This window comes from Poecile atricapillus, chromosome Z, assembly GCF_030490865.1.
Source record: "Poecile atricapillus isolate bPoeAtr1 chromosome Z, bPoeAtr1.hap1, whole genome shotgun sequence".
Classification (NCBI taxonomy): Eukaryota; Metazoa; Chordata; class Aves; order Passeriformes; family Paridae; genus Poecile; species Poecile atricapillus.
The window spans coordinates 56,788,500-56,860,588 of NC_081289.1; positions in this window are offsets into that span (position 1 = coordinate 56,788,500).

Consider the following 72,089-nt stretch of genomic DNA (forward strand, 5'->3'; position numbering starts at 1 on the left):
CCACAGTCCCTGCTACTACCCTTAAATAAACTTCATTCTTCCCTGCACTCAATGCCAAATATTAACATAGAGAACTTTAAATGAATACACCCCCTTCTTCTATGGGTACTCTCAGCATGCTTACACAACTTATTTCAGGGCAGCCTAATCACATCAAAATTGGCCACCAACTTCACCCTTGCATGACCTTGCGATTCTCCACACCTTGGCAAGCACAGAATTCCAAAATAAGGTGGAACAGTATGTGGACACCCTGTCCTCTTTCTTACCTTCTGGGTGTAAAGCAAAACTGTAACTGCACTACCTGGGCATTTACATTTATGCACTGCTTTTGTTCTCTGCTTACTGTCTACAAAGTGGACAAGAAAGCAGTAAGTATGTCATTGACATTACCCGTCTTGTGTGCCTGGTTATGAAGTCTGATGGCTTAATTGACCTTGTGCTACAGCTGGAACAATGCAAGAGGAAGGGACCTAGGGTTTGATGCTCTTTGCAGGGTGAACTCTGAGTCTTTTCCAGAATTTGGAAATGGGAGTTACATCTCCAGAGAACAGGGCATGAAATTGAGGTGCCCTCAGCACTGAGGGCCAGGGCACAAAAGATGTCTTTGACTTCTGCAGCAGACTCTGAACCGCAATACTAAATGCAGAGCCCTATTTATGGAACTAGACCAGTGTGTGTATGCAAGTGTAAGGAGTAATGGCACACCTGTGGGAGCAAACTGTGCCTCATTGCACCCAGCACCCCTTCCCCTTCTGGCAGAACTGAGCCATTGGGTAAATTATTGTGGTTTAACCCCAGCTGGCAGCTAAGCCCCACACAGCTGCTTGCTCTATGTCCCCATTTGTCATCACTTGGTGGGATGGGGGAGAGAAGCAGAAAACAAAAAGTGAGAACACTTTTTGTTTTGTTAGGTTGAGCTGAAGATAGTTTAAAAGGTAAAGCAAAAACTGCACATACAAGCAAAGCAAAACAAGGAATTAATTCACCACTTCCAGGTATTCAACCTGTCAGGGAGGTATTCTACCGTTCCCAACCACTCCCAGGAAAGCAGCAATCCTGTGTGAAAATTACTTGGAAAGACAAAATGCCCAAAAATCTGTATGTCCTTCCTTCCTTCTTCTTTCCCTAGCTCTTTGTACTGAGCATGACACCATAGGGAAAGGAATATCCCTTGGGTCAGTTGGGGTCAGCTGTCCCAGCTGTGTCCCCTCCCTTGTGCATCACCCACGGCCTCCCTGCTGATGGGGTTGGGTGAGAAGGAGAAAAGACTTTCATGCTGGGTAAGCTCTGCTCAGCAGTAGCAAAAACTTCCCTGTGTTATCACCCTTGTTTTCAGCACAAATCCAGAACACAGCACCATGCTATTTCTATGAAGAAAAGTAAATCTATCCCAGTCAAAACCAACACATACAGTAAGTGATTTTTCTGACCTTTACATGTGTCTGAATTTAGAGACTGTAGCTGCAACAAGAAAGATATATACACATATAAATGTTTAAGATCCTATCTCATTTGTTGCTGCACAGTAATTTTAGAAAGAGACCTAGATGGATTGCAATGCAATCACGTGTGAAAATGGGACAGTGGACTGGATCAATGATTTAATCAAAATGTTTGAGGCTTTTATTGCATTCCAGTGGAGGAAAAATGCTTTTGAGTACCGTGTGTTCAACACTTGCAACCAAATAACAGATGAAATATTTGATTCATTTGCAGCAGACCTTTGGTTACTTTCCAGAAAATGCTCAACTGTTTTTTTGATGAGATCACTGCTAAAGTTGTTGTTGAGGACATATTGTGGTACAGGGTGAATGTTATTCCAACTGCAGTTTTCTACATTTTATCCTCTTAAGGAAGAGAAGACTACAAGTTTTATTATTTTCTAGTAAGTAGTTAATATTTGAATTATGTGGAATCTAATGTAGGGTATAAAACTTATAGGAGACTGGCACAAGCTGACAATTCATAGACCACTGGATAATCTGGGGAGTTTGTGTGTTTTCTAGAGAAAGGCAGGCTTCTGTGTCTTTTGGCCCTTGAATCCAGCTCTCCATGTTGTATTTTTCATTTTTTGTAGAAAAATACCTGACCCTGGCTCTGTACCTATTGCTGACATCAGCAAGAGTTAGGCATAGATGCTGCATGCCTCATCTAACTAGTGCAGGAAATATGCATCTTAGCTCCCTCTGTGAATCTTACTCTGGGCTGCATGATTCTCATAAAAAAAGTGGTATCTCTTTCCTTTATATGTATGAGGCAGTGCATGATTCACATGTGATTAATTTGGGGAAAGGAAATAGGATAAAGTAAAAGTAGTGCAGCAAAAAGTACACAGTACATGTAAACTCTAATGATTACACAGCAAATCCAGTTAAGAGGACATCATATGATATGACAAAATTAAACTAGGCTGAACTGTGAGTGTTTGAAAAGGCACCTCCTTCGTCTGCAAATTTAATACAGAAAGCTCTATGTGAGTAAAACATAATTCAGCTGTGGCCATATATGTCTTATTTCTCTGTGACATTTCTCAATGAAATGAAAGACTTGTTGTTTCTTTAGAATTTGTTCTGATGATGTTTACATCTGTCTTTACAAGTGATTTTGTAAAGGTGTTTCCTTCTACATTGTTCCTTAGGCAGAGCTCCAGAAAGGTAATGATTAAATCCCCCATTCCTGCCTGGCTTTGATTTTTATCCCAGAAGGGAAATCTGCAGCAAAAAGGGACAAAATTCAATTCTGCATAACTGTGGCTGAACATGCAAAATACCGCAGATCTATTCAGAGGTAAAATGGGCCATACTGGTAGCTAAAGAATTAGCTGTTCTCTTCCATGTCTCTATAACCCTTTATTCAAGGATTTGTATGTCTTACCCCACCTCTCCCCCATCTTCTTGGGCATGGTATTAGGTAGGATCAGATATTTGTTGCCATTTATTCTGTCTTGTAAAGTCAAGGAATGGGTAACATCTTGTCTGTCCTATCTGTGTATTTGCATATATTGAATATATTTACCTAAGATTGCAGAAAAATTCGTATTCATAGGAGAAAAGCCTCTTTATTAGAACCATACATGTACACATAGATTCAGTAATAAGTGGAAGAAATTGAAAAGAAGGATTCAGAACCATGATCTTTACCAAATAGCAGCAGATGCCAGGGACTAGCGAGTCAATTTAGTTTCCTGTTGGGGCAGAAAAAACCCCAATGATTCAGAATCTTCATAATTTCTATTTTCAGTTATGTTCTCTGGTTCCCAAAGAGAGTTGTTTACACTTTTTGGTTGTTCCTTCATGCAAGAATGAATCTCAGTAATCATGGTGAACAAGTCAGCTCCAAGAGTAAGACTGGAGAATCTATGTCTACCTGAACTGCCTAAGCCATTCTCAAACTGAACTCACCTTGCCACTACATATAAAGTTCTGTAAGTTGTCTTAGTAGCTGAGTTCTGTAGAAAAGCTTTGGCCTTTCTGAAATAGTGGGACCAGTTACAAGTCAGAGTGCTGCCAATCATCCTTCTCTTTCATGGATATAGTCATTAACTATGTACTCAGTATCCTAAACATGTGAAATTCAAAGACACAAAGAAAACCACCAGGAAAAAATATTTTCTCCCACTTTTTATATCCTTTCCTTCACATTTTTAAATGACAAAGTCACCACTTCCTATCCACAATTTTTCCAGAGTTGCACTATTTTTAATATTTTTTTCCTCTTTTCATGGAGTTGTGCAAATTTTTTCTCCCGCTTAGATTTTCAGAACTCTACCTCACAGTGGAGGCTAAAGAATGGGAGACATAATTACAGTTTCTCTCCACAGGCTATGTCCCTTCATGGCTGGAGGAGAGCTGCACAATGCTTCTGGTAGAAGGAACGTGCTGCAGAATGCACTGGGGGGGGGTCATGAATGATGGAATTGCTGAGTGGCTGGAAAGGAAAGGTATAAACTGAAGCAGCATCAGGAGAAGGCTAAGAAGGTGACCACAAGTTTAAGTGTCTGAATAGTAATTTGAAGTTCATAATAGTCTTGCAAACAAAGTGTGAAAAAGTGGAAAGCTTTCCTAGTAGAAAAAGAGAGTCACAAAAGTTGGATAGACTTTGCTCTGTAAAGGTGAAGAATGGCACTGAGCTTGCCCATTAAAGTATCTATGTTCTGATGTCTCCTTGAGGGTGAAATGTCAAAGCCTCCATTAGAGGTAATAGCAAGCCGTCAATACAATCCAGTGAAACTTGAGAGCAATTTGGATGACCAGCTGACCCATCAGTTCCTGTTTTAGACCAGGCTGAAAGTATAGACTAAATCTCAGTTGACTAGAATGGAAGTCATTCTGCTTGCAGTCTAAGCTTTCAGCCAAACTCTGCTGTCAACAAAGAACAATCAGTCTTGCAGAACTCTCTCATTATAATCAGTCTGTTATTCTCTATTTTGGGCTATCTGACTCACTCAAATTAAACCCTGTTGCTCATCCACTAGCATTCAGTGCCATTTGAGATATCTAAAGGTATCTTGTCTGGTTGCCAGCCACCCCACCAGAAAGAATGGATTTTCTATAGCTACTGTGTCATATCTGTCAGATCTAGGGCTTTCAAACGGGACTAAACTATGTGTAGATGGTGGTACTAAGCCTGAAGGTCAAATTTTAAGTTATTAATTGAAGTGACTTTCACCCTTAATCCTGTTTTATGACATGGGTGTTGGAATTATTCAGTCATGAAAACTACTTTTCATCTTACAGCTAAAATATAACGGATTGATTATTTTGTCTCTGGGTGCATCAACTGAGAAAACCCCAACACCTTGTCATAACTAGAGAGATCAACCCATCAGCTGATGGTTTATTACTGGTGGTGTGGTATAGACACCAGTTTAGCATAATAGAAAGCAGTTTTCGGTTTTGTTATAGGCTGATGGAAAAGCAGTCCCTTGAGTGAAAGCAAAATTACTATTTACAAAAGAGTCTCAAGAAAATACTGTATATTTCTTCAGCAGTCATAATATAAGCACCTAGAAAAAGGTCTTGTTTTTGTTCTTATATATTCTTTGATCTTATTATAAACCAAATACATGTAAGAGGTATTAAATGAAAATACTGTAGTGTGCTTTTATTAAGTTGTCTGTAGGTTAGATTCTGCATTCAGGTATATGCAGAAAAAAAAATGACCCCCTGAGAATTTGCGTGCATCACTGCTCTAGAATACCCCTTGATTTTCACTAGGATATAAATGAAAATGTTCAGTTTTAGTGTGTTAGAAAAAGATATTGCAAAACAATGAAAATAAAGGAAAATCAAGCATTATATGGTTTAAATAGAAAGTAATTGCATAGCAACTTTAAAATTACTTTCTCACTCATGAAATTGAAAACCTCAGTTCAGTATTGTTCACAGTATAAGGAATTGAATATAATTTTTCTTAATATGGGTTAACCGGGGAGAAAAAAGACCCAGTTTTAATGGGAAGGACTAATGCCACAACCTTAGTGATTTAGTTGTTGAAAGTGACACTGGCAATGGATCACATTCATAATGACATTCTTTAGACATGGTATTCAGACCAAAAATTCTCATTAAAGAAATGAAAAAACCCACACTTGCATCACACAGAAAATACAAATTTCCTTAATACATTAGTTCGCTCCAGGGCAAGCTAGGCCAAGGAAATCTTAAGCATATTATTCTTCCTGCTGTTCCATATTGTTATATTATTTTATATATATTATTTTATCATATTGTTTTGTCTGAAACATAACTAATTTGACAGAGATCTAACACATTGTTTGTCCATCAGACACCTGAAACAATAAAAACAAAGGTGTTTGGGGAGCTTCTCTGTGGCAGTTTCAAATAAAGCTACAGTGACAATAGGTCTGAGAAGGAAATACATTACAGAGATAAGCAAATTAAGTTCCACACTTAGCTACTCAGTGTATTACTAATTAGTGGATAAGAAGTGCAACTAGTAGAGAGCGTTAAGAGCACAAACACTACAGACTCGCTCAACTTTTGTTTTGTTCTATGAATAGTTCATCAGATATCAGAAAACACAATACAGTCTATTTTGATTTAGAAATGACTGTGCACTTTTGTATATTTCACAGTTGGTGACTTGTAATTAAAATCATTACTTCTGGTAATGACAACGAAAATAAGCTATATAACTGTTTACTATCAGCAGAATAATAAACACTTATTTCTTCAAAGTATGCAGAACAAGACCTGGTCAAAAGAGAAAAGACTAGTATTTTTAATTAAACCGTAACTTGGAAATCACCCAACGATGACACGTGATAATTGACAGGGGTTATGATACAAGCCAAGGAGTAATACAAAAGGTTGACACATCCGGCAGTGAATTGTATGGCGTGTTTTGTTTTCTGTGCTAAAAGAATATTACTCCAGAAAGTATTCAGAAAAAAGTATTTTAAAGGACCCTCATTAAGATAATGAAGGACATGCCTCATTATTATAGATTCTATCTTTCTGTCTCCTTGTCCCAGTCTCTTCAATCAGACGTCACAACATTTTCATAACTTTGTCATTATTATACACAAGTGGAATATCAAAGATGAAAGGAGGGATAGAAATTAGATGACTGCAGAGTATGCATGTCATTTGGTCATGTCAGTAGTTGCTAATTAACTTATCCCATGTCTAATCACTGTACAGTACAAGCCATACATACAGCCCAGTGACGAGCTGTTCATTGAGTATTCTGTTAAAATTAACTGTGGCATCTTAAACCACAAAAGTGACTAGTTTGAGAAGAGAACATTGCCAATAATTAGGTCCTTTCACCATTGTACTGGTAACCACCCAGATTACTATAAGCCACATCCTACATGACCTATTTTTTTGAGCACTTCTCTCAATTTGGTCCTGCATGACAACATATAAGTATATTGAATATGGATCTATTCTACTGACTAGGTTTTCTTTTATAATTTTGTTTAAAAAATGTGCATAATTTTTAGTAAGCTTTGAAGTGTTTGATCTCTGCTGTCTCCTGAAAAAGGAATATCTGAGATTGTATGGAGTTATTTTGTTTTATCAGAAGAGATCATGAAAATAGAGAGACTGAAAGTTTATTAAATTACAAAGTGGGAATTTATTGTGTCAATAGAATTAAATAATCTGGTCCATACTGCATAACTGAAACTGTGGAGAATAGAAATACTCAGGTAGATATACCTAATCATTCTTATGAAGACCCTACTGACAAAATAACCAAGCTTTTAAAATTACCTTGGATGGGGTAGTTGTCTTTATGTAATTTATAATGTCTTAGAATGTCTCTGTGTTTATACTCCACATGGTTGTGCTGAGGAAAGAGCAGGGAGTCATGTTCTGACCTCCTGCCTGCAAATGCTTCCAGAGTTCTGGCAAGCACTTTTTTTCTTTCCATTTAGCACCTCATCACGTGTGAGTAAAACTGAACAAAACATTTCTGATGATATTTCCTTTGGGCAACACTAGCTCTGTAGAGGGAAAATTTTTGATAAACTGTGCCAGTTGTGTCAGATCTCTGAGAGGGGTTAGTATCTGGAAACCAGGGCCTGGGAGTCCAAAAGTCTCCACCTCCTCAGCAGCTGCAGTGCCAAGGGAACACCCAGGCAGCCACAAGCATATTTTGGATTTTCCGAAACTCTAATTTTTAAAATTCCTATTATGTATCTAATTCCTATACATTTTGCTCTCTGAATGGATATTTTAAAAAATTTGTCTCAGGGTAAGCCTTCACTGGTTGAAGTTGAGGAGTTGCTGGGTTGAAGAGGAAAGCTCACACATAGCTGCCATTGAGTTGTGCATGTGCATCGTTGGGGACTCTGAAAGCCTGTCACATTAGGAAACTGCTGCTCTGCGGCAAGGTTTCAATATTGAAATCCAACTAAAGACAGTACAATACTTCTGCATCAAAAAATGTCTTACCTTTTCCACTGTATTACAAAAAAAAACCTCCAATCACAAAACCTCTCATTTCACATTTTTCATAATGATTCTCTCAGAAAAAATTATTATTATCAGAATCTTTCCAATAAAGTGGAGACTCTTTTTTCTTTCCCTGTTAACATGAAATGTTCCCCCTCCCCACCAGCCTACCCTGCTAAAATCCCATCTGGACAATTTTAGGGGGATGGGGATGAGTTTATAAGGGGAATGTGACTGGAAATGTGGAAAACTGACATGTGACAGTTGTGCACGTGCAGGCCGTCCGCTCTTGGGGTGCTCCTGTGCCAATAGGACAGTGATGAGTTCATTTGTTACCCTTAAAGAGCAGTTTTGCTGAGAACTGAGGACAGTTTCTGAGGCAAAAACAAATTCTGTAAAGGTCTGGAATAAATTACCTGCAGACAGAAAACCTTAACAAATGTGATGTCTGCTACCTTTCATGAGTGGGCTGTGAGGATGTGAGGTTAGAGCTTCCTGACTGATTTACATCTCATGGTTGACCAAGGGGAGTGTTGGGAGAACTAGAGGATTATCTGAGGTAAATGCTAATTACCTAATTACTAATTACTCAGATTACTCAGATTGTACCCTAATAATTGGGTTTTCATTTGATGCTGGGTGTCACTCAATTCCCACTGAAGTTGAGGAAAAGGTGCTCTTTGAATTCAGCTGCTGTTGGAATAAGACAAGTGCTGTGGGTGTAATGCACTATTTCAGCTGTCAAAAATTTCAGCCCCTGCCATAGAAGTGACAGGAGATAAAGCAGGATTTAAAAACTGAGAAGGAAATTTAAATATGTTTCAACATTTGCTGCATTTGGAAGCTGAAATGCTGCCAGCAATGTGATGTGTGTTTTCATATGCTGTACAAGCTTACATTTTTGTTTGTTTTTCACAATAGAACAATAATCAACAGACTGTGGCCTTAGACTGGGGCTCTGACAATTCTTTCTGCTTCCACTTTATGATCATATGGAGCTCTGGCTTTGCACATTTGGTATTTTATTCTTATTGCAGCATAATTATTCAGCTATTGGTCTGAGAACCACCAGTAATAATGCATCCTGCCATTTATGATCCTGTGGTTTTGCCTAATTCCTCCTCTATTCTACTTACTTTTCTACTTATTAAAATGGTGGCAGCCTGTGACCACTGACCCATTGTTCTAGGAACTATATACAAATACACATATGTATGGTTATAAAGAGTGCAGGCAGTCAAACATATGCACCTAAGGTTTAACAATGAAACTATGAGTTGAAAAAGCTGATGGTTGCAGTGAAGAGATGGATAAAGTTCAGTGTCATGCATTTATTACCTTCTTTTTCACTCCAGTGGAAGGAAAAAATGGTCTAGCTCTTTTGTGTATAGACAGCTGTGATGTATTTCAAAGAGGTACAACTATTGTCTGTTGATTTGAAGAAAAATTAGGAAGACAGTTTACTTACCATAAGCTTGTAAACCCTGAGTCCAGGGGCAGACATTATGATATTTCACGCAAAACTAGAGGCTTAGTTTAGGGTCAGGCAGAAAAATCAACATATTGATCACAATGTAAGCAATAACTTTAATAGAGTAGATAGTTAGATGAACTTAGAATCATAAAATAGAATAGTTTGGGCTGGAAAGGACTTTTTAGAGGTCACCTAGTCCAGCCTTCCAGCAGTGAGCAGGGACATCTTCAAGCAGACCTGTTGCTCAGAGCCCTGACCAACCTGAACTTGAATATTTCCAGGGCAAATCCACCACCTCTCTGGCAACCTCTCTTTCACTACCCTTGTAAAAGGTTACTTCCTTATATCCATTCTAAAACTCTGTTCTCTCTTTTAGTTTAAAACATTCCTGTCTGTGCTATCACTACTGGCCTTGCTAAAAAGTTTGACTCCATTCTGTCTTATAAACTCCCTTCAGTTACTGAAAATAGATAAAAAAAAGTCTTGCTAGAGCCTTCTTCTCCAGGCTGCTCTGTCAGTCTTCACAGCAGAGGTTCTCGTCCCCCTGATCATCTTCGTGGCCCTCCCCTGGACTCACTTAAACAGGTCAATCTCCTTCCTGTGCTGAGGACCCCATACACTGCAGGTGAGGTTTCACAAAAGCAGTGTCATGATCACCTCTCTTGCCCCTCTGGGCACGCTGCTTTTGATACAGCCCAAGATTTAAATGACTTTCTGTGCTGCAAGTGCACATGGCTGGCTCATGTCCAGCCTCTCATCCACCAGCACCTCCAAGTCCTTGGCAGGGGTGAGCTCAATCCCGGTTCTCCCCCAGTCTTTTTTGATACCAAGGGTTGTCCTGACCCAGGTGCAGGACCTTGCACTTGGCCTTGTTGAATCTCATGAGGTTCCTGTGACCCACTGCTGGAGCTTGTCCACGTCCCTCTGGATGGCATCCTGTCCCTCAGGCATATCAATCACACAACACAGATGTGAGCTGTCCTTTTCTGTGAAAGAAAGGGCGGGAAAAGGAGTAACTAAGATAATATTAGCTCCTAATTTTCCCCTGTAATAGAATTACATTGGTAAAGCTGTCCTAGTTTTGGAAATGTAGTTCCTGTATAATAAGGTTTCTCAATCTGCATGCAGAATAAATTGACCTGTTTTCCTCCCAGGAAGCTGAGTGTAATTGTGTGTACATAAAATTTGGCAATTCCTGCTCTATCAAATGTGAGGGAGGGACTGTTGCACACTGTGATACTGGCTCTTCAAAATGCTGTGTGTGTGCCTTGGAACTACTGCAGTCCGTTCACTGAATGATATGTAGATGCATGTTTCTAACCAAAACCTGTTTGTAAGGAAAGAAAGAAAGCAGGTAGGTAATCTGGTGATAAATGTATTACATACGTTCCTACATCAGCGTCTGCATCTGTGTGTAGTTCCAAAATAAATGAGCAGTGGCTAAAATTTTTGTGAAAAAGAGTAAAAAAAAGAAGTTTGTTTTTTTTTAGAAGAAAAAAAGTTTGCCTCAGAGCTATGAACACATTTGCTTTTATTTCCTTAATTACTCTAACTTACAACTGCCATTGCTTTATGGTTAAGTTTCTCACTCCCTCTTTAATACTTTGAATTTTTAACTACACAGAAATTGTATTTATTTTGGAGAAGAGGAATACTTTAGAGGGACTTAGAAATTAATTTTATGAAAAAAAGCCCCAAACAAACAAGCAGGCCCTCCTCCTCCCTCAACAACTACCACAAAAATTAAAGGTCTAAATATGGGGGTTAGCTGGAACTGGAATTTGTAACCTGAATATTATTTATGAAAATTCTATTGTGTTTTTATTTCTGTCAGGAGGAAACTTGGAAAGGATTAGAAATATCAAAGAAATGGGACCCCTGCCAACTGGGAATTTATAAAGAACAACATTTTATTGTACTCACACAGCTTTCCTTCAGCCTTCTAAATTATGTCTAGAGACAGACTGATTTAGAATACTTTGTTTAGAACCTGAGTGTAGGAAGCTTATTTCATTTTGCCAAAAAATGTTGTGTGTGGGAAGAAGAGGGGAATCTTGTAAAGTAGGGAGACCAGTGTATTGTACACAAGGACCACCCTTCAGTGAATGAAAAGGCAAAAGTTTAAAGCCTTTCAGGTCTTTCTTAGGTAGGGTATGGAGCTGTCAGCATTGTCAGTACAATTTATTCACACTGTTCCAGTGCCTATGAAAGCTACTGAGCAGCCTGATCTAAAAGTGATTGAACAGAACAATACTCTGGAGCTTTGAGTACAGAGAAAAAGCCACTATTTCTGGCTCCATGCATCACAACTAGTGCTTTCTAGGAACACTGCCAGTCTAAATAAAACACAATCTTGCTGTAATTTTATACAACACTTGAAAAGAAGACTAAGGCTGTGGCCTTCATGAATGCTGCTCTACCACATTTTTCCATAACCAAGTGATAATTTGACTTGATGATATGCATGCCAGATTTAATTGTGCTTTCATATTCTGCTTTCCAGCAGCTATTACCCTTGTCTTTGTTAGTTGATTATGATACAGAATTTCACTTTATTTTTCCAGGATTTCCTGATGCCTCATTTACTCAATTGAGTTGAAAAACTAACATCTAGATGAGATGTTTGATCCGTTATGCATGTGAGGAGTGTATGTGCTATACAATGCACATTTCATTCATCAAGTCTGGCCATTCTTCAAAGTATAAGCCTGAAAGTGCAGATGCTCTTCAAGGCTGAAACTAAGACATCAGTGGCAATCCTTTTATCTCTATTAAGTCCTTATAGCACTCTCACTTGAGGTGAGGCTGGGAGTAGCCATGGAAGGCAAATCTTTAGTCCTCATTCACCTGAGAACCACTCTCTGTAATGCACACAACTTACTCTTTGTGTGGCACCTTTCTGTTCAGGAGAGCTGTAGCAGAAAGGTTTTAGCAGACGGTTCAGAAGATAGGAACTTAGTTGATGACATGCAACAATTTGACAGTTAATGAATGTGATATATCTTGGAAGATGTACATTGGAATACAGCTGTGGAATTTATTATTTTTAATTCAGTTGGTAATACAAACACTTCTCTTGTATGCTTAGATACTTTTCTATTAAATTTAATGAAAGATTTCATGAGTAGAGGCCTTGTGAAATTCTCAAGATTTTGTTCACTTACATTTTATGGTCAAGACTTAAAATTTTGTGATTGTCATGTAAGCATGGTTTTCCACTGTTATAGAATAGTGTATCTGTGTAATACACTCTTTAGAAAAATATTTTAATTGCAGTTTTTTGGCAAGTCCAAATTGTTGGGGTCTAACCTGTCACATATATATATTCTTACCCAAAATATATTGGGGCAATTTATATTTTTGCCCCAGATACAGGTCTTCAAAATAAGTAGTTTTTTGTGAACTAATTTGTGATCATATATTGATAAATGAAACACATTTTTAAACTGTTCTTTCCAACTGCAATCTCTAGTATTAAAAATAATGGGACTGACTTAAAAAATATGAGCTGAAAACAAATTGCAGACCATTTTTTATTTAACTTGTATTTTGGTAATCTAATTTCATATTTTCAGGAGCTTTTTTTCTGAAACTGCAAATGTGGATGATTTTTTTTATTTTAACAGAACAAAGGTGACAAGAGGTAATTGTAATAACATGACTTCAGAAGGAGAAAACAATTCTCATGAGGCTAAGATATAATCATGAAAATTTGTACTGTTGGATTCTTCAAAAAAGCTGTTTTTTATTAAGATGCTGAAATAACTCTTTAATTGCATCAGGAATCTAGTTTTCTCTGTAAACCAGATTAAGCAGAAATTGGCTTCCATTAAATAGGCAATGAATATCAAGGCTTACTGACATGAGTGTTAATATTTTGCTGAGGTAAAGCCAAAGTCTACATTTAAATCATTAGTTTCTCACATTAAGTTAGTACATGTCATATATTAATTTCCTTAATTCATCTTCTTTCTACCAACACTAAATAAAAAGAAAATATACTGCATATTGAAATAAGGTATTAAAGTACTTCACAGACATTGGGCAACAGTGAAGTAAATAGATGATATTTGAAAAAACTAAGCACTGCTGCTTCCTGAGCTTGATAGCTGTTATCTGTTCCTGAAAATGCACCTCTTTATGTTGACTCTCCTGCAGTGCTGGTGACGCGGTATTTCTCAGGTCACCAGGAACGCAGCCCACACGCTGTGATGAATGGTAACACCTTGTGTATGCCAAGAGAAAGGCAATGGAACCTATGGCAGGGTCTCGTTTTGCTCATGGGGGAATCCAGACTGTGTATGTGTAGAATAAAGAGTTTATAAACTCTGTGTTTGTAAAGAGAGCCCAGAATAGCTGGATCATTTCAGAAGCCACTGTTTCTGTAACTAGATATACAAAGAAGATGAATCCCCCTCTAGGTGTTCCTGTTATCAATCTCTTTTGTTTTTTGTTTGATTCTGGAAATCTGAGAAGATGAACAAAGTTGCCCATTAGCTAGCTCAGCTAATATTGACCTGACATGGCTGGGCTAGGACACTAGACATTCCTCTGTATTGTTTAGTGTTCTACTGTTAAAATAAGGGTTCTCATGAATTTATATGGTGTTTGAAATTGACTGAAAAAGTAATTAGAAAAGAAAATTTATTGGACCCCTTCTGAATCTTATGTCCCAACCTAATAATGGGAAAATAAATGATTTCTGATTAAAAAAACCTGCAAGCATTGGGATGCTAATATAAACATTTCTCTCCTCCCTGTTCTTTAAAGAGAAAGTAATTAATTACACTTGACTTATAACTTTTTTTCCTACAGCATGAATATAGCAGAATAGAAGCTACTGTGATATAAAAATGTCTGGACTCCATTTTTGTGAAAATAAAACAGCTGTTTAGAATGTGGTAAAAAGGAAAATGGGAAGTATGATGTGACATAATCTTAGCTCTTGAAGTGGCATTGTGTTTTCATTGCAATGAAATTCTTAAAAATAAAAGGACCTTATGGTGATTTCACCTAGTTTATTTGCACACTATTATAATGTCTGTAGTTTCACTCACTTTCTTAGCTGTAATTTCCACTTTTTATATACTATCTCATTACTAGGACCAAAATTTGCTTCTTTGCTGTCTTTCCTTTCTCTATCTTCCCCAATGATGTTCAAAAAATATAGGGCATAAGTAATATAAATCAATTAGTTACAGAAGCAATGAAAAATATAGATTATTAATTTCATAGCAAGTCTTAGGCCTTGAAGACTGAAAACAACTGTGTAGCAACATGCAAAGGCATGAAAACAGGTCTGATTGATAGGCTTCATAGAAGGTGCCATCTTGAGGTGATGGAAATTTTACCAATGATTGTTGATAACAAGTCCATATTTTCTTTGGGAATGTGGAGGTTTATAGTAATGTTAGTGGAGGATTATCATTGTCTAAGTTTTAACACTGTTGCCAAAATTGTACATACTGCAAAGGGTTATACAATAAACTGAAGATGACCTGAGAGCACCTTCTGAAGAAGCACAGTTAATAGATAGGAGGGCTGCATTGCAGGCTTTACTCAAACTAGTGATGTTTGAGTAAGCTGACTCATTACATCCTTTTACTCTCTGAAGTTGGTTACAACTATTTGAACACCTGTCCAAAGCAGTTTTGAGGGGAACCCTTTCTATTCCTGGAAAAAGGGGTATGTTTTGCCCCACTAACCACATGCCTTGTGCTTTGTGGTTGATATAATCTTTCACATGTGTGTTTCCTTCTTTGTCATTTAAGATTCTCCTCTACAGTTGAAAATATTTTGAAACCTGTGGAAGTTTGTGAGAATACCGTGTATTTCCCATCTTGCAAAATTTGTTTTGGAAAAGTCTAGAAAAAGGAGAAAGTGGTTTGAAATGAGAGGCAACCTGAAGATAATAAAGAGTAATAAAAATTGCTGAGACGTGGTACTAAATGGAGGGAATTAAAAATTGAGGTGAAAGGAGACACGATGGCATGGGGTATTTCTTGGTGTGGGAAAAGAAAAATTATTTGAAAATATTTTCTTGCTGAGAATGCCAAAAATGGTTTTGAGAGAGAGAGATTTTTAAGTCCTCTCCGTCAAGAAGGACATTTAGATTTTGAAGAAGACACTATGACACTGTTTTAATTTGTTTGCTTGAATGTACGTAGACGGTTACAGTAAACCTGGTTGAGTAGACTATAAAGAAAGATCGTGAAAGTCAGGAAAGGGCTGAGGCATAAACATAGGAATATTTGTAATGACTGTTTCAGACATTACTCAGGGACTGGCTTAGGGTAAACTATACTACAGGCTGTACTCTACTACAGGAGGAGAGTTTATTGTTAAAATGTGATTGAAAGCTTTCCATGCTCTTAAAATTTGGAGGAGCTATCTAAGCAAAATGACTGAGAATATGGTTAGAGGTGACTGTTTCTCATCAAACACTCATTTTAGGCTATGGCTCTTAATGTCATCAGACTAGGACTCTGAATAATAAAATATTCCAAGAGAAGAGAGAAGAAGTGTGGCAGATGATCACAGAAACTAATATGGAATAAAAAGAAATGTACTGAGGCATGGTTTAATAGGACCAGTCTACTGACTGACATGAGAACTACAGAGGAGCAAAATAGTCTTTCTTATAAGTGTGTCTTATGATATAAAAAATATATGGACTATTCAATGCAATTATAAGCTGGCAAGCCTAAAATAAAGGAAAACAAGCATTTCCCTCAATAACGTAATTAAAAACACCCCAAAACTTGTCACCACAATGTGTTGTGGTAGTCTGAATACAAACTGATTGAAAAGGGCACTAGGCAAATTATGGAATAAATCTTGGTCGCAGAGGTCTAATTGGAACATTCAGCTCAGGAGCTCATAAACTTCTGATATCCAGAAACAGAGTTAAGTGAGTCAAAGGTGTATTCACTACCTGTATGGTTTCTGGTTATCTTTTTGTGTGCATCTGCCACTGGCTACTATCAGATACAAGATATTGGAGTAAGCAGAAAATTTAGTCTTAAATAAAGGAAAACTCATTATATCTTAAACTCAAAAATGATAGATTAATTTTCACAAAACAATAAACTTGTAAAAACAGAAACAGAAAACTCTTAGAAATGAAACAAATGGCTTTTTCCTCAACAGGAGTTGAGTGAAAAACCATTTGAGTTGAGTATCCCTTTTCATAAGGGTATTGTAGTAAATGTTACTGACCTGCCAGGATATAATTTTCTTCCTTGTCTGTGTTTAGAAACATTAAAGCTGAAATAAGTTAAATCAGTTAAAATATTTTCTATGGATTTATTCTCTGATGAGAAAAGAGAAATGGATTGCTTTTGACTGCTAGAAAAATACTGGTCAAGTGAGATGGGTAGCAAAAAGTTACCATCTGTCACATGTTATTTTAGTGTCATCCTCAGCCTCATAAAATGGGCCCTCCCAACCCTCCTGTGGTAGTGTAAAGCTATTTCAATTCTATTCACACCCTCTGGGCATCAGTGTGATTTGGAAACCTAATAAAGTAAGTCATCAAAGAACAACCTATGTGTCCAGAATTTGTGTTACTACACCATGGGGAGCCCAAGCAGTGCTATCCTTTCAGCCATATGTCTTCTAAAACTTCATTTAATGACATAGAAATCAATGTGATTTTGGTGAAAAACACCAAAAAAGACTAAGGAAGAAATATTACACAGGATGCTGACTCTGCACTAAAGTACTTCTTCCAGAGGAACAGCAATGTACTGGAAAGCTCTGAGGACCAATTGTTCCATCTTCTTGGACCAGAGGCATCAGCCACTGTCCATTTTTTCTGAATTCAAGAATGCAAAAATGAAACAAGGCTTTTCCTCCCCTGACCCACATTTAAAGTTATTTCTGGAAGGAGGAAAATGAGAAGTCGTTAACTTCTGCATTTTGGTGGAACAGTTAAAAGAGTCTTTGTCCCTTATCTTCATAGGATACCTTTGGAAAGCCTCTTAATGAGAAATTTGACTTGTCAAGAAGAGACCTGAGAAAATGCTGTGCTGCAGACAGTAGTTATTTCATGTCAACACATAGGCTTAGACTTCCTTGATTGCCATGGGAACCTAGTCATTTTAGCAAACTACAATAATTATTTTCATCCTGAACTAGCAGTTTAATAAAGCTTAGATGAACTACATGCCGAAGATGTTAATTTTCCTTCATCAACTGTAATGGAAATACATGATGACTAGCTAAGATGCAGCTGTGTGTACTTTAGATGTGTAAGCATATATAAGATGAATCTTTCATGTATTGTTCTCCAACTTTCCATGCCCACCCCCTGGAGCAGGTGAAATCTTGTGAAACTGCATAAGGATTCAACATGAAAGTCCCTTCTTGATCATGAACACAGTCAATAATAGGTATAAAGATACATCTGGCAACAAAAGCAAGATGATTTTGGATGATCAGCACTTTCATTTTCTCTGATCAGTTAAATAGTAAAAACTTTAACATTTGGGAGGTTCTCTCTCCTGGAACACTTCATCAGTCACAATTGCTATAAGTATGAAGACTGTTCAGTTCTTTTAAGGTTCTTAATACCTAAGAACCTCAACATTATTTCACTATGTGACAATCCACTGGGTGACAAAGGGGTCCAGATTCATGGGAAGTTCACCTGTAACATATCAGGACATAGAAACAGTCCAGGTCTCAAATGATCCTTCAAATTAATTGAGGAATTAGAATTGAGGATGAGCATAAATCCAATTAATAGGTAAATAAGCCTATTTACCCTTTACATGCCCTTTAATTCAGTATTATTCTAAATTAGGCTTCAGAATATTGTTCCACTTTCATTACAAATTCAGTTTGTAAATCTTTAATGAAAACACACGCATTCTTCAGAATGACATTATTATACTTATGCTTTTTGAATACACTCATTTATATAAAAGATCTAATTCCCAAGGAGAGTGTCGTAGCTCTTTCATTCCATTTGTGTGGTACACAAACATTTCTGAAGCAATATATTCTCAATTTTCTTCATAAATATTAAAAGTGAATGTTGAGTGAAGCTAGAGCTGAGTCAGCATTTGTCAACTTTTGTTTGAGCTCTCATGGACTGGTAGGTTTAACAGTGATTGGAGTAGGAGATTGCATATCCAGGTTTATAGGCTCTTTTCACTAATATTTTCTTAAATTCTTTTGTTTTCAACACATAAAAAATTATGTAGTTTCTTAGGACTTAGAAAAGGCAGACAGAAACAAACCCTCCTAGTTCCTCAGCTTTCAACTACAGGTAGGCCGTGTGAGAGAACCTTAAGAGAGGGCTGAGTCTAACTGGAGTTCATAATTCCTTCTTTGATCTTATGTTTATTGAACCCAGAGATTTTTAATTTGTGGTCCTAGGTGAGGTCAGGACCTTCTTGCTGAAGAACTTCAGTGGTGCCAAGGTTTCTCTATTCTCTACAGAGGAAATCAAAGCAAACCAAAATCAAAGGGTCTGGTTCATTACATACTTGAAACTTTAGGGCAAATTAAGTGTCTTTGTTAAGTGAATTGGATCCTATCTTTGAAGCTCATCTCATTTAAAGACTTTGAAAATACTGCTAAAGAAACTTTCTTTTTATTGAAATGCCAAGTCACTTCTAAAATAAGGAAAATTATTTTCATTGCCATGGGAGATTTAAAAATCCCTAAAATGTCTTCTAGTATTTGAAATAATTAATTTGAAATGCAAAATCATTGAAAACATTTTATGAGAATAAAAGTAGTTGTTTTCAAAACTACATGAAATGAAGCTTCAGTATGAATTTTGGAATCCTTTTCTTGTGTGAAAAATATTTTCATCACTTTTCCAAAAGGTTTATACATCCTGATCACCTGATTATCTGACATTTGCTACTGATATTTAAAGTAGGAAGAGTAGTTGAAGAAGAAAATACAACAAAACTTTTCTCCCAAGATGGGGAAAAGCTGTGGCATTAATTTTATTGCTTGTAGTTGGAACCAAGACAATTTTTTCTAGTTAAAACAAAGAAAACTGTGAAACCTGTGTGCCTGTGGTGTTCTTGTTGGTTTCATGCCAGGAAACTCAGAGTGAGACAGGACAAACACTGAAGCTCTGACTGAACCTTCTCTTCTAAGCATCATGATTCCGGAGACCATAAACTCTAAACATGTCATAATCAAAGCAGTTGACATACAATATATCCTGGGTATTTTATCCCTCTCTCTGTGGAGGCAGATTACCAGGAGCTGATAGAAAGCCTACTGCAGTCAATATGGATCTTTTAAATGACATCTATAGACTTGGAATGAGTTCTTCAATCCATTTGTAGCTCTGAGGAAAGTGTTTACACTTTATCATCGCTAACATGTCACAAATTTGAAAATGACATTTGCTCAGAACTAGATCTTCTGTGTCATAAATTAGAAAATGTGTTTATATTTTGGAGGAAATTCACAAACTGGAAGAGGGAAAAAAATGTTTTGCTAGTAGTTGGAATTTTTGCTTAAAGGATGTTTTTTGGACTATCAAAATAAGTCTGGTGGAAGTGGACTAGCACAAGTGGAACAGGAAATAGAATAAAATATACTATGGCATGTTCAAATTATGTTTATGAAATTTAAAGTATTGTTTATTCCAACAGCATCAGCTTTGAGTGGTTGTGACTTCTGCCAGTCAGAAATGATTAACGCTTTGTATGTAATAGCAATCCATTTTTTTTACAGATAACAATATAAATTTATGCTGGTAGAGATAATATAGTTGTAGCTAGAATAATTTATATATAAATGTTAGATAAATCCTGCATAATATGTCAGAGTGTACGAGTGCAATAGAAGATTTTAGGATCCTGACAAGTGAGACTGACACTGGCTTTGTAAGGCTGATCCATAGGCTTGCAGCTTGATCTCTTCTGTGGGAGGGAATGCTTTTCTATAACTGTTCAAGCAAGACAGTCAACCAGCTGTGACCCACTGGGTGCTCCAAAGACTCATATGTTACACAAAAGATGTGCAAATTATAACACAGTCTTAAAATGGTCTCCAGGGTTTAATCATAATAGCAGTACAGGAAGCAACAGCCTCTGCTCCGCGTTTTCAAATCTCCTTAAATCTTTTTCTGTAGTCTATTGTATAGGACCAACACAAAGTAATTGATATGGCTACAGTGCCAACCAAAGAGAAGAGGGAACTTTATTTATTATAGGATGAATCCCTTCCACCACCTTTAGATGTTTCAAGAAGTTATGCATAGATGCCCTTTCATATGACTAAATTCCTTATAATTTCAAATTGATGTGCATTGTTTCTTAGATAAAAACATACAGAAATTAGGTTATAGAAAGTACCTTGTGCCTAAGATAAGACTGCTCTAATTTTTGCTCAGAGGAAGCTGAGAAAATTCCTTGTCTAAATGCAGGGATTAGAAGTAGGTAGTTAATAAATCTAATTTTTGCAGCTTTTATTTTTAGGCTTTTTTATTTTTACCTTTCTGCATTTAATTATGCTCTGTTGCTTTAAAAAAATACTTTAAAATTTCATTATAATCTAATGTAGACAGTTATATCTCTGTAATTGTATGAAATTGTGAGTGGGAGAACAAAAGCTTAATGTTGTTTTGGGGGAAGCAAGCCAAATGTAAATTTATCCCTGGGGCTGATTCCTCAAGGGCATTGGCACGTGCCACTGTGTATAGCAAAAGGAACATGACCCACCTAATGCATGCATGATCTCCATAATGGAAAAGAAAAAGGACTAAGGTCTAGTGAGGTCTAATAGAGGGCAGGGAACAGAATTTTGAGCAGATGGTATTCAGGGGCCCACCGGCCGCTTGAAAACCAGGGAGTGGAGAGAATAGGCAGATAGTAATTAGCAGAAGGTGATAAAAAAAAAGGGCAGCTAGGATCCCCCAAACATCTGTTTAAAAGAATAAAGAGCCTGGTCTGACCCTGAGCTTTAATGATTTTAAAGGATACAATTTAATTGTTTGAAAAAAAAATGCACACACACCACACTGAGCAACAGTGAATCCTGTTTTGAGAGCATTGCAGGAGTTTGAGTAATTATTAATTTGGTGTATTTGTTTCAGAAAGATTATATACAGCATTAAGTCAATAAATGAAGTAGTTATAATAAAAATGCCAACTGTCTTTTCTAAGAATCAGCAAGCTCTTAACAAAAATTTGAATTTCAGATAGCTTACAAATTAATAGTACTTGCACTGCATTCTAAAATGGCTATTTTGACTTCTTGTCATGTATTTATATGGCTACATCTGTCTTTTTTCCCGTGTTTTTTTCTTTCTTGTTTTACATAGAAGGAACCTAGATCCTTAGTTTGTTTATTTGAAGTATTTTGACCTCTGCAGATAGCTGCTAATTACAGCACCAGAGACCTGATTGCAGATGTCATCATTTACTAGTGACTACTTGCTTAAGAATTACTGCTGAACGTGACCAAGGAAAGTGCTGATTCACAATGAGGTTTCTCCTGATTTTCTCTCCATTTCATTCTAGCAATAGTTGGATACCAAACTCCATGAACAAGGTGTCAGAAAGCATTGTATACATGATAGTTAATTCTTTGTTTCAGACAATATTTGAAAACATAACTTATAATAATTTAAAATGGTCATTTTTGCTTTCCTTGCTGTTTCCCAGAATGAATAGGTTAATTCAAAGGTAATAAAAAAACCCACAAACCAAAACAACACAGACTTTTCCTTTCCAAACCAATGATAAGCAGCTGTGCATTGCAGTATAAAGGTAATGATTTTCTGGAAATGTGTGCTTATGTCTCAGTGTGAATGCATGTGTAAGAACAGATTGTATTGGATGTTTTAATTTGCATTCTGGAAATGGGGGTAAAAAGCTCTTTGAGAAAAATCACAGGTGATCCTAAACTGCATGGTGCTGTAAACATTAGAAAAGAGAAAAATAAGTCTAAAGGGATCTGAAAGATATGAAGAACATGAGAAGAAAATAACAGGGTATGCCCTAAGGAGGTTGAAGTGTAGTATGGTTAGTTGATGCAGTGGAGGTGAAGTAATTAAATGTACATGGTTAAGACAGCTATCATATAAAGCTATTTCCTTGCTCAGCATTATTAAGTCACCTTAATAATGATAAAAATAAGTAAATTTTAAAACAAACTATTCAGAAGTCAGAAATGTATTCAGAAAACCTGCAATAGCATACATGGAAGTTAAGGATAAGCAAGACAGTATTTTCAAGATTCCTCATTAAAGCATTGTATTAAAAATATCATTTTCACATTTCAGAGATGAATGCAAATTAAAGATTGTGTACAGAGCTTGCTTCAAGACTCTCGCATATCAAATTTATTTATTTAATCTAAACTTATATTTAAACTCAACTTTCATGTATAAGCACATCATGAACCCATCAGCATTGTGATCAGTTTACTATATGATTTAAACGTGTTTTATTTGTTAATTGTTAAATTTGGAAAAAAACCCTCAAGGAGTGAAATTCTAGTAGGTTTTAGAAATTCTAAATTGAGAGCCTAAATATATTAAGGAAATACCTGCAAATGTGACCAGCTCCTTGAAAAATCGTGACCTATGCAGTTTCTTTAGGATTTTATCTCTGAAGTGAATGGAAAAATGGAAATATATTCTTGGACACACACTGATCTTAACAGAAGTTAAAAAGAGCCCATGCTCTACAGGACTCTTCTTAATTCAGAGTAGCATCAGATAAAAATGGGAATGTAATTGTGATAATATTATTTTTCTCTGTTTCTCATTACTTCTGTAATAAGCTTTCACCACAATCAAAGGAAAAGAAATGGGAAATTTAGCAATACAAAACGTTAATGAATGGAGACCCCAGTTTTGCGTTGTCTTTTTTATGGATACGTTCCATAGAGTATCCTTTCCTTCTTTCATCTCATTCCAGCTTGGGAAGGAATTCTGCTTGGGAACTGCAACACTAGACAAGAGGTGCTATGAAATGGTGTGAGCCACACATTGTTAATTAGGTGCAAGTCAGTCTGACAGACTTTGTAAGAGAACCCACATCAATATAATTTACACTTTCTTGTACAGTGCCCTTGGCTGAGTTAACCATGGGCTGAAGTGACAAATATAACAGCATGGGTTTGTGCAGCAGTCAGTACAGGAGTGCATCTACACAAAATGCAAATTGTTTCAAGTTTACACAGTTCTTGTTTCTTTTCATTTGTTGTTTATTCTTTTGGGAAATTTTAGTCATCTTAAAGGACTAGAAAAATATTTTTTTTCTCTAGAAAATGCAATTCTTGTGTAATAACTTTGTTGAAAATCCAAGACATAAAAAGAAATACTAGGAATGGTGAAACTTATTAAACTGGGGAATCTGACCACAATGTATACATTGTACAAGGGCTGGAGGAGAAAACACCAGCTCCTTTGTGTAAATCCTCTCTGAATTTTCTTCATATTTTATGAAACCTTATTTCCTCCCTATTTTAGTGTTTCCTACTGTTTCTAAGAATTATTACGTATTTGGCTTGCAGTCCTTAAATATTCAGAGTTTATAGCATAAACAGAAAAAGAACATAAAAATAAAAAATGATTTTTGACTCTAATGATACTGCATTTATTTGTTCCTATTGCAGTACAACAGTCTAAACATTTTTCATTACTTGAAAGAATTTACATAAAGCTTCAGATTTCTCCTGGAATGTGGCTTTTTGTGATGTGCTTGCATTCTTTGTGTGTGAGCCTCGCAGGCATATTTTTCACATCCCAGGCAATGGAATTGCAGGCATAATTGTTATAAACTTTGTAGTACTTACATAATGATCAACATTTGTGGTGTAAAGCACCTGGAATATATTTTGATAGTTATAAGAATACTTCAAATGATGAATTTCAAGGCTTTGATTAAAAAACAAAATGTAAGAGCCCCTGATTTTCATTTTCTTTAAGTACCCCCTGTATCACTTTGACAACGAACAGTTACTTTCAAGCCTTTTTCTAGTTGCAAAGCACCGGTGAGGGGCAGGGGCATCGATGTAAATCTGCTTCGGAGTATCCTGGAACCCTTTGAGTAGAAATACATGTGAAAATGTGGGCATTGCACAGTGTCAAAGGCATACATCGCTTTGTGGGTGCTACTCTAGCTATGGTTGAAAGCAATCCTGTCATCAGGCTGTTGTGTGCCATTGTAAACTCAGTGTGGCAGTTAGAGGATGTGACCTGGGTTGGAGGGCATGGGCAGGGATGGGTAGAAGTGGGATTGCACTGAGCTCTAGGGACGTGTTGGCAGCAGACAGGACATGCCTGCCCTGCCACTGGCTGCCTGGGGGCTGTGGGGGTGAGGGGTGAGCCACAGGGTGACTCCTTGATGGCAGTGGGATTTTCTCAGGGAGAGCCCTGGCTCTGCCACCCAGTGTGGATGTGGAAGAGAGGTGTCTTGTAGGTTCTGGGTGGACCACTTCATGAAATCTCTAAAGGCTGCTGGATGAGCTGGCTGGTAGCCAGGAAAGAGCTGTGGGTCACTGAGGGCCTTGCGTGCTCCCAGGCTCTGCCCTGTGCCCATCCTATTCCCCCCCCCCCCACCTGCCTTTCTGCCTGCCTGTCCACCTGATTTCCCACCTGCATACCTACCTGCCCACCTTCCAGCCTGCCTACTTACCCATCTTTGTGCCCTGCTGCCTGCCCACCTGCGGCTTGTCCCTGGCTCCTGCCCAGTGGGCAGCAGGTGAGATCCCTCTCCAAGGTAAATCAAGTTTCAGTTTAAATAATCCCCTTGGCTGCCTTGGTGAATTAGACGCACCTAATACAAATAGGGGAAGGCTGTGAATGATTTTAGTGAATGAATTTAACATCATTAGCTAATGACCTGTTAACGACTCCCCTGACTTCACCCTTTCACCTTCTCTGCCACATGTGACAGAGGAGGCCCGTGGTAGGGTGGGCAGCATGGAACTGACTCATCAAAGACACCAATGCTAAACACAGGATGATGGGCCTCAGGCACTCCTGGTTAGGTGAAACACCATCTGCTTAGAAAGTAGGTCACACACTATTTGCCTTCCTTAAATTCATTAAAAATCAGTGGGTCAAAGTCAAATGTGACAGGTAAGAGGTGGAATGACTATAAATCATGGCAAAAGGAGCATCATCTGAGAGAACAGGTACTGTAGTTCATGTGTAGTAGGGGCTTTTGGAGGTTATTTATGCTGCATTTTCTTAGTGCAGGTGGGACCTGGTGTAAGCTATGGAAACAGACAAGGGAGATGCTAACAGTAAGCATTATTAAAGCGCAGATGCTTTTTGCTCTGTAACTCTAGGATTGGGACTAGTGTATTACAGTCCTGATGTTGTTTTATACATATATATTTAGCTAGATAGAAGGAATATATATATTTTCAGGTAATAGATGTGAATAGTTCTCAAAGAATGGGAAATATATATTGGCATGTATTAGGTCAGGAGAGACAATGCTCAGTCTGGGCATCAGTTATCCTTTTCTGGTGAGGGACCCAGATGCTCCAGCACTCTAAAATCCTGCTTAGGAGTGAGTCACTATCTTGTGCATTTCAAATTAATTTAAATGCAGTTCTTGCTTACACATTATACTCAGTACTTGGGCTTCTGTGTTTTCCTCACACCTGCTGATGACAGCATAATCCATCTTAAAGGAGGAAAAAAGTCATAGAAAAATGCCTGTACTCAGACTTGTTTGGGATGTCATTAGTCATTAGAAGAAAATTCAAAATCTGCCAGAGTGAACACAGAATTTTGATTAGTCCTTAAATAATCAGAGAAGAATCTAACAAACTTTAAGTGCTATAAACAGTATTAGGATGCAGACACTGGAGATTAGCTTCAAGGGTTTCAGTAAACTAGGATCTGAAGAATCCCATTATGTTTTCTACATGCTTATTTGACTACACTTTTTTTTTTTTAATATGTTAAAAGCCATGCCATGCTGGATTGCACTGTATTTCAAGTAACCTACTGTACAGTACTTCATATAGCTGTGTTCAGGAAACCTATCTACACAGATGCCCTTAGAAATGTTCTTGGATGAGTTCTGTCATGCTGGGTTTATGGGGAAAAAAAGAGAAAAAAAATGAACCCACCACACCTACACCTGGCAATCTGTAAAGGATAACTAAAGTCACGGTCTCATCACTGTTAAGTCTAGACTGGACATTCATGACCACAAGCTGAGGTCAGGTGTGAGCACATGCTTGTACAGCGGTGTGTTTCTGTTGGATCAGCCAGAGGGCCTGATGTGGTATTTATGCTGGCTGATCCTATGGCTGCCCAAGATACCAGACTGAGTTACTCCCTAGCTCCAGCTCACTTGGTTGCTGTGTCACTGGGAGGCTGTCCACCTGCACTGGACCCATGACTGCAGCAGATGTCTCCAGCTTGTGGGCAGCCAGCAGTGAGGAGGCCCTTGTGATCAGTGTGTTGGGGTCCCACAACTCTGTGCCTTCCTGTAGCTCTAGGGCAGTCACTCCATGTCCACAGTCAGTCCCATCTTTGAAAGTGCTCCCTAGAAGATCAACACGAGGAGGATGCCTTTGCATCAGCCTTACATTGCTGTCCATCTCACACCTAGGCTGGCAGCTCTCCACATCTTTGATCCCAGCTCCAGGACTCAGTACTATGCCATGTGAGTTCATGTTTGGCAAGGCCTCTGAAAGTACCTGTTTCCAGCAGGATCAGGTGATGAAATTGTGTTTGAACAGGCTCTTCTGGGAGGAGCATTGTCTCCTTTTCAGGGAAAGCATACAGTGACAGGATCAAAGCCGGGAGAAAGAGCAAGAGAAGAACCAGATGCCCTGCTAGGCTTTTGTCCCACTGCTTGTGAAGCAATACAATTAAGGTTGAAAAGCATGTGTTTCTGACTCCATGGGACACCTGCAGCCGTGAGAAAGGCAATGCCTATGTAACGTGTCATTCTGAAAATATGGGAAGAGCACCATTGAATGGGGAATGCTGAGGTGAAAAGGTAATTTCATGGAGGTCTTTGCTGTGTGCATTTGACAATGCAGCAGAACATCCCATGCTCAACAGCATTTAGAACAAGACAGAATTTTTCATTTTGGAAGGTGACAGCTCCTGAATGTATTCCACTTCTAGCAGCAGAGATTTGAGGTAGGAATCCTGGCATCTTTTCTGTGAATTAGGAGGCAATATTTATCTCTTGTAAGGTTCTTGGTCCGTGGTACTTGTGGGTCACATGCATCAAGAAGTCACACACATCAATTACTCAGGAATTTCCTTAGTTTATGTGATGATCATCATATGTTTTGCCATTTCCCAGTTCTTATTTTACAAGGAGTGGTTCTCTGTTGTACTGATGGCCATTATAATAATCAAAAAGTGCTTTACTGTTATTGTTCACTGCTTGATGACTCTACCTCTACTGATCTTGCTTTTTAGGTAGTACTCTGCTAATGATGGAAGTTCCTGAAGATGGGTGGTCTACACCTAACCATCAATGACACTCTTCTTGATGCACTTGCAAATGCAATTATTTGCCAGGAATCGAGCAGATGGATCCCTGGAAGAGACTCTGACAGATTATCTTTGAGTGTTATTCTTATGATATCTGTGCAATAGTGCTGAAATAAATTTTTAACCCATTGAAGGGAAGCAGAGGGATGTGATAGTCAAATGAAGCCTGATATTGATTTCCACACCAGGATCCTACTTTCTTACCTTAGCTGAAGCAATATGTGTGTCATCAAAGAGACAAAGATACAATTGGCTGCTGAAATTTATTTATCTTTCTCTGATCTGGCAGATAATTTGTGCTTGACTGCTTCTTGTGATTTTACTGATAGATATACTGCTGAGTTTCCACAGACTTCTTCAGGGCTCATTCTGACTATCCAGGTCCATGTGCATTCATTCCAACTGTGCCTGTCCTTGGCCACTTTCACCAGTAACTCTACTTTTTCATTAGGCTCCCAAAATAGCCCCTCTATGAATGGAAGTAAAAACCTTTGAACAAATGAAGGAATAGTGTATTTGGTTTAGACAAAAAAAAGTAATTTTATTTATGGAGAAGATATTATCATCCAGTCTAAGAGAAAAAATCCTTAGATTTTTAGCAATGAAGATTAAATGGAGAAATACAGGGTTTTAGTAAATAAAAAGTGGCAGAAAATCAACATACTTTTCAGGGTTCCTACTAGAATTCAGCAGGAGTAAATTTTTCATCCATCTCTGAAGTGATCTAATGACTGTTTAAAAGAACAGCAGAATGATGGGATGCTGTACAGAAGCAATGAATTTTTATTAATGCAAAAAATATCCTATAGCAAGAATTACTTTAAAGTACTCCAATCCATTTATGAGAGATGCTTTAGACAAATCATAAAATAGAGTCCTTAATCTGGAATTTTAGAGGGTTTTGAAATCATGTTTTTGACAGTAGCCACTTAATATCTACTGGCTTTGCAGGATTAGGACTGAAGACCATAGTTCTGCAAATGTTTATGCATGAGGCTCTGAAGGAAGGTGTAAACCAAGGAGAAAGAGCAGTGGTGAAGTGTATTCTGAGAAACAGATTTAGCACTGGAAACAACATATCATCTCCTGCCCTGTTGCTTCATTCTCATCTCTGACTGCTCTTTGTGTTAAACATTTGCTCTGCTAAGATACTATTTTAATGTGTGTCATTAATAGTGACTCAATTTTCTTTTATAGGAAGTGTAGTGATTAAAAATCTCTGTGGTCGGATTCTAGGCATGCATAAACATACATATACTTTTGTTCATTCCACTTTGGGACTGGCAAGTGCCTTCTCAAATACCCAGCAGCTGCTTGAATATGCCATTGCTAGAAGTTCAGGTGATGACCCTGTAGCTCTCAGTATATTGACACACAAATTACATAGTTCTGGCTCTGTTGAGGGTTACAGTACATTAATTAGTATGCTACAGCATCAGGTTTCTCTATATTCTCCTTATCTATTTATTAAAAGGTGCAGGCTTTTGCTGTTCTTTGACACTGAGTTTGTAATTTACCAAACTGACTTCCTTTATGTGAAACTGGCCGTTTTTATTGCTGACTTTTATATGGGAGTACTGGGGAAACTGGTGGTGTCTGAAGGGTTTTTGTAGCCCTGAAAACACTGGAAAATGTCTGCTTCACCCAGCTTACGGTCACACAATAAGCAGTCTCTAAGCATTTTGCTATCCGTAACATTTTGCTGCCATAGGCAACCACTTAATCTGCCTACACAAGAGCTAGCCCTGAGGGGATGCAATATGTGTTGGAAAGGGTAGATTTATACTAAAACATTAGTTTTCAGGGCTGATAGAAAAAATAGCTGTTCATTTGAGATTTCCTGCTTTATTCTCAGCTGCTCCAATAACTGAAGTGTTAAAGGTTTCTACAATCAATGTTCCACATGGATTGCTTCTATAAGCAGATTTGTTTCCACCTCAAAATCAGTACCGTATTTCTGCTTTAGGTCCTACCCTTTTATCATATAAGCATCTTCTGTATAAACCAGACTTGAAAGGGACCCTTGTGAACCATGAGGAGACCAAAGTGAAAATCTATGACAGCCAGTTGGAAATGAATTCAGCTCTCATGGTTTGACTCTCCTTTTTGTTTACATTTGCATTAAGTAGCACAGCAGAAGGAGGCACTGTGCCCAGGCTAGAGGGGGAACCCCTCTCCTTTGGGAGGCAAAGTAGACACTGAGTCTCCATTTAAACCTCATTATGACATCAATTCATGTGAAAAAAGAAAAATCACAGGTTTGCGGTTAATGCCTGTAATAAGCCCTTTAGAAACAAGCTGCCCTGGCAACGTAATTTAATCCTTGCTACTTCCAGGTTTTTTTTATAATTACATATTCCTCTGCTGTAAGAGACCAGGATCTGTTGTGAATCAGGTCACCCTGTAGCTGTTTTACTTGAATGAAGAACTCAATTCACACTGCTTCTTAGAGTCTGTTATGACTCCTCTAATTTAAGACTATTACCTGAAACAGACGTATTTTATTTGGCTTTTTCTATGTTGACGGAATGTGAAAGCTTGCAAAATTATCTCAAAGTCCCTCTATAGAATAAGACTCATAAGGCTCATTGTGGTGAGAGCAAAGTAACCATAAAACTTCTCAGGCTGTCTGTGCTCTACTTGAGATATTTGTGTCTCAGTGGAATCAAGCATCCCACTCCTCTCACTGAGTGAAAGAAGAGTGGCTTGCTAAGGCTTTTTTGTGAAAGATGGATTTTCCAGGAAAGCCCTGTTCTCCCAGATGTATGTTAAACCAGCCATGAATGACCAGAACTACTGCATTCCCATGTCTTAAGAAGGCCCATGATTTTTGGAAAAATGAGTTTTCAGCATCACAATATTTTATATGTACTAAATCTTATCCTAATTAATTATTATGATAGCTAATGAACATGCAGAATGGACAGGAAAGGTGTTCACTGGCAAAGAACAGCCTTGGTTTTGAGATTTGAAAAGAGCAGGCTGGATCTCTGGGTAGTGAATATACTTCTCTCTCCTTCCCCACAGGCTGTGGGCTTGATTTTTAGCTCAAGCTGAGATACAGACATTACAAATGAATGAGAACAAGTGTGGTTTTAAGCCACCTTTGTGTTTTGTTGTATTTGCACTCTGGCTAGTGGTGGGGTTGGCCTGAATTACAGCAACTCCAAGGCGAATCTAATTTACACTTGGATTGCCAAAAGTTGTTCTGGCAGTTGAAAGTAGTGACATCTGCCAAGGGTGCAAATGCAGCCCTCTGCTTTTTTCTGATCACGTTGCATGGTATAAGAGCATATGCCACATCAACTGCTACTACTGGCAGCAAAAGCAGTCACATTTTCCTTCCATCAGCAAGCCTTCAGTCTCCTAGGCCTCACTTGATGCATCTTTTACAATGGATGTAGTAATCACGAGTGTGCTGGCTTTGTTTCACTCAGAAAAGTTTCAATAAGCAGGACATTTCTAATGTTCAATCTTTTCAATCCTCTTGTCCTCTTATGATTAAATGATCAGAAAGAGACCATTAAAATGTTGACAACTAAAAAATTATGCTCCTGTCTTGAATCTACAGATTTATGAATAATGTGACCTGGCTCCTATATCTCAGTAGAGGAAGCTGTTTGTATATATTAACAATATTTCAATGTAAAAAAGAAATTTAAATCCTTCCTTCAAAGAGTATTTTTCCTTTTTTTATCTAATTTTTGTTCTTAATTCTCCCCCAAAGTCTGGCACTATACTTTTGCTACGTACTTGTGACTATCTAAGAGCTTGTTTTGGTCATTCTGGAGAGTTAATTCATCTGAGTGCACAAATCCTGCTAACAAGCATGAGTCAAGCTTAGCATATGTGTTAATACAGTAATCTTCATTTTCAGAGTTTGGAGATTTAGCAGAAGAATTCATGTGCAATATGATAGAGATCTGTGAAACTGTGGAAAGCATAAATACTCTGTATCAGGACCAGTCACATTCCATTCCAATACAAGAGCTCAAGGTTATTACATTAAGCTAGGAGAAGGCAAACTCTGAGTGAACAAGTGGAAGTGTTTTTTCAGTGTCTAGCTAAGCTGTGGAAATCCTTTCCACATGATTTGGGTGTACTGAAAGCTTACAGAAGTTCAACAGGAGTCTGGTGCATTTCATTGGGAAAAAAGAAAAGGAATTATTATACACATATTATTAAACACATAAACATCAGGTCAGGAAGTCATTGAGGCCTTGGGAACTAGAGGCTTGAAGATTATTTAGGTCAAGGGCCACTTGTGTTTTCTTGTACTCTTCCTCAGGCATTTGATTTTGGCCACTTTTACAGTCATGGTGTTAGATTTTGGTCTGATCCACTGTGGCTGCTCTATGTTTCATTATGTTATTTGTTGCCCGACAGATGCCTACAATATGTTTGTGGAAACCCTTCATGGATGTGTAAGTCACATGCAATCTTCAAAGGGCCAGCTTCTTCCCAGGGACTAGCCTAAGGTGACAAGCTGAGATTTTTAACTCTTAATTACCAAAAATTACATGAAGTGAATTCTTCCCTGCATGACATAAACATTTCTCAGAGAAAAGAGTGTTTCTAGTTAAGGGAAACTTGGCTAAGAAAGAGATTTCTTTCTTGCTGTATTCATGAAATTCATTTGCGCAAATAAAGCTTTGCAAGTAGGAACCTTCTCAAGGAACGAGCCCTAAATCAGTCTGAACAACCTGGATAAAAACTTATATTTGAAGTTAGCCAACTATTTATAAGCAGATTTGTGTAATATCCAATCAACTCTAGACTTCTCTGAGCTTTTGGATTTTGAGGGATATGAAGGATATGTTGATGTGAATGGTATGAATGTCATATCAACATATATATGTTGATATATATATATATGTATTGACATATATGTCAATATAATATCCATCGGTCAAAGATCATGATCTAGCATTGTGAAATTGTCTGAAGGAACTGCTTGGGTAGCCTACTTTAATACATATATTTAATAGTCTTCAGAATTATATGCAGTTTTATATTAAATTAATAAATATGTATAATGTACAGTTAGAAATTAAGTGAGGCTACTAATATAAATCAGAAAAAAACCCTTCACTATTTTATTTCTCTATAGGAATGTTTAATAAAAAGTTCACATGACAATGTAAAAGGGAAATATGGTGTCTTTGCGTGGTTTGGTTGTCATAATTGTATGATATTTAATAGGGAGCAGAGGAACACCCTAGATCTCAGAGCATCTTAGAAAATTCCTTTTGATATCCTTGGCTGACCCTTTCTTTGCTGGTGACCACAAGGGACAGAGCAAGTAATGCTATTGCTGTTTTCACGAAAAGTCTCATAGTAATGGTTGAATGTTGATGTATTAATGAGGTTTAGATGTAGGTGGAAAAACTGCAGGCTTTTGAAGCAACATGAAGTGTTATTTGCTAATTAGTGTTTTTCTATAGTCATGCAGCCTTAGAGCTGATGCAGGGCAGGCCTGGAGTGGGGTAGAACATACTTTGGTACAGATTTCTTGGCAGTAATCTGCTTTGCAACTGTTACAGATGGTTAACAGCTCTTGCTCTAGCTCTTTGAGTTTAAGAAGGTGTTGGATTAGCAGAGAGTATTACACAGAAGAAGTGTGTTAGAAGCCTGTTAAGAATAGAAGCCAGGAAAGACCCAAAAGTTAGGAAATGCGGGAAATAAGGTTGTCTTGCATATTTTTACTTCTCTTTCTCTGTGTGCACATTATATCATCCTTAATTATAGGAACACATTATGTTTCATGGGATCCCAATCTCAGTTACTGCTCATTTACTGAGCAGCCATTTAGTATATTGCTTTTGTTCTTCAGTGTGTGACCTCTCACCTATTTCACACCTCTCAAGATCCCCTCCCTGTTTTGCTTATAAATGTGATATTGCTCTTTTCTAGACATCAATAAGTCTACCTCCCTGTATTTGTGCAGAGAGAAGTGATGCTACTCTCTTTTTCATGGATGAAAAACCAAGAATGGCAGCTGTGTCAGTCCTAAATGCGGTGTGTGCTCTCCAGTTCTGTACCCATAACTTTCTATTTCCCTTGAAGGGTACATGACTCCCATGTGAAACATACCTATTCCTTTGAAAAAGGAAACATAGCCCTTCTAGAAAAATCTGGATGAGGTTGCTATCACTCTGTGCCAGTCATGTGCCGATGCTGGTTATGACTGTACTAATAACAGTAGAGTCCAAACATAAAACTTAGAGTTTTATAAACATAAAATAAAGCATGGGATTGACTTAGCTCCAAATACCCAGTTTCTCAAGGACACAGGACTGTTCTCAGCTTGGACATCAGTGGTATGGTAGGAAGGAGAAAAGAGTTTCACCTTGGGAGCTGCACCTTGGCAATGGATATTAGGGTAGACAAAGGGCCTGGTTTTGTTCACCAAACTATATGGAAACATTGGAAAGGATTAATCTCTCCTAATTTATATGCATATAATCTTGTAACAGAAGTTAGATTACTTTTGACCTAATCAGAAATATTAATTTTACACATTTTCTTAACAGAAGACAAGGTAGATAGTAACAAGACAAGTCTTGAGACCACTGAATAAAGGCCATGGGTCTAGTCAGGGAAATTTTACTTTAAAATTAAATTAAATTTATTATTAAATTATTTATTTATTATTATTATAAATATAATTATTATTTATTATAAAATTTAAGTTATTATGAAGTTATTTATTATTAAAAAATATTTATTTTAAATTGTGAGACACAATTATTATTCTTCCAAAGAAAATTTAGAGGGATAGAGTGTTAAATATACAACATTTTCTCTGTACACTGAGTTTAAAGCCAAACACTTCTCAGATTCACACAGTGATGGGATGAGACACAATGGAATAGGTTTTTTCCAGCAGAGCCTTGAACTGCATCTGCTTCATGACACACTCCTGACCCTGGCATTAAGAGTGTGGTTGTGATGAAAAAATTAAGAAACCCCTGTGTCATCGAAAGGACCAGGAAAGAGGATGCATGCTTGGGATATATGTCTGCACTCTTTCTTGTTCCTACTCAATTTCTTTATTTCTCTTCATAGTTTCCTTGTCCAGCTAACTTTCCCTCCTCTGGATGATCAACCGGACAATAAATCAAGAGTCATCTTCTCCTCCCCTGCCAGCCCATCTCAACAATGAGACAGTCCTTCAATTTCCAGTTTCTTTTGTGTTAAGTTTTAACATTACCTTATTTATCCTATTATCCTGTTTCCTAGTTTTTTGGATTTATTTCCATGTTCCACATTCTGAACTCATTTGATCTGAACCTACTTGATTTTCCTGCTGATCCAGGACCTATCCTATTCCCATGTTTTAGTCTCCATTACCTACTTAGAGCATTAGTAGTGGCCAGTAGTGACAGTAAAGAGGAAGGATGTTCTTCTAAGCTGCTCTCACTGTTGAAACCTGTGAAAAAGGCAAGCTTTCTTGTAAATGGGAGAAGAAACAATTTGTGACTTGTCTCACCAAATTACAAACTTGAGTCACCCTCAGTTATTCAAAGACAGTTTAGTAAATGTTTTAACATAGAAAAAATTTATATTTAAAAAAAAATTAAAATTATATATTTACACATAAATATATAAAATAGAAATATAATAGATATAAATATTTATATTTTCGTTAATAGAAATATATAATTTTAAAAATAAAATTTGTATATATTTAAATATAAATATATATATCTAAAATTTATATACCTTAAAAATATTTAATGTATTCATGAAGTTTATTTTTTTTTTACTGAAACAAATACTCAGCAGGGAAAATTTCCAACTCAGTGGTTAAAAACTGGAAAAATTATAATTAACTTAAGATATGGGCTTATAATGGAGCATGTCAAGTAAATTTAAATCTAGAGTTGTCAGGGAACTACTACGCTCTCTTTAATGCACTACTTATGTCACTCTGTAGAATACCAGAGTCTCTTGAATCTCATGCATTTGTAGTATGAGTGGCATTGATCATGAATGAAAGTGGTGCTTCATTCCTCATTCTGATGCACAGAGGGAGAAACATAGTAAAACACAGAAGCAGCTGAAAATGTGCCAGGCAGTAACTGGAAACAAAAAAACCCCATAATCCTGTCACAATGTCTCCTAGTTCACATTTTTGGCAGTTCTGATTGTCCTTTCATACTGCCCCTTCAAACTCAAGGGAAATTAAAACTGTTCATAAATGCTTCATAATGAAGACACCAAATTTGTTGGTTGTTGTTGTTGCTGTTGTTTTTCGTCTGGCAGTATGCTTCAGGAGCTGGTTTGGTACTACTCTAATGTGCAGATTAAATTAATGAGAGACAACTTTTCAAGCTTGGAAGAAATTTTCCCTTAGAAGTTTATTACATAATTTTTCCCTGTGAAGAATTTAAACCTTCTTATGGAAAAGTTGGTGTTCCTATTGGCAACACAGTAAGCTTTATTTTTAAAATAAACTTTCCAAATAAAAACTGCAGCTCCATCAAAACCTTCTGTTTTTCCCAAATTCCAACTTGAATGAGTACACTTAGTTGTGAATCCTCAATGTCTTGTTCATAAGCAAAAAACACCTGCTATTCACCTCCCTTATTGTTGCTGTCTTCTTACTTTAAGACTTTGGGAACATGAAAGACTGATGCCAATTTTCATTTAGGATTTTTCCAGGTAGCATGAACCATCAAATAGAACAGTAAACTAATTCCTTAAAGGTGAATTGAAGACATTAGTTGGTATCTGACACACTGATCAAATTGCACAGCACTTAGTGGACAGTAATGTATCTGAGCAAAACAGTAATGATTTTATATCTAGTGCTTTTGGAAATAGTTTAATCAAATTAGAATCTTAAGTAAAAAGTATATTGAGGTATTTATTTCAGAAAGGATTAAAAAAACTATCACAAAATGATCACTTCTGCTATATTTCCTTGGATAAAATATCCTATGATTTAAATTTAAACTAAGCTCTAGACAAATATCCTGCTGAAAGACCCTCGGACATGTCCTGTTTACTTTAAAGTAAGGAGATGTTCTAGATGTTAGATGTTACTAATATTCAGTTCTCCTCTTGAGTAGTGCAGTTTCCCTGTAATAACTTTGTAACAAACCAGAACCTTATGGAACCATGGAAAGAAAGTGGTAGTGTTCTGTTACATGAGAGCAAGGACAATCTGTCTCTGAAGTTTGTGATGTTCCTGTATTTCGATTAGATGATTACTGTATTTTTTTCATGTGGGGCCAGGCATGTTGTAAAAGGGCATGTGCATTTTCATAGTTGTATTTCTGCATGCCAAGAGCTCCCAGCTCTCTAACATTCTGTTTTGCATGCTTAGATACTAAATATGTGAATGTGGTTGGAACAGTTGTGGACAGTTAAATATCTCTTAAATTACATGGCCTTAAAGAAAAAAGTCTTGCACTTTTTTACTTTGGAAGCTTATTAGTAACATTTAATATGATTTAACATTACCTTAATATGAAAAAAAAAAAAAAATCACCTACTATCTTTTAAGAAACATTTCAGAGGCTTGGTTTCTTTCCACTTTGAAGTATATATTTTTATTTCAGATCCTGTACCTAGAGTCCATAGTGACTTTGTACACCTATTAAAGACCTAAGAAGCTCTGCCATGATAGAATTTCTGTGGCAATGTTGTATTCTTTGCCTGCTCTTTAACACAGAATACATCAGATGGCAATTTCATTAATCCCAAATCAGATACATATAGCTGGTCATCTCCCTTCTTGCCCTTCTTGTGATGATGTGTGAAGAGTAAAAGAAGCAGGTATCATTGTAGCAAGCAAGTAGTCATTGTATTCATGACTGCATGGACTGCCCATTCCTACCTTTGGTTGGTGTATGCAGTATGAGGAACCCAGACCTGAAAGACAAGTATTTTTTCTTCTTCCTCCCACATCCAGAATTAGAGTTCCTCTTGTAATCTCTTCCAAGAATAATGCAACACTGTGCTCTCCCTAGCTTGGATTTAAATTCCTGGAAAACCAAAAAAGTTTATGCTAGCACAAAATACTGATCTCATAGAAGGATAATTTCATAATACCCAAACCACTGCCATATCTTTTGAATTTAGAAGTTTTTATAGATGGTACAAAGGCATGGCATTTTGTAAGGCAAATAATGAGGGTGTTGAAAATGATGTCTTTAATGCTGTCTTAAAAATGTCTATTTAACTTCATGGTTACCATTTAAACTGCTAGCTTCTGCTAGCAATGCAGTCAGCAAACACAAACCGGTGCTTTAGTTAGAGAGTATTTAGCCATGGTGTGTGTAGGGATATAACAAAGCCCATTGCCACTAAGCAACCCCTTACTTAAACACAAGAGATTCTTTTGATACATGGAGTTAATACATTGTGTTTGACAGTTTTCGTGTGGGCTCACATCTGAGTACAATGGCTATTGTAGATGAGGCTAAAAACACATCTCCCTGTCACAGCCTGTGCTGTGTTGAGGACTTTGCTAAGACGTGCACAATTCGTAACTCTGCATTGAGTGCTTTGCTCTGCGGTGTTTTAACAAAAGGCTTCCGTGAAATTCTCCCTCTCCTGCTGGCCTGTGATAAATTCCATGTGTCAGAAGCTGCAAAGGCTTTTAAAGGGGATAGCTGCAAGTGCACAGCATCAAATAATTATTTTCCCATGAAAATGAAAATTGCAGGTTTTTTGCATCTGAAATCAACAGGAGTGGCAAGACATCTGGCAAACTGCTTTATAGCAGTTTGACCTTAGTAAAAATATTTAAATTTGATTGTAAAATAAGTTAATTTGCTATATTGATTAATGTGCAGCCTTCATTATGTACAATTTCTGAGTACCTCCTAGTTCCTAGTTTTTCAGTGGTGGAAATTTCTGCTTTTTTCAAAGCTCAACTAATCATGAAGAAAAAGCTCCCTGGTCTGTGAAGTGAGGATTACAAGTAAGGATTACCTTTGGGGGAGTGAATTAGCTGATTCAGCAGAGATAGTGAACTTCAACAGAGGAAAATTGCCTAATCCTTCTCTTTTAATTTAACTGCAGAGTTTTAGTATGAGACCAGGAGAAACCAAAGAGAAAAGGACAGAATATTGATAGGTTTCCAGCTCTGACAGCAATGAAGACTGTAAATCTTTTGACATAGAAATGTTTACAATGAAAAATGATGAGAAAGGTTTATTTTATATTTACTGCCTAATTGTATTCATTGTAGAGAATATTGTTGATGCTTTTTCTCTTTTTTATGCCTTCTTGGAATAGACTGATATATGAGTACTGCAGCCTAAACTATAGATTATTTATCATCTAGAACTTGATGCACGAACAAATTGTAATGACAATAGGAAGATGATGAAGCACTTTTTTACCAGCTAGAATGTGATCATTCTTCCTAATTATCCTATTACACTTCCAAAGTGGCTTCCATAAGATATTTGCACATGATGCAATAGATTTTGAAGTGTCTGGGACGTACTTCACTTATCTCAATGATAGATTTCCCCCTGCCTATGAGTTATATGAATTTCAACATTTTTGTTCTCCGGTGGAATGAAAAGTTTATATAAGGATACTGATAATAGTCCTGAGTTTAGTTGTGAAAAACCACAAGGTAATTTTATTTACTGCATATGAAATTATAGCTGAGGTTCTTGGTCTGTCTTAATTACATAACATTCACACAACAGTAGAAATAAATGTCTTAATAAAATCAGTGTTACTGAGAGAAACACTAAAGATTCAGGAAATATTTCTCATATTAGGATGCTGAAGCACAGATTTACAAAGTATTTAGATGTTTACTTCCCTTTAGAATCCATGATATATGTCAGATTTAGTTCACAAATTAGGAGACGTGAAGTAGTATGACCACGTTCACGTCTTCCAATGTGCTAGGTGTCTCCACCTTGCTGTAATCATAATCATTGGGTATCAGCACTGTGCCTTAGCTGCAGGAATATGGATATGAAATATCATGTGAGATGATCTATAGCATCACAAGTAGACTCCAGGTGACAATCTGGAAGAACTCAGGTCTTCTGTAGGAACTGGCATATTGCCAGTACCTTAAAAACCCAGGGAATCTCAAATGTGTTAGATGATTTTGTTCAGCCAACTGAACCAAGTGCCTAGCTGGGGACTGGGGACCCCTAGAGGGGCACAGAGAGTTATTCAGCTCACCAGATTTTAGTATCACGTTTAAATGCCTAAATTTAAGTTAATGGCTATTTAGCTTTCAGTTGTCATTTTTTCTATCTGAAAAATGCACTTGATACCACTTTTCTTTTGGTTTGTTTTGGTTTAGGAAGGGTTTTCTCTAATTTAGTGATCCCACTTAAACCATGTGCCACTCCCTCACTGCCCCCTTCTCTTATCCCTCCCCATGGGGTTCGATGGAAAGGAGAATTGGAGGTACAAAAGGTAAAGATCATAGGCTGAGATAAGAACCATTTATTGGAACCAGCAGTGAGATAAGAAAATAACCAATGACAGCAGCAATGCTAATGACAGAGGGTACAAGAAAGGGGCAAATGATTCACACCGAATGCTTTCCCAGCCCCAGGGGACACCTTCTCCGTGGAAGAGACTCCTTTTTCCTGCACGGCAATGATATCAGGTGGTATAGGATCACCTCCTGGCCCAGTTGTACCTAGCCCTGGCTACTGCAAAAATTAACCCTGTCATGGTGAGAACCAGGACATAGTTCTACCAGTGCATGGGAATTTTTTCAGCTGTAATAAACAGTTGTTCCTGTTACCAGTGACTGAGGTGAAGAAAGTGAATAGCTGAATCCTCAAAACAGGGTCCCCTGGGTTGTTCACGGCCTTGTCCAGGTGACTTTTGAATATTTCCAAGGATCGAGAGTTAACAACCTATCTAGGTAATCTGTTCCATTTTTTGACCTCCTTCACAGTAAAAAGTATTTTTCTGATATTAAAGTAGAATTTTCTGTATGTCAGTGTCCATCCATTGCCTCTAGTCCTTTGATAGTACCACTAACAAGAGTCTGACTCCATCCCCTCTACTGTCTCCCATGAGGTTTTCATACACATGGCTAAAATAATATTGAGCCTTGTTTTCTGTAGGGTGAAAAATTCCAGCTCTCTCAACATCTTCTCATATATCAGATGATCTAATCCCTTAATCATCTCTGTATCCCTAAATCACTATGTTCCTTCTATTCTCTTTAAAACAGTTGTATTTCTTATTTACACCACACACATTCAAAATCGATTTTAATTTGAAATTTTCCTTCCAGCATTTTTGAAGAGCAAACAACATTTCCACTTTTAATTATTGTTTATTTTCCCTGATTTTCACCTCTAGCCATAGAATTTCCTAGTTGCCAAACCGTCTGAGGAAGCTGGAAGCATTCCTGAAATGCCTGTCTGATTTTTCAGTGTCCACAAGCCAAATTATTTTGTTTTGGATACTTTCTTTTCAAACTGCATTAGTGAGCTTGGGAAAAGAAATTATTTTCATGCTCAGACAATCTTCAAAGAAACTTTTAGATGCCATTTTGAATTTTCTTCTCCATTCACAAGCTGACTTTTCTCCCTAGTCCATTTATTACCACCTTTGCCACCCAAAAAGCTGGAATTCAACAGAGAAAGATGAAAAAATAAATGCATAATATTTGCTGATGATTCTATTGGAGTAAGTATAATTTATGTAAGATTCGTACAAAGACACAAATGATTCATTGAGGTGTAAAGACATAGCCCAATTGAACAACAGGCCATCGTAGACCAATAATAATAGAGACCAATAATACAAGAAATATGTTAAACTGCCATTGGAAAGAATTTTGTCAATCTTTTGATTTAAATCACATCTAATCAAAATTAAGGAAAAATGTTACTAGATAAACAAAAATGAGTCAAATTCCACTTCTCTAGCCCCAGGGTGGCTGATGAGCTTAATGAATAACCAAAACATCTTATTCTGTCCACTTTCAGTTGTGATCTAATTTTAGCTGCTGGGCTTGTGACTGGTCTCTAGGATCAAGCAAATGATGGCTACCGCAGTCTGATATCTTCCCAAGGTTTTGAAGTTTATCTTTCCACACTATCAATGGAAAGGGATTTCCACAAGAACCTTCTGTGTGAACCTACATTTAAAGAAATATTCTATGGTGATGAATCTCTGAAACCAGCTATGTACATCAGTGTTTAGCATCAATATTAGATTATTGAGATTAGCATCAATAGATTATATCCAAGAAGTTTAAAAGTTCATTTTACAGTTAAGTTTAACTTCACTTTGCAGTTAACTATTTCTATTTTTCAACTGACATATAAATACTTTCATCCTATAAATCACACATGAGTGAATAAGAAAATGTTTCCCTGGTATACAGAGAAGCAGGCTAATTCCAGGGACTGTAGTTAGCCTGTCTAACATGAAGTTCATGTAATGGAAACACTATAACAGCTCTAGAATTTCACATGACTATACCAGAGCCTTCTCTGGATTCTAATCAATAGTTTCAATATCTGTGTAAATAACAAGGCACAGTTACACTTGCTGAGCCAAGTATAAAAATGTAAGTGATTCTTATAGTTCAAATAAGGAAGAGGTATGAATAACTTTTTATAGGTGGGAAAATGGAAATATCTGTTCTCATTTTTTTTTTATTTTTTTACTTGTGATTAGATGTCTTTGACAGGGAAGGATTTGCAGCTGTCTTTTTAATTTATGCTATTATCTTAGTGGACATAAGGACTTTTGAACCTAAGATAAGAAATAATTTTTGCAATTTAGAATGTGCCTCTTTGGCTATCCTGTTCTTTATGTGCTGAGATTGTGAAAAAGCTTAACATTATTATTATTATTATTATTATTATTATTATTATTATTATTATTATTATTATCATCATCATTGTCGTCATCATCATCTTATTATTATATAATGACAATGAATTTGCATGCAGTGGTACAGCAGTGGAAGTTGGGTATAATCTCATTTAATAATTTTGATTATTTCACAGGAAAAATATTTACAACTTGAAAACCTATTTTTGACTTGCTCAAGTTGGTGGTCAATAAATATTCCTGGAAGCTGAATTTATTTTGTAGTGGTATATTAATGAATCTGTCCTGAACAATTATCTTAAAATGATGAGGATATAAATTAATTTTTTCTCTACTGTTTTGGAGGAATCTTCCACTCAATTCAACTGTCAAATCAAGTCAAATGTCAGCATAATTGGTTGCAAAGTAGTCCTTAATAAGTCCTTAGTAATCAGTATTTCAACTGTCAGTCTAATTTAGTGTGACTGCAACGTTCATAATTACAAGAAGTTTTAGAGCTGCAGTTAACCACTGGAGAGGCAGGGGGGCCCATGGAATGCTTCGGTGAGCTGTCAAGAGATCAGAAACATTTTAAAATTTGAATGTGCTTTTAACCACTTTACTGTGTAAAAGGAGTATGTTAAATGTCATCTTTAAAGGCATCTCTGTGATAATAGCATGGACCCAATGAGATGTGAATAATACAATAATTTGCTGCCATTTTTCTAAGTGATATGATAATAACACTGTGCCATTACTTGGAATACTTCTTATTAAGTGCTTGCAGATTAAATATCAAATGCCCTATTGTTCTACCTAAACAACTTATCCATCAATTTTCTGATATTTTCATCCAAAAGAAAAGAAAATTTTATATGTTACCATAGGGTTCCTATAGTAACAGTTTTGAATGGAACACATCCACTGTGCTGATAATAGGAGAAAACAAAACAAAACAAACATTGCTGAATTAACATAATAGGCAACAAGCTGCAGGAAGATTTGCTTGTTTGACCTTGGAATCCCTGACTGTGAGTTGTCTCAGGGAAATTAAGTATAGCATTTAGCATAATCCTACAGAAGGTGATTAATTTACAGGATTTTTTCCCTTCCTTTCCTCTGGTATTATTTAATACTGTTTAACAGTTCCATGGGAGAGATGATTACAGTAGAATATGGAATTGTAATTCTTTGTATGTGTTTCTACAGCCCCTAGAAAAGAAACAGTTATCTGTTGTCACACTTGGCTGAGATTTGCTAATTTTTTTCCAAATCCCACTGACTATTTAAGAAATTTTACTTAGGGGTAGAGAAGTGGGGCCTCCTGGTTCCCAGGCACCTGGGAGAATATTGCAAATAAGGTCTATTACTTAGCGCAAGATACAGAGGATTCAGCTGACCAAACCTGGACCTACACAAACTCTAGTATCTTTAGATTCTGGAAGATAACTCACAAAAATGTTGTGGTATAATTAGTCTATCTTTTTTAGATGTCTGTTTGCAGATATAAAACAGATCATTACTTATTCTTTCCACCAACCCCAATTTAGGTGAGATGAGTCCTGTATTAAGAAGTTAGTCGTGTGTAACTAAGCATCTGATTTGCGTACAGCATTCATACATCCACGTTCCACATTCTGTTGGAAGTTAATTTTAACTCCATTGGAATTTCTGAAAAGAAGGTAACAGTATGAGATAAACATAGAAAATCAAATTCTGAAGAGCAACATTCAGCTGCAGTGTAAGCAGAATCATGCTACGGCTGCAGCACTTACAGAAAGCAGAGGCTGCAGCCTATGAAGATGGGAGATGTTTTCAGCACTTTCTCCTTATAATTTGCAAATTTAAATAATCTTTATAAATAGAATTACACAGTTAAAAGTGTAGCTACAGCAACTGTATGTATTTCATACACACAGTAGTCACAAGTCAAAAACTGGCAAATAGTTAAAATTGTACATTCATAGCTTTCAGAAAAACTCAGTGAAGAACTTTAAGACTTGAGTTATTGTGTCATGAAAGCTTAGCCTACAAACTCCTTAGTTGTAATATTATTTTACATTTTTTTAATAGGTGAGCAAAACTCCATGAATTTTTGTTGTGTATTAGGCTGTAAATGGGAGTCATGGCTATGTAAATCAAACTGACAAGAACTGTGGATGAGTTGTGAAGGTAGTGCCAAAGTGGAAGAACTTTCCCTATAAAAATCTTATTCAGCTTCTGCAACAATTATAATAATTTTGAAGTAAAAGAATTTACACTTGTGGTTGGTAGAAGTAAGAGCAGAATTTAGCCCACCTCTTGCTTTTAAAAGCCTCCATCTTAATAAATTCCTGGAAATATTTGTTTTAACTTCTAGGGTTTTTTTAGTCTCTCTAACTTTGGAATAGCCTGAAAAACTAAAGTTAAGTAATTAATTCCACTAATGTAATATTTCATAATTAGTAATGTTTGGGACATTTTTTAATGCTTTCCAGCAGTAGGTCATGTTCCTGTTTGAGAGCTGTTATAGCAACTTTAGCACAGAGAGTAGTAATAATTATAGTACATTACAGGACTGCTTTTGCTCCAAGAAAAAAAATCTCGTGGATTGTGAAATGCACTTATCTCTATTTTAAAAAAATTACTTTCTGTGCTTTACTTTAAAAGATTTGACTGCTTTTTTTTTGACAGAATGTAAAAGGTTTTATTTTAACTTGTAAAGCCAAATACAAATGATACAGTTTAGAAATCTGGATCAGAATTAATTTCTTTTGGTGCCAGATGGTGTAAAGCTGTCTGATTTATGTTTTTGTTAAGATGTTTTTTTCAAATTGATAATGGTATTGTGTGTACCCTTTTTCCCCTGATTGACAAAGTATATTTCTAGACATTACTGCACACTGTGACAGTGTGAGGCAGGGGCAGTATGGTGGGGGTCTGTCTATGCTAAAAACAACTGGCAGCTAAGGAATGTTTTCTTTTAATGCTGCTTTGATGTGCTATAGCAATTCAGCCAGACACCTACTTTATGCCACTTACTTTTTTAGAGATGGACATGCAGCATATAATTTTCAGCTGTGAATCTGATATCTCTCTGAAGTGGAAAAACAGGAAAAGGGAACAAAATGGGAAAACCCATCATGCATGATTTTATATTCACAAATTTAAAATGTATATTATAGAATTAAAAAAGAATTTTTTTAAAATAAGCCTTCCTTAGGTTGTATAGACTCAAAAAGTCAAAAACCCTTGCTTTGCTCCTGAAGTTTTTGTATCATTTTAGATTTATAGAGCCTGTTGGCATTGCACTTCAAATGATAAAGTGGTGCAGTCTCACCTCAAGTACTGTGTGTCGTTTTGGGTTCCACAATAAAAGGGACATACAAAGCTGTTGGAAAGTGTCCAAATGAACGCCGTGAAGGGCCTTGAGGGGAGGCCCTGTGAAGAGTGTCTGAGGTCACTTGGTCTGTTCAGCCTGGAGAAGAGAAGGCTGAGGAGAGACCTCACTGCAGTGACAACTTCCCCTTGAGGGGAAGAGGGGGTGCAGACACTCTGTGGTGACCCACGAAGGACCCAAGGGAACGGCCTGAACTTATGCCAGGGGAAGATTAGGTTGGATATTAAGGAAAAGTTCTTTACCTAGAGGGTGTCTGGGCACTGGAACAGGCTCCCCAGGGCAGTGGTCACACCACCAAACCTGACATAGCTCAAGAACAATGCTCTCAGGCACTCTTGGGGTGACTCTTGGTGTGACTCTTGGGGCTGGTGCTGTGCAGGGCAGGAGTTGGACTCGATCATCCTTGTGATCACCTTAGTGTTGTATTCTGTGATTTTATAACTTATTTGAAGACTAGGTACGTGAAGTTTTCTTAATGTTTTTGAAGCGCAGTAATTGAAACAAAGTTTTATGAATGTTCAAGTGAAAATATCTATCTTGCAGATATTGTCTATCACAATCCTCTTTTACAACAGAAGTGGTATCTGTTGTAGATAAATTTTACTTGCCATGTCTTTGTGATTTGAATAGCTATAATTATGTGAAGTTTTACACAGCCATAATATGAAGGGATTTCTTTCTTTTTTATAAAGCCAAAATAATAAGTCACAAAAAGCAGAAAAGCAAAACTGTAGGCCTTGGTGATGATTCATGCAAGTAGGAATCTGTATATGAAATAAATCTTATTGGAGACAAGACTATTGTATGGCCAGAATTCAGACAATGTGGTTCTCAGTGTGAATTTTTTTGCTAGATTTTAAACTATATAAAATGCCAGTGCTGTGGAAACATGAGCCTCTTACGATTAACAATGTGTATTATTTGGATACAGTTTTTATATGTAAGCCTTGATTTTGTTTCATGCATTTTTATTTATTTTGTGCCATTGTTAGTAACTTGTTTCTGCAGACAAAAATAGTCCATTATATAATTAAGAATAGTACCAGAGTCTAGATCTCAGGGTGTATGAACTTCTGAGTAACTGTATCAATTGCAAGTCCTTTCACTTAGTCTGAGATTTTTCAGGCATTTCAGTTAGGCTACCTTGAAGATAACCAGGGTGACACAGTGGATTGCTGACTATTTAAAACTCTATCTGTGGAAACAAGGCATAATCAGGGTAAGGTTTATTCATTGTCCGTGCTCTGCACTCCATTGCTAGAAAGCCTACCTGTAAAAGTTGAGGCTGAGGCAGCAGGTCCCTTTAAAGCACCTGGGTTTGAAACCAGAGTTTCCCTCCTATACCCAGAGCCTTAGCAGTGCTCCAGCCTGGGGCTGTGGGGTGGGACTGAGACCCCAGCACATAGTGTGGCACTGCAGGAATGCCTAAGTCTTATGTCTTTGTTGGGGGGATGTGAGGAAAAGGGTGGTCATGTGTATTTTGAGGTAGGTATGTGAGATTTGACAAGTGGTGAGGAATAGCTTCAGAAGTGTAGCACCCAGTGGAGGGGTTGTCTTGGAGTCAGGTCTGAGAAAACCTTTTTGCTGCCTTTCTTGATCAAAGGAATAGTAGGATCTTAGACTGGATGGAACCTAAGGAGGAGTCAGCTTGAGCTGACCCAGGGTCTTATCCAGCTGGGTATTGAAAATTCCCAAGGATGGAGAGAGACTGCACAGCTTTTTTGGGCAATTTCTTCCAAGGTTTAACCATTCTTTGTGGGAAAAATGTGTAACCGGTCTGAACCTCTCTAGTTTCACTTCATGCTCTTTGTGTTTCATCTACTCACCATGTTCCACTGTGCAGATCCTAATCTGTCTTCCTAAAACCTCCCTGTGGATGCTGGGGGGCTGTTCTTTTCTCTGCTCAGAGACATTTCTTCAGGCTGACTAAGCCCATCTCCCTGCCAGAGTGGCAGCCCTTTGCTGCTAATCCAGTCTCCTACCCTGGTGCCTTGAATTGGGTAACCACAGCTAAGTACAGTGCTCTAGCAGTGCTCCAAGGAGTGCTGAGTGCTGGGGATCGTCCCTTCCCTCCAGGTACTGGCTCTGCTCCTGCTAATGCAGCCCAGGAGATTGGTGGCTCTCTGCTGCAAGGACACTGCTCAGCTTGCTGCCCGCATGAATAATTTAAATACCAAAGAAATAAGTTGGGTTTCTATTTTTAGCTTATTAAATAACTTATTTTTAGCTCTCTTCCTTACAAAAGTAGTCTTGCAAATATGAGATAGAGAAAAATGATATCTGAAAGCTGAATAGAAGAAATATTCATTTTAGCTTCCAAAGCCTCGCTAGTATCCTCTATATCTATTTAAATGTCTCCTTTGAGACTAAGGTTATATGTCACCCTCTATGTTAATTAGTCTGGGGGTTTATATTATCCAGCCGTCACTTTTCCATTGCCTTTGTGACAATTTCCTGTACCAGTTTCAAGAAACCATTTAAGAAAAACTGCTAGAAGCAAATAACTTCTCAGATCACCCCAAAATCCTCAGACCAGATCTGCTCTTTGGAATTTTGATCTGGGTACAGCCAAAGAAATATCAGCTGTCATGAAAATGCCATGAATCATCTTAGGTTTCTCGAGTCTAGTTATGAAACTAATATTTTATCTTTCAGCATAATTGAAAATGATAGGAACATTTACATTGTCTTTGTGTGTGTTGTTTTTACAAATGCTTTGTGTGACTGCTGTGGTTTTCCCTGTCTTTTGTAGTTTCATATGTCTTCTGGGAAAATCAATCATATGCTAGTAAAGAATGCTAGAATATATGTTAACAAAAATGAGTATTTTGGAGGTGATTCTTTTTGTTTTTCTGAATGACAAGGATTGTTTATCACAAACCTTTAAGGCTTCATAGGTAAAATCAATATTGATCCCACAATGAAAACTAGAAGCATCTATTTTGTGATAGTCTAATCTGTCACATTTGACACCACTGTCTGTTTAATGAGGAAGCATAATTGATACCAGTAAGATATTTTTAAAAGTAATTTCTTGAATTGGTTAATATTCATATCTTGAAAAAAAATGATGTTATTATATTCCTTGGTTTGTACAAAATTACAGCTTTTTTTTTCTTTGAGTCCTATTGCAAAATGAATTTGAACTGCATCAACAAGCAATAAATAAAACTTGTAGCTTTATGAAAGTGATAGAATTGTGACATATCAAAAGGTACAGGTTTCAGAAATCATATTTTGCATACTTATGAAATCTTTTTTCTTAAACTGATGTTTTATTATCAGCTTTTTTTAGTTCTTCTGGGGATGGGGAGAGTTTGTGGTTGTTTGGGATATTTTTTAGGACTTGCAATACAGGTTACAAAATCAACAAATGTTTATATATTTAAAATTTATCCCTTTCTAATAGTGGAGTTCAGGAATGCAAAATAATCTTGTTTAATCTTAACTAATGTGCCTGTTTCTTCACTACTATGAAATTTACTACACCAATATCTTCAGATTTAAATGCAGTTTCTTATTATTTACCAAAAAGTCACACCTGGTACTTATATGTAAATTGACTAAGTAATTTAAAATTACCACTTTTCAATCTCATAATTACTGCAAAGATAGAATATGCTTTATTAGGTATAACATGTGTGACAGTGCAAAAAAAATAAAATCAAAATACCTGGAGTAATATATTGTTTACTGAATATTAATAAGAGCGCCTAGCTAATCTAATGGAAACAAATTTCTTAATGCACATCTGAATCCTTTCTTTGAACCCTTTTCAACCTTTAAGCATTTTAAATAAAAAGACATTTTAGAATTTTTTTCATGTATAATCATGCAAGTCTTTTGTTTGATTGCAGCTATGGCACTCTGAATGATGATGAGCTTTTCTCCTTCATGCATTTTGTTGAACCTTTTTTTTTAGTTTAGCTAATAGAATATCCTGATCTATTACTTTTAAATCCTATCATAACAGTGGAAAGTACCACTTACCATGCTGTTTTATGCTTCTTGGTCTTCCCAGTGCCAGTGGAGCTTCACTAAGCTAATAGTTCTTAAATAAAAACAATCAAGTTAGAACACCTTTCAAATGGAAATCCTACATGATGGCTTGTTACTAGCAGAGGATCTATGTAGGGGTCTTATAAGCTTATATTAATGGCCTCACTAAAGTCTTGCAGGGTTCTAATTGCATGATATGTTAATAAGGTGCATACAAGAACTGCAGAACTTTCAATAGAGGAAAATGATTACCAAGCTTTAAGAAAATTCTCTAATAAGAATAAAGTATACTGTGAAGAAAATCTATTGGAAATTGTTTTTTTTTATTTATTCTTTGCATTCAAGAGTGGTTTTAAGATCCTTATATAGGGACCTGAAAAGTGTTATGCTTTTTGCAGTTTTACAATCTACTTTGCTGATTTTTAGTATGTAATGAGTATGCAATTTCAAAAAGGGTCTTATTTATCCTGCTGTAAGAATGACTGTTGTGTATTTTCAGTGAAGAGGAATAGGCTGTAGAAAGCTAAAGGAGGCCAAAATCTAGTGTGAGGAATAGACTCCAAATACCTGCTCAATCCTTGGTACACTAGAGCTGCATATTTTTGTCAAGGGATCACAACCTTTTTTTTACAAACTTCCAAAATTGTTTTGAAGTTGGTAAGATGGATCATTTTGTTTGGGCTTTTTACTCTTTTTTTTTTTTTTTTTTTTTTTTTTTTTTTTTAAGCAGAAGAAGAAGAGGAAGGCAAAGAAGTAAAAATCAATACTGTAATCAATCAGAAAGTCACTGAATGATTCCTCTGGCAGTCCCCTACAACAGCAGTTGATGAGGTCAGATAAGGACATGACAGACTGTCAGTGCTGGATAAGCCTTTCTCCTGGGTGAATTAATGCAATATTTGTAGCTGCAAGGAGGGACTGCCATTTCTGAATGGTTCTTGAAGGGGTGGCAAGAAGGGTCAAATAAAAGTTATTTCAATTAGCCCTATAGGTAAATAACAAGTCAGTTAGATGACCTTAAGTCAGTCAAGATGGGAAAAACCAAAACCAAATAAATAAAAAAACAAATCTAAATGTGAAATTCCAGATTCCTTGAAATTTGCCCTCTTTTTATTTTGGTAGTCTGGTTTTTAAGTGCAGTGTCTATTTGCTAGCTGTGAAATCAGTGTGCGGCCTGTGTCAGTCAGTCATATCAGCTGCAGGCTCCTTGCTTTCCCTACAGGCTGCCTGTTATGCTGTGTCATGTAAAGATTATGTATTAAGGAGTAAAGATGCCTTTGCTATCTTTTGCCTTTGGTAACTTGGATTCTTTCAAATTATGATGGTGATAAGAGGACAGAATCATCTCCCCCACATTATGGATGAAACTACTCAGAAGTCCCTTAATCTGTCAAACCCTCTCACAGGAAAAAACGGACTGTGTAAGGTAAATGTGAGAAGGCTTTTATAAAACCCCAGCCAGACTGCAGTTGACTTTTATTTTAATATTTTATTTTATTTTAACATTTGTGCATGTTTTTAATGCATGGCAGCAAGAATATTACACAACTAAACCCCTGGAGCCCAGTGTGCTCTGTGGAGCTGAAAGGCTCCTGATGGCCCAGCTGAGCTGGGCGTTGAGAGAGCGGGGTTATCACAGGGCTGTTATCACTCAGATAGATGTGTGGTCATTACTGAGCAGGACCAACTTGTGAAACCACTGCACTTGTCAGCCTTCTAGGTCACTAGCACAAGGGGATTAGTTGGTAGGATATGGTTTTATCCTCAGCTGTCTTCGCAGGCAGAACAGGATGTAGAAATAGTAGATGATCTCTCACTCTAAGAGCAGGTGCTGCTGTCCTGTTATGTATAAATGGTAAGCCCTTCTGCATATTTCTCATTGGTGAGACAAAATGATGGTGAAACCTGTACTGATGGCTTGGCAGAAGAGCACTGAGTTTAGCACTTCTGAGTATTTCTGTATTTAAGAACCCAAATGAACTGGAGAATTGCTGCCCTGGGAGTTTTTGTTTTCTAAGAGAGAAACTGTATTAAATACCTACACTATGCTATTGGAGTGTCTCACACAAATGTTTGCCAACAAAACACCACCCTGAGATTACTTCAATTTATGCTTAGAAATAAGAATCAGAAAAGTATCAGCAAAGAAAGTGTGCAAAATTTGAAATTTAATTTAAAACTGGTGTTCTGCATTTCCTCCTCTCTACATAAAAAGACTTGAGGAAATTAAATCCTTAGGCATCTGTGTTTGGTGATATCGAAACCCTTGTTAGTGCCCAAGGTGGGGATTTCTGTCTTCTGTCAGTGACACCTAAAAATGTGGAGGCAAGTGATTAAGCTTCTTTCACAGCTGATGAAAATAAACACCTAAAGAGAGTGATCTATCTTCTCCTACAATATCTTGTCTAAATTAAGTCAGATGAATCACTCTCTGGAGGTGACTGTTTCACTGATTAATGAAGTAGATAAGTCTCACTTTTGAATCTGTATTTACCTAAAATATCCTGTTTTGCTTCAAGTAATTGTAGCTAAATATCTGATACCTCCATTATCTGAGCGCTCCCCAGGCATCATAGCTATTTTCTACTTATACTTGTGCCTGTATATATGCCAACTTAATCTAAACACCTAGGATCCACTTATGAGAATCAAGAAATCAAGGCAAACTGTGCCTAAATCCTCAAAATGATACACAAAATGATCACTGATTGCTAAGAGGGTACATCTATCTCAATTTCTGTACAAATTTCTACTCACTTGAGATGCCTTATTTTTAGGCCTGTCTCTGCCAAAGCTGGTCATACCTCAGCTTTATCTCTTGAATGCATTTAGACATGAACGAATTGCAAAGGTCATCAAGTTTTATATGGGAAGCATGATGAGAATCCAAAACATGTGAGACCCCATGTCACATCTCATCTTGAAACTACATTTTTTACTTGCCTGTCACTCAGAGGTGCAAAAAAGATCATACCTGCATAGGTCAGTAATATTCAGAATGGTATGTCTTTTTTTATTAGGAGCTAAATTAAAGTACCACCCCAACTATCCTGCACAGCATTTAGTGGTTAAAATTCTGGATTAAGTATACAGAGGGAACACGCCCTTCTTTGTCAGTCAGAAAAAGAAGTAGTTTCTAGTACGTGACAAATTACATGAGCTGATCTAAGTAGTCCAGCAATGAGAAAGTGCTTGTTACAGTAAGGAAATCTGATTATAAATCAGGGGAGTGTTTTCTGCCTGTCCCTTTTGGTACCATAATTTTGCTGCTGTCAGCCTTTCTTTCTGAATGAACTGAGCACTGAGCTGCCCTAGAGAAAATGGTAATGCCAATACTAATGAGAAGGGTAGGAATGTTTTGGACTAACTGGGGAATAATTCCTTTTTGTTTTGTTAGCTTCTGAAATAATAGCAATAAAGATAATGCTAATGAGGTGCAAATCTTCTAAGCATTAGTCCTATTTGACCTTGGCTAATGAGGAGCAGACAAATCGTCTTGAAAACTGAGATATGGAGATTGCTGTGAGATAATGACCAACCCAGTTGGGTGGCCTGAGTGGTCACACACTGGGATGCAAATAAAATATGTGAGACAAGACCAGGTACAAAATCTAAACATATTTTTTTAAGGTTAGTTTTATCCCATGCAATATCAGAGACAGCAAACAAAAAGCACTTAGATCTACCCAGCTGCACATCACTGTAAAGCTCAAAATCCTACATTGAGTTGTGTACAAAAGATCCTCCTTGAAACCCTTGTTGTAGATTGGGGTGACATTAGCCTTCTTCCAGTCTTCCAGTGTATACCCTGATTTCCAAAACTTCTAAAATACGACGGAAAGCCCTTGTGATAACAGCAGCCAGCTCTCTCAAAACCCTTGGGCAGATCATGTCTGTTCCCATGAGTTTGTAGTGGTCGAGCTCCTGCAATAGTTTACACATCAGCTCTTCAGTCACTGATGGTGGATCTGTTTTTACAAAGATGTAAGATTGCATTTTTTTAATACTGGGGGATAGCTGACACTGCCAGCAGAGGCATCATTTTTTTTTTTTTTGGGAAGGGTATGCCAGTGATAGCACTTAGACTTGTGAGTACCCTTTTTCCTGCCCCTAGTCTGTTTTCATGATTCCAGTCAGTCTTAGAATGATGGATGTCTGAGCAGGGTTTGCTGTGGTTCAAGGGAGTGTGGAAAATAGGAAGGTCAGTTCAAAACTTAAATTATTACACTTTGGTCTTTGGCACAAAGCAGCAGAACTGTGTCCTGATGAAAATATGTCAGTATTTTGATACCTTGAGTATGCCTGCTTTTTTCTCTTTATTGTATATGTCTTCACAGCAAGTTAGAGAGGTACTGTTGGAGTTATGCCAGTGATGTCACACATTCCAGAGATTTCTTCAATCAGATAATGCTCTTCTGATCAGATATTCTGGCTTCATGATTGTTTTACATTTGCAGTCCCAAAGAGTCATCAGAAACAGTCTTGTGATTTTTGGATTATCTTGCTTTTAATATTTTTGTCAAGGATGTAAGGATGAGTTGAAGAGGACAGGATACAGAAACCACGTAATAGAGACCTATATAATCCTATGTCCCTAAGGTGTCTTGGTGGAGATTGCTCTTGATAGTTTTGGTTTAGCTGCTTAACCAAGAGTAAACCAGGTTTTTGAACCCTGGCTGACTGACAATAGTTATTTATAAAAACAGGCCAAAAAGTCCAGTTTTAGACATATATTAGCTTTTTGTTTGTTTTCTATGCAGAAATCCTCTATAATATTTGCAAAAATAAAGTGGCCAGATAAATTCTTGCCACGTGTCTGGAATCTGTAGTTCCTGATTAAGCCTGACACTAATGATTGTCACTGAGGTGAGACATGGGTACATTAAAGTGGATTAATCAAACTTCCTTAAACTTTGTGGATTTTACTGTAAACACAGGGAGTTTTACTGTATAGGGCTAGAATTTTCTCCAGCAATTGTTAAAAGAAAACATCTTTATACAGAAGAACTGAACATCAGACCCATGGCGGAAACCATATCCATTTGAAATTTAAATAGGTTTTGTTCCACTTTTTTTCCTTAACATGCTTACTCTGTTACTGTGAGGACTTGCTATACCACCATTTAGTGGCATGAATTTTTATAATAAGTAAGACAGAAGTGCCAATTGGTTTACAATTGTATATCAAGGGTAGAGGTTTCAAGATGCCCTTCTATCTATTTTTCCCTTGGTAATTTTAGCCTCTGCTAAATCAGAAATTTCATTATGCATATTTTTTATCAGTGATTAATTTCACAAAAGCATATCTTACAAAACAATTTTAATCTTCTGCATATGGATCATCACATATCTTAGTGTTAAAAGGCAGAATTAAGGATGTTAGGAGAATCTTCCAATTATTGCTTAATCATGACACAATTTGAAGAATTTGATCTTTTAAGAGGAAATATTTTAAATCAATGTAACACTTGAAAATTGCTTTAAATTACTTCATGTATTTTGATGTGTGAAATTCTTCTTGAGGCACAACAGATGAAAAGAGATATTACAATAAAAAAAATTCAAGGAGCTTATTTTTTCATTAAATATTTACCAGACATTCAAACTTTAGTGGGTTTGCTCTGCAACTGAACAAGAGACCTTGTAGTTTACATCTGTAAATCTTTGTGCTGGTGCCTACCAAAAGTGCTTAAACCTAATGCAAGCCTCTGCCATAATTATAAGTTATTTAGTGCAAATGTTCTCCTGTAAGTTTTAATGGCTGAAATAATAAAACTAGATGTATTAAATAAAAATTAATAACCAAATTCTTGAGTGAAACAGAAATTATGCATGCACTATATTTGCATCATAAAAGAAATATGATAAGCACGTGTGCAATTTGTCACTGGCTCTTCAGGGTCACTCACTCCTCCTTGGAAAAGAAGACAGAACACTGGAAAGGAGAGAACTGTTTTTCCCAATGCACAGCTTTTCACATGGGACTATGATGAACTAGTCAATCCTCTTAAATTTTTGGTTCAGAATATACTTTTCAATTGCAGTCAAAGATACTACATTTAATTGCTTTAAAAGATACTTTCATATTTTTCTTTTTTTTTTTTTTTTCTTATCTAGAGTCTTCATCTTCCAGATCAACAGTAACTAGCACTGGGGCTGTGCATGATATTAAATACATTATAAATGTACACAGGAACACACTTGTGTCATCATGAGACAGCTTCTGTACTGTTGGTGCAATGTAATTTGTTTAACTGAAGAAAATCAACTAGACCACATTAGACTCTAACTCATGATTTTTCCATATGTGTGTCAGTTGCAGGAATGTTGCTTCTATTTTAGTAAATGTGATTTTGGGGTACCATATAAATATTTAAGATGGTTTCTAGTTACATAAATAATTCTTGTTTCTACTGTTGGTGAACTGTTTGATATTGGTTTGAGGTGCTTTTTATTGAAAAATAACTTTGTTTTTCATGAAACCTGGCATGATGAGGAGGGAAAAGAGCTGACCAGAAAGTAGATTTTTTCTCTGTGAAAAGTTTGGAGTTTTATGAATTCCTTAGATGCTTTCTTTTAATCTTTTCTAGAGATTTGAAATTTCTGCCAAAGTAATTTTGTAGATGAAATTGTCTATTTTTCTGGAAAAGTTTCATTGGAAACTTTTAGGACATCTTTAGAAAAAAATTCTAATTTTAAAATAAATGGTCAATTTGTTCTGCATTTGGAGAAATACAATGCTGAGATAATGCCAGACTACTTAATTCTGCCAAAGGGGAAAAATATAGCCATTACACCTGCACTTGTAGCCTTGTGGTGCTGGGGAAACATTTTCCTGGAAGTGCCCCATGCAGATGAAGATGTGTGCAGTACCCCCATCAGCCATACAAAATAGTTAGATTAAATTGGATGAGAGATGGGAGGGAGAACAGGAGCACTGAGCAGAGTCTGTACTTCCAGAGAGTTTCTCCAGTATGGGTGCTGCTCTGCTTACATCTGCTCTGTCTTGTAGTTGGGATTCTTTTTTTTTCCAAAAATTTAACATGCTCTTACCACCTGATCTTGGTAGAAAAACTCACCCAATTTTTACATTGGGTGATAATGCACTAAGGCACAAGATATCGTTCTTGGGACAGTCTTATGCAGGGCCAGGAGGTGGATTTTGATGATCCTTGTGGGTCCTTTCCAACACAGGATATTCTATGATTCTAGGATTCATCTTAGCTTAAGTAATGTATCTAACAAATGAAGAGAGTCGCCAATTGAGGACAAATTTTTTAGTAATGAGACTCTGGAGAAGCAAACTAACTCTAAAAATCTTGCTTTTGCTCATCTAAGTTTTCTGAAAGTGATTTTCATCCATCAGCTGGGACAGCTGGCATATCTCTGGCTTTTATTAATGGTAAGCAGGAACAACAGTGGACTCCACCAGTTAACAGAGAGGAGCTTCCCGAGCTGTCTGTCTTCGTGACAGGGGCTGACACAGTTTGTACCTTATGAGCTTTTGCCCTCTTCAGTCTTGTTCTCCTTTCAGTCAAAAGTGATTATCACTGAACTCCCACTGAGGTTCAGAGGTCCAGCACTACAGAGGCAGAGCAGTGCTTGGGTGTGATGCCTTCCAGCAAAGCCTCATGCTGCAGGAAATATTTCCACATTACTGTGAAAGGTTCTCTTTTTTCTTAATAAAGCGTGGTAATGATGGCAGAATGCTGTGGGCAGCAGCAGTGCCCATGATACTTCTCCTGTTATCAGGAGCATCCAGCCAGTTCGCCTCTGCTGACCCCTCTGTGCAGCAAGGGGAGCCTGTAGGGCGATGCTGCCAGGGCTGGCTGCCAACAGTGGGGCAGGCAACAACCTCTAGTAAGCTGACAGTGCTAAGGAGAAGTAGACTTATCATAACTGTGTTTCTAATTTTTTCTTTTTTTCTCAGCTGCTCTAGAAAGCAGTCTATGGAAATGCAAATGTGATAACGGTACTATGCAAGCTGATGAAAATGTTTAATATTAGGTGAATTGCAGGCTAGGTTTTTTCAGCTTACAGAATAAGATACAGGATTTTTTACTCTTCTCCTCATTTCAACTCATTTTTTGCCACATACCCTGTAATTTTATTTCAGTAGTCTGCTTAAAATTTCTGGTTGGCTTTTCACTCTTGATTCGTATTAGTCTTCTGAACTGTGGTGTGTAAGCTGTGGTGATGGAGACTTTCTTTTGGGGGTGGTTTGGAACTGTAATCACATTTTCACCTTATCACGTCTTCATATTCTCACTTCTTCAGTGTGCTGGCCCCTGGCAGTTGATTCATCATGCGTCCCTAAGCAAAAACATGGACTGGGACATAGAAAGCAATAATAGAGTAGAATAAATCATATTACAGCTTCATGTCTGGGGGAAAAAGATCAGAGAAGGCATGCTAGCTGTGAATGTAAATGTATTGTATGGCTTCTGGTTTGTCAGCTCAATTGGTGTGGTTGTGAATTTATTGAGTCTAGGTTTTGAAAAATGCAGCACTCTCTGCTTTGTTCAGAATCAATACCAGTCAACAGACTGAACCAGATTTGACTGGTCAAATACTCTGGCAAATTATTTCATGTGTGTTTCATGAGAGAAATATTGTATATGTTGCTCACCCTGAAGTAATAATTGCTGATATAAACTGAAATATTAAGTGTGTGCCCATTGCACTGGCACATGCTTAATATTTTTATAGCTAGTACAGGCAAGAATATGCTATTAAAAATTGAATGAGGACAAGCAATGAATGGGCAGTTCTATCACATATATTTATTTAGGCACTAATTTGTTTGTTTTGCTTTTTTTTCTCCACATAATTAGGTGCTTAATTGTGTGAGGAGACCTCCTGGATTTCCATGTGTGAATAACAGTGATTCATTGAAGAATACACTTGCTCTAAGCATTTGTAATATATTTTCTTGAAACCTGATGTGAAAAATTGCATTTCCAGATTGTGTTGAAATAGTTAACTATTTAAAAAAAAATAAAAATTATTCCTTTTAAAATTCCCACTGCTCAATTTAAAAATGTCATAGATGGGATTTAGTGCTAGACGTAATAAAATTGTAGATAGTAGGGTTTACAAACTGTTAGTTTCTTATCTATGTATCTAAAACTACAGCTGTCTGTGATGGTACAAATAAATTCAGTGCAGCCTTTACTTGTAATTTTTTTTTCTTATCCAAAAACTCCTCATACCGTAGTCCATTATGAAAGTACATACAAGAAGGGGGAAGATTTTTTGTTTAGTCTATACTCTTATATCATTGATACACATTTGCTTTACTGTGGAAAAATAAAAGGCATAGGGCTACCTCTCCTCTCTCCAGACAAACATGTATTTCATGAAAGTCTGATGGTGTACTATAATACCTAAATTATTATGAACACAGGCTGCACAAAAATAAGATGTTAGTATCATTTGTTAAGATGACAATGCTTTCTTTTCAAGTAAGTAAACATAATTAAAGACTGGAATTATGCAGAATTGTGTTCCTGTCAGGAATATTTAACCTTTTCTTTTTTTAACTGTAGGTTGCTGCTCTTTTTTTTTTTTTTTTTTTTTTTTTGTTATCTCTTCACTAATTTGCATGTCCAAAAGTCCTTGTATACCAAATAGAGAACAAAGCTGTGAACATGATATGCTAACAAGTCATGCAAGAAGGACATGGACATATTGGAGAGTCCCTTGAAGGGCCACAAAGTTGATTAAGGCAGAGGCTTTGGCACAGGAGGATGGGCTGAGACAGCCAGGCTTTTTCACCTTGGAGAAAACAAGGCTTATCAATGTGTTCCTGATGGGTAGTGAAGACAGTTTTTTTCAGGGGTGTGTGGTGACAGGAGCAACGAGATTGTGGAGTATCTGTCCTTGGAGATGGATTGTCCGGACACGATCCTGGGCAAACAGCTGTGGCTGACTCTGCTGTGAGCAGGAGACTTGACAAACTACAGAGGGTTTTGCCAACTTCATGCTTGTTCTGATCCTGTGATTTGTTCAGCCTTTCCACCTCCCCTTTTTTCCCAAGTGTCATTAGAACGTGATGATCTTGATTTTTCTATACTTTCTTTATTACTTCTTTACATATGCAGCATATTGATTAATTTAATTTTTTCTGGGGAGTTGTTAATAGATGTGGGGTCCTCTAATGTCTGTCACTCTGTGCAATGTAACAAAGAATGACGCTTTTTATCTTCTAAGTGCTTCTTACAATTTTTTGGTTTCTGTCACTTTTGCAATTCAAAATAGATTTTATTATATTTTTTCCAAACAAAGGTTGGTCTCTTCTACCAGGTAACAAGTAATAGCACAAGTGGAAATAGCCTCAAATTGCTCCAGGGGAGATTTACATTGGATATTTTGAAGAATTTCTTCACTGAAAGTATTGTCAGACTTTGAATCAGGAGAGGGTGGAATCACCCTTCCCGGAAGTTTTCAAAACAACAATGAACATGGCTCTGAGGGACATGGTTTAGTGGTGAACAGGGCAGTGCTGAGTTAATGGTTGGACTTCATGAGCTTAGAGGTCTTTTTCAGACAATTCTGTGATTCTAAGAGGGGCAAACTCTTACGAAATAGAAGGGGAAGAATCACTGGGTACAAGCTTTCCAGTGACTCCCCCTAAGTAACTACTCCTAGCCATGGTGAGCAGGCTGTGGAGATAACTTATCCAGACAAGACAAAGTAGTTTTTTATATTAGCTATATGTTTCCTCATAAAACCCCTAACAACCTACTTGTTACTCTAGGCTCAGAACTACTTAAAACCTGTGGGACTGGAATTGAGGGAAAGAGACTCTAAAGTACTGTCAAAATCTTCTATTCAGAAAATTATGATTTAGTGGAGTTAAATTGTACTTGCGAATGGCCCATAAGTAGGTACAAGAGTATTCAGTTTTAATAAATAGGTGCTGGAAATACGAGTATTTACATTACTTCCTTTAAGATCCACCAGTGAGGATTATAATCAATTTAATCTCTTGTTAGTGCCCCTCTCAGAGCAAATCGTGTGCTGTTTTTCAGAGGGCCAGACATCTGGGGAGCAGTGACAGCAGTGAGGTTCAGGAGTTGAAGCAAAATGTTCTTTAAAGCAGGTGTGTTTCAAGTTTCAGAATGGAACTTGTGTAATGTTTATATTAAAATATACTGCATCTTACTGGCAGACTTAGTGTTAGACTTTGAAACATTTATTTAAATTCTTTTTGCTTCTTTTGCAAAATTGACTGATCCCTCTATGTGAATATATTAGGTCAGAAACCAAAATGCTGCCTCTATGATTTCACAATCTGTATGCAAAAACAGCATGAATGGAAGTTATAAATACCCATTTGGTTTCCTGGATGGTGAAATGTTCTTTCAGGCTATGATGGTTTAATCAATGGATGAAATAGATTACATTTGTTTATGGTAGTGATAGCCTGACTAATGCATTGACTTCAGCTGGAAAAAGAATAGCCAACAATACTTAGAGGAGGAACAGTTAATCCACCCACATTAAAAACCTAGCAATGTGATTGTGAAAGAGAGGACCTTGAAATTGCTATGCAAATTTTGTACATGTTACTTAATATGAAACAAAAATAACTTAGTCATGTTTTAAGTGGTAATAAATAAAACATTATCATAATAATGACTTGCTCAAGTATTGAAAGTATCATTTTAAAAGGTTTGCTCCTTATTTCCAGACTCCTTACACATGTCTAGATAAACTTGCATTATATTATTTATCATCTACTGATGAAGCATGATGGGGTTTTCTGATTTACTTGTCAAGTGATTAGCAAAAATGTGAATAATTTGTGATTGCTCCAGTTAGGGAAATAAATTAATAATAGACCTATTTCTGTTTCAGGAAATAGAGACCAAACTTTTTTCTTCTGTCTGTTTCCAGTGTTTTTGATGCTATTTTCATTGGAATTCAAGCTAACAAGGTTACTTTTTCAACCAGCCCATGAGTCCAGAACTGGTTTCATAAAGGAAATTACAGTATTTTAGTTTTAAAGAGGCCATGTGGTACAGTCAGGCATGGTGGTCAGGCTTCAGCCAGAGAGGGTTTCTTCAATGTTTTTTTCTATTTCAGGGAAATGGAAAGTGTTGCAAATGGAGAAGCACAGCCTCTGTGAAGTGCCTTTGAGGGTGGCATACAGTCTGGTATAACCGAAGAAAGGTATAGTATAATGTTGCATTTGGAATAAGAATAGCTCCACAGTTCTGGGAAAAAGGATTCAAAACTTCTCAGACCTTTCTGCTGATCTCCTCCACTGGATTCCCCCCCTGAACACACACATGCAGACATGTATGAATGCCTGTGTGCAGTCGTGCTCAGGCAGTGAGATTGCAGGTGGCTGCTGAGTAAGGAGAGGGCTTGGCTTTGTGTTACCAGCTCAACACTGGTGTCCACTGTAGGAGACTAGGAAATAAAGACCCTTCTTAGAATAGAAAATACTCCACTTGAAGTACAACCAAATAACTGATCTCTTTGCTAGTGTTTGCAGAACTGTAAAGAACAATAAAGACAGTGAAAAGATGCTGTTTTTTGTTGAAGACTTTGTCCATGCATGTGGTGATAGATAGCAATTAGGGCAGGGAGATGCCAAGCAATGCAGATAGGCTCAGAGCTGAACATCCCTCTGCAATCTGGTCAATCCATTCCTCTGAACTGTAAGCCTCTAAGAGGATGGCAGGGTTCAACAAAGTCTTCAAAATAATGCTTGGAAACTTGGTTCAGTTCCAGTTTGAGCTAAAATATGTTTTTGAATGATATGATAAGCCTGAGTCTACTTCATATCCTTATTTTGTTTTTCCAGAAATTTTATGCAAATTTCTATTTAAATGAAAATAGGAAAAATAAGAGCTTGTGTCTCTCCTCATGGTTTCAAGTCACATTTGTTATAATTCTATGACAGCATGTTTTTCTCTTTAAACTTTTTTTCTTAAGGGTCCATGTTATTAACCCATGCCCGGTGCTTCTTTTCCTATGATTATTTATTTTTCAAGTAAAATTATTCCAAAGCCACCAGCACATTCCATAACCAAAGGCCAGTGGAGAACATTCTTTCATTATGATCCTTTTTTTTCTGAGAAAAAACCCCACCTCACTTGAGGTTGTAACCCAACCTTTTATTTGCAGCCATGAGAAAGTTAGGTTAGCATATTACATACATAATTCTCAGGTGTTCAAGCTCCTTCAAATCTGTCACATAATATGTCTAGAGAGAGACTTGTACGCACTAAAGAGGTGTCCTGGGTGCCCAGGTGTTAGACTTTGTGTATGAGACTCATGGGATATGTGATGACTGAAATCCAGTTTCTGCTCTTTGACAAAAAGAAAAATTCTACCTCCACCACTCACTCCCACCCGTCACATGGAAATATTTATATGTTTTGGTGGAATCATTCTGTTTGACATTAAACTGTGGTGGTGTGGGAATAGTTCTGGCTCCCTTTGGGCTGGATCTACACTCTCCATCCGCTGTGGTGCTTCTATGGAACACGACACAGTGTGTGGGGAGAACATAACACTGCATGGTGTGTGTTTGCATTAGGCTCACTGATGGGGGAAATGGGACCTAATGCATGTGGGTACTCAAACATGTCATGGCACTATAGTGAGTTTAATATCTCATTGAAGTGAAATGGTTCAGTTAACTTACAATAATGAACACATTTTTAAACATGTTCCAATAGAATATTATAATAATATAATTTTTCTTAAGAGCTTTACAAATTCATTTTTATTCTTTTTGTTAAAAGAATAATTACCATGAAAAAGGTAATAGTCTGATATCTGATTTAAAAGACAAATTCTGAAGGAAAGTCACAGCAGAATTTATGGTCAGTAAGGTGTACAAAACCAGTTTTCTTGCTTTTTGGGGGCTTCTAAGCATACCAGCATTACAGATTAGATCTGATAAGCAGGCTGAAGGTCAGATGAAGTAATTAGAGTAGCCACAGAATTTAAGAGGACATATGGATAAGGTGAGAAAAAAGTATAGAAAAGTATAGAAAAAAGATCAGAGAACTTTGCTGGAGAACTGAAATATTTAATTTTTAATAGAGATCTTAGGCAATTTATGAAATCCAATATTATTGAGGATGCTTTCTGAGCTTTTTTTTTTGAGATAGCAAGCTCCACCTGGGCATTTGCTTCCTGTGCCTTTATACTGAGGTAGAATATAAGAGAAGTAAAAGAAGATATTTCTTCTTCTTGTACACTGATAGCAAGAAAAGATGATTATACTTTGGTAGTTATTCATTGAAATGGAATAATGAAATATGGCTATAACCAAAACAGCATATGAAAAGGAACAATACTATTTTTTCCTTCTAAGTTCTGTTATTCAGGGAAATTTCTCTGATATGAAAAGTTTCTTAATTCCTCTACTATGAAAACTTCCCCTTCTGTTATCCATTTGAAATACAGTTCTTCTCAGAGCATTTCTATTACTTTGATTCTCTCACTGATGGTACACATTCCCATCCAGAACTGCTTGGGTACTATACTTTCCTGATTAAATTACAAACTCATTAGGATGGGCAGATTATTTGGTTATGCATCCTATGAAATACCACATGTATCTAATATTTGATTTGTATTTCACCCTCATTTTACCACCACAAAATGACTAGCTGTGCCTGCTCTATCTGATTTACTAATAACTGTTATTGTCTCAATATAGAGTTGCAGAACAAAAGCACATTTTAGTAAAGATAGATGTGATGTTTTGAAGGAATTATCATTTATCTGCAAGACCTCAGATGAACCTTCTCTTTGCACAGGGGGAAACCTGAACTGCTCTAATCCTTACAAGTCAATTATCATCTAAACTGCTCATTTCCTGCTGCAATTCAAGATTCATAAAATCTGAATGGGATATGCATTTTTAATGTTATGGCAGGAACCATAAATATTGTTGGCCTTGTTTGCCAGAATCTTAATACAATAATGACTATAAAGCTGCAGGAAGGAAAAATATCTAAGATGCATTGATTCAGTTCCATAATCCAATAATTCTGACAACCTCTTTGAATGATTAAATAGGCCTGGAGAAATCCAGGCCCTGAAGTATTATCTCCATTTGTGAAACCCTAAATGTTTTTCTGTTGATTTTTTCTTTTCCTCCCTTTCTTCTTTTAAATAATGCAGGAGCAGGTGCTGGCATTTCAGTTCAACTAATTAGTTTCTAATTTACTGTAAACATCTTAGAATTCCACAAGCATGTCTCAGTGGTATCTGAGAGGAAACAATCTACTGGTTCGATAAATCTCTCCTGAAATACCACTGAGAATTGACTGCATGAAGTGTATGGCCTTACTTAATATATCTGAGTTTTTTAGAATACACTGAAAAGCAAGAAAACTGTTCCAGGATTTCCCTGATATTATCATTATCTCTGTAAAGACAATCTGAAGGAACCTTGTGTTAATGACCCATTGTTTTAATTTTAAAAGCTATGAAATATTGCCTTGTATCTCAATACACTATTGGAATTGGTCCAGATATTAAATGTGTTTGCAGTGATACTGCCACAGGAATCTTCAACAATGCTTTGCAGTATTTTTACATTCAGATGATTTGTGTATCTAATTTGGAGATCAAAATATAGAAATAAATATTAAAATATTTCACTTGTTTCTTGGTTATTGACCTCATAAAGTGGTTGCATTTACAATGAGAAAATTTGGTTGTAACCATTCATTAAAATAAACCAGGAACTTTATCTAAATATCTTCATTTTTAAAATGTTTATGAACATGGTTCATATATACATGTCAAACTTCAATTTTATTTTTTTTTTTCAAGATAACTAGAATTGGAAAAAAATACTTTAATTTCTGTATTAATACTTTTTACTCATGTTCATTATAGTAAGACATTTTAAAATAATGCTGTCTTCTTCTGGTTTTTCTTCATCAATTGTTAATTATCTTTAAGATAAATGAAACTTTAAAGATACAGAAGGGTACTAAGTTATACATGCTTATTTTTTCTGACTTTGCCTCAAAAACCAAAGAGAGTTGTCTTAGTACAGATGGTATTATTTACATTTCACCGTTTAGCTGGAGCTCTAACTTACCTCCCAGCGTGTTAGCAAATCCCTTAGGAATGCTCTGGAGCTGAACCAGCATTGGTGACACTGCAATCCCGCTCTCAGAATTGTTACACTTACCAACTGCTTGGCAACATATGCACCTTTCCTTTCCCCAATGCTCATCCGCATCGTTTGTCCAGGTAGAACTATTCTGGCAATTTGTGATGAACTGAGCAAAGAATTGGCTGAGGCTAAAACTAGTTTTGTCCAAGGTTTCACTTATATATATTTTTTTATGTTTTTGAACCAGAAATATTTTTTCCAGGACACTTGAGAGGGCGATGAGGGAGGACTGAGTTGCTTAGAACTTCAGTGTCACCAGAGAAAATTTATTTATAAGTGTACTTTCAGGGGCAAAAAGCTAGATATGCGGAGCCCTGATGAAAATGTGTCAGGACCTATTAATACAGGAGTATACCAGGATTTCAGTGTAGCTATTGCCTCTTGAACCTCAAAGATACTAATTTTTTTCATATTTTTAAGAATGTTGTTTTTCTGATATGCAATTTCCTTAACATTTTATTGGATATTATGTAGGAAAAAGTGAACACTGATATAAATGTTTAGTGTCTGTTTATTTGCAGACATTTATTTATTTTGATATTTCAGATTCTTAAACAGTAAAGGAGATCTTAAAAGTACTTATAATAGATTGTGTGAATGGCTAAAAAGTGGATGCCAGCTAGAAAGAAAAAGTGTATTGACAACTCTGATGCATATAGTGCTAATTCCTATGGTTTTGTGCAGGTTTTTTAATCTCTTTTAATCTTTTTTAATGCTTTCATTTGCTATCTAATTTCTTGAAATAAATTCTATCTTGCTTAGTATGAGAAAATTAACATTGTCATTAAAGCAATGTGTGTTGAGAAAAAAATAAACCAGCTGAGGCATTTTGAAGAGAGCTGAAAAAAAAATTAAAATACGTGTAAGTTTATGTGCAGGGAAAAAGTGTAAACTGAAAATTAAATTGATATACATAGGAGGAATCCAAATTGATTCAGAGTGGAAAATTATGTAATTGCTACCCTTTATGTTGCAGGGCTTGACACATAAACTGATAAAATCATCAGGCTCTTTCAGATGGGTTTTCAGTTACTCTGGAACCAGAGCTGCGATGCACTGCACTGTCCTTGTGCCAGCAAAAGAAGCTTCAGCCCTCTGGCTGGAAACGTTTTTCTGATCAGATCACTTGTCTCCTTGTTTCAAGGTTTCCTTGGCAGATAATCCTCTGTTCTATAGCCTAAAATAAATTAGTTTAATTTTATTTAAGTAAGTTTAATTGATTAGACTGAGAGTGATGTGTGTTCTCAGTGCATATTCCATGGTAAAGGAGCAGCCTCTGTCCTACTTCACAAGTTTTAAACTTCCTCCCACTGCTGATAACTCTGTTACAAGCACTAGGAGAAAACACCCCCACCAAGCTTAATTACACAGATACAACTGTTTATGAGAGAAGGATTCCCCCCCTACAGTTTTGATATTTAGAAATTTTCTTTTTAATATCCCCTCAAATTTCCTGAATTGTTTTCAGACTGAGCTGGACTGTCATCCAAATGGCCTAAGGAAATTTTATGACTATATATCTTTATACTGAAAAATGCAGGCTTTAGTTTTTATAAGAAAACATTGGATTTTGTTTCCATGCATAAAGGACCAGATCAAGTTGTCAGAAGTTCATGGTCTTCCCATCCTTACCATAGATGCAGGGAAGTAACAATGTTTTTTGTAGAAATCTGAGTCAGAGTGAGACTGTAATGTTGAACAAGGAAATGAACATCCTCTGCCTCTCTGTCTGTGAAACTGGGACAAGTAAAGCCCATTTTAAGGCTAACAGCAAGCTATTAATTACTGTTTGTAGGGTTACTTTGAGTTCTCATAAGGAAGATTTTATTTATATGAAATGATCAACTGGGATTTTCTTAGTGACCCTTTTTGCTTCTCACACCCAATTTTGTTTTTATAGTTAGGGAATGGAGGATTCTAGAGTGTGATAGATGGTTTATATCTTTGTGGAGAAAATAGGAGCGTCTGAGGTTAGGTAAGTGAATGCTTACCAGCACCTCAGTAAAGCAGCACTGCAGCAGCAGGCTACCTGGATCTTTGCAGAACCGAGATCTATCAGAGTCATTTAGCAGAAGGCTGCTGGATTGGGTTAGTGCCTCAGATTTAACTTCTGCATCTGACTGCAGTGTTTTTTTTTTGTGTGGTAGTGGCTGTCATCCTTTCCACATGAGTAGCTTTTGGCTACATGTACCTCTGTTATTAAGTCCTCAAGTTATGGCTTGATGGCAGTGGACAGAACAATTTCTTAGCAGAAAATTCTTAGCAAGTGCACAAGTGACTGCTCAACGAAGCATTGTAATTAAAGTAGCGATGGTATACAATCTACTAAATTACTTCAGACTGTCAAGGTGGTGAAGCAAATGCCAATGCAGAGTAATAAGCTGAGCAGTAAACTCATAAAATACTCATTCTTTGTTCTGACATGGATCATTTAAATCCCTTTCTCTCCTAATTCAATACCTGGAGAGAATCCCATAAATATTTCAGGTAAACATAAAAATGTTTCTTTAATATAAAACTATTGGAGCCTTCTATGGAAGGCAGAAACTGATAATTGTTCAGTACTGCATTCCTACTGATGATGATTACTAGCAATGGGATAATGTTATCTCTAACACACTGGGTTTTGTCATGTGAATGTGGGAGATATGTGGGTTCAAGTATTACAAATTTCTATTGCACTGAAATCAGTGCTTTTTGTTGACTATTCTGGTTTTTTTTTTTCCTTACTTTCAAACATATTATCCTTAAAGTATCTCTATATATACGCTATAATTTCACCTATCTTTTACAGAGCTATAGCTTTAGTAATTTCACGTCTTTTATATATAATGAGTTGGCTTTGTGGTGTTTTTTGGTTTTTTGTTTGGGTTTTTTTTTGAGTTTTTTGGAGTGTTTGGGGTTTTATTTGGGTTGTGCTTGTTATTTTTTAAATCAGAGCACATTGTAGGAATAAAATAAATCTTGTAGGCTTCATTTTCGTGCCAGTGTGTTTAATCACTGTCCATACTAATTTTTGATATGTTCAATAGAGCAGAAGGTAATGAGCACAGAGTGGCTAAAGTGACTGGATCACAATCTCTGGCATTCATAAGTATGAAAATGTACTGAAGATTTTTAATTTGTTTTAAATTGATGGTGAGTGTGGAGGAGAAAATAAGAAATGGTACTTCTCTCTCAGGATATCCATTTGGTTTCCCATATATTTTTTAACATTTGAACTTTTTGCCATTGGACTTTTGCCTTTTAACACTATTTAAAGGTAATACTTTTAGCACTTTTTCCATATAATTAAGGACTCTGATATCCTCTTGGGTAGGTGTAGGTTTGAAAGAAGAAGCAATTATTTAGCAAATTATGAGCTCTTTGCTCCCCTTGATTTTTTGAAAGCTCCTGGAATTGTGGCAAGAGTTCTGTCCCAAATATAAGTATCTAAAAATTACTTACCTGATTCATATCATAGGATATTATCATAGTAAAAACTACAAACACCTCCAAATGGTGTTTTATTTTAAGGCTAGATGTGGAATTAATCTGTTCAGATGATTGTAAGACTCCACAGAGACAGGCAGGACATAGGGTAACATTAATATCTCTTAAAGTAGGCATCTAAAACAGATCAGATGAACCCACATTAGGAGAAAAGAAATATGCCCTAGTGCAAGAAAAGAAGAATACTGTTTCTTGGAATTCACTATCCAGGGGCTTAGATGATTAGCTTAGACTGGAAATCTAGCTTGGAAATGTATTAAGATGATTGATACTTGCAACACAGATTGATTGTAAACAACCAGCTCTGCATAATGAGGTAACTGGTTTGCATAAAGGATGTAAGTCCATGGAATTCAAAAGAACTGTGAATTTACAACAGTGCCTTCTCTTTCATTGGCATAAATCAGTGCAAGTGCATAGGGCTGAAAACAGCCATGCTGCTTTACAAGTCCTAAGAGGTTGATGTAGTAAATATATTGAAAATTTTGGTCAAACTATTTTAGAAAATCTTAGAATAAGCTTGATCTGCCATCTAACCAGCCATTCTCTAACATAATTATCTGCATGCTGGAGCTGTATCATCAGCAAATGTTCCTTAAAATATGTAAATGCATACTGATTTAATTAACTTTACACTAAGGTATAAAATACCCCATGATGGATACTGAGATTCCAGAATTCTGGCATTAACATACATTTCTGTTGTCATTCTATTGTTGAAGCCCACATGACTCTACACTTTGGTCCTTCTGTATCTGACAAAGGTGATATGAGCCAAATGTTCAGCAAGGACTAAGCTATGACATTAACTTATGTACCTATTTACCATTATCTCCCCTCTTCCATACTCTTATTTCCTCTTTTTTTCCCCCAATTTGTCCTGCAATACATGTAGGTGAGGCTGTCTGCCTCCATTGAAGGTACTGGAAAAAACATGGCACATTACTGACATTTCAGTCCAGGCTTCCTAATTTATTTCTGGTATTTTCTGGAGAGACATTCAGAGGCAACATGTAGTATATTCAAGAGATATTTGGCATTCTGCTCTTATTATTCATGCACAGACCACCTGAGAGGTGTGTACTCAGTATGTCTGAGTCCTTGGACTCCTTGAGTGCTGTAAAATTCATGTGCACACGAACAATGAACATTATCCCTGTTGATTTGGCAGCATATTCAGAGTCACTGCCCTTCTGCACTGCCCCATTTTTCTAGAAGGCCCAAACCTCAGGTGCAAGTGTACATTTACTGCATTATATTAAAATTCTCTCTTGTACCTCCTGGTAACCCCAGTGGAAAGTTACCAAGTTCAGTAAAAGCCTTCCTTCTTGATTTCTTGATTTTACTAATGTGTCCCAATATCTTCCTTTTCCTTCCAGTTTTTGGCTGACAACTGCTTCTCATCTTACTGTAATTATCTTTTATCACGCTCCATTCATTTGAAAGTCAACTAAAGTTTTGATTAGGATGCATTGAAGCTACTCTTTCTCTCAGCAGGATAAATAAAGAAGAGAATATTAAACCTGCAATCTGATTGTGGAATCCCGTATTTTTCTTTTGTTTGAAAAGCAGAACATATGGATATTTATTCTGGGAACAAGTTTTCTGGGACTGCTGTTGATGCACTGACAGTTACAGCATCTTTGCTGAGGACAACGCTAGCATGAACCGGAGAAATGAAATAAAGAGCTTTAGGAAAGCTTAGTTAGATGTCTCTATTATACTCAGTTGTGATCTGTGTCATGCCAGACCTACTGTTTTTCAATCTATGGCATAATAAGCTTGTCTTTAGCCTGTATTTTAAATAATAGAGCCTAACTATGTCCTGTTTTTTTCTTTTTGAAATTGGATAAATTAATTTATAAAAAGTAGTGTTTACTTTTGTTATTTTTGTGTCTCCAAAAGTGTGTGGGACTCAATTCAGCTTACACTAAATTACATAAATGCCATTTAAACATGAGCAAAACTGGTGCCTTAAAATATTAGAGCACAAAGTTTGCCTGCTTTATTCTAGGTGACATCATCCATGAGAGGACTAATGCTTCCTTCCCTTCCCTTCCCTTCCCTTCCCTTCCCTTCCCTTCCCTTCCCTTCCCTTCCCTTCCCTTCCCTTCCCTTCCCTTCCCTTCCCTTCCCTTCCCTTCCCTTCCCTTCCCTTCCCTTCCCTTCCCTTCCCTTCCCTTCCCTTCCCTTCCCTTCCCTTCCCTTCCCTTCCCTTCCCTTCCCTTCCCTTCCCTTCCCTTCCCTTCCCTTCCCTTCCCTTCCCTTCCCTTCCCTTCCCTTCCCTTCCCTTCCCTTCCCTTCCCTTCCCTTCCCTTCCCTTCCCTTCCCTTCCCTTCCCTTCCCTTCCCTTCCCTTCCCTTCCCTTCCCTTCCCTTCCCTTCCCTTCCCTTCCCTAA